Source organism: Phacochoerus africanus, chromosome 9 (genome assembly GCF_016906955.1).
Source record: "Phacochoerus africanus isolate WHEZ1 chromosome 9, ROS_Pafr_v1, whole genome shotgun sequence".
NCBI classification, from domain to species: Eukaryota; Metazoa; Chordata; class Mammalia; order Artiodactyla; family Suidae; genus Phacochoerus; species Phacochoerus africanus.
Window position 1 is genome coordinate 79475052 of NC_062552.1, and position 70502 is coordinate 79545553.

Consider the following 70502-nt stretch of genomic DNA (forward strand, 5'->3'; position numbering starts at 1 on the left):
TCCTGGCACTGCAGAGATGTCACCAATCCCATTGCACCACAGCAGGAATTCCTAAAAAAGACATTTTTAATAAAGTCTACTACAAATTGGCACTTGCCATCTGCCTCTACAAGGATTAAGTCGCTGATCTTCAACACACCCTGAAAGGAGTTCTGGGTGGAGATCAGGAGTGAGGCACTCTGTGAGCTGGGAAAAACTGGCAGAAGGGGCTTGCAGATAGATACTTTAATAAGCCCAAATTCTTGCATCTTCTCACATCTAGAAAACACTAAAATCATTAATGGCAGAAGGGGCTTGCAGATAGATACTTTAATAAGCCCAAATTCTTGCATCTTCTCACATCTAGAAAACACTAAAATCATTAATGGAGCCATCTGCTTTTCATGACTAGTAGCAAGCCTCTGCCAAAATGTGTGCTTGACTGCATGTATCCACCTTCACTAAAATCACATATAGTACTGACTTCCCCCCTACCTCTTTGGAGCAGTTCCTCAAAGCTATCTAAGATGCTGTCTCCCAGACTGCAATCCTCATTTTGCCCCAAATAAAACTTAACTCACAACTCTCACGTTATACATTTTTTCCAGTCAACATATACTTCAATTGCTCAGTTGATAGACCGGAAGACTATAGGATGCATATCCTGGTAGACATCCTTAGGTCTCTAAGGTTCAAAGGCAAATGCAGGTATTTTGCACACTTCTGAGAAGGGTGTGAACTCCAACCTTCTAAAGCCATAAAATGGACATGGTAAAAAATATACTTGGACTTAGAAGGTCAAAGGTAGAGGAGAGTCCCTGTTTTGGGGCTGCGATCTTGCAGGTGCATCGTTCCTGGGTTTCAGACCTCCCAGTCTTTTAGACTCTGAAATTCTTTCACAGAAGAGAAAGATCCCTGGGAACAAGGATACAGGTGACTTCAGTTGGTTAATTTGGACAGGTACAGTTTTCCACATGGCCCAGGAGAGGGTAAGGGTGCAAGCATTTCTCCCAGTTTCTCTTGCACACTTAGCTGAATTTATGTCATGCCCAGCAAGAAAAATACATGTGACCAGAGACCTCAGAAGACAGCACTATTTGATTCGATTTTTGTGTAGTTCATCTGAGACCTCTAGTGTTTCCAGTGCTGGGCATCCTTGGCTCCACATTATATTCATGTCTTAAGGGTCGTAAAGTGGCGTCTACTGTTCCCCAGTATTTGGAGAACTTTTTCCTTGTCCTTAACAGTAGTCTTCACTATTTTGGCAAGAGGTTTTTCCCTCTCATTTATATCTGAGCCCTCTCATTTTTTCCTACTGCTACCGCATTGAGCACACGTCTCTTTCCTAGACTCTGCTTCCAAGAGGTCTGCAGATCTTTGGCTCCTTCAGTTTGCCTTCCTGATTCCTATCAAAATTCTAAAACACAAAACTGATCTCTGCTGCAGTGGTTCTCCAAACATGGTCCTCAGGTCAGTAGCATCAGCATAACTCAGCAACGTGTTAGAAATGCAAATTCTCAGGCCCCTGGTCTTCTAAATCAGAAATTCCAAGATTTGGAGTTCCCGTCGTGGCGCAGTTGTTAACGAATCCGACTAGGAACCATGAGGACCATGAGGTTGCGGGTTCGGTCCCTGCCCTTGCTCAGTGGGTTGACGATCTGGCGTTGCCGTGAGCTGTGGTGTAGGTTGCAGACGCAGCTCGGATCCCGCGTTGCTGTGGCTCTGGCGTAGGCTGGTGGCTACAGCTCCGATTCAACCCCTAGCCTGGGAACCTCCATATGCCGCGGGAGCGGCCAAAGAAATAGCAACAACAACAACAAAAAAGACAAAAAGACAAAAAAAAAATTCCAAGATTTGAGTCCAGCAACCTCTTTTTAACAAGCCCTGGAGGTGATTGTGATGCATGGTGAGATCTGAGAAGCCACTGCTCTACCACTGGAGTGATCCCTCTCTCCAGTGATCTCTCTCCAAACCAGCAGGGAGCTCCTCTATTACCCTTGAAAGTACATTGAGGTTCTTTTACAAAGATTCCACAGAGGATCTGAGTTAGCAATCTTCCTCCAATCCCTGTTCCCTTCACTTCTTTTTTCCCTTCACTTTTAATGTTGAAATTTATGGGATTCCAGGAGGAGATCTCTGCATCTGTGCCCAAATTTCCTCTTTCTATAAGGACACAAGTCATACTGGATTAGGGTCCACACTAATGACTTCATTTTAACTTGATTACTTCTGTAAATACCTTATTTCCATATAAGGTCTCATATTGGGGCACTGGGGATTAGGACTGCTATATATATATATATCCTTTTGAAGGGACACAATTCCACCCATAACAAAGACCACAGAATTGTACCCCCTTTATCTGTCATGGGAATTTCCAACACCACCATGGGATTAATTTCCCCTTCTCTTGGAGAGCATAAATAATTAAGAGACAATGACAATTGTTTATTCTTTAGGAAGTAAGCCAGGTCTGGGTGCTTCTTCCCTGACTTAGACTATATATTTGCAAGAGAAAGGGAAGCACTGAATATGAACATAAACAATCTCCCTGTTTAAAGCTCTTGGTGGAAATTTGCCCCCCCCTCCACAAATAGTTTTAATTTTATCAATGAAGGATGTGATTGGATGTCACCAGGAGTCACAATTTCTACCCTTAGAAGGCAGAAAATTGGCTCAAACCTCCCCCAGAATCTCATTACCCAGACTTTTACTCGGTCACCTGTTTCCCTCCTTCCCATCTCCAGCAAGTCTAGGCAGTAGTTGTGAATTAATTCTCTGCCACTGCCACACTCTACCAAAAGAGACACATCAGCATTTTGGCATTCTGTAATTTCCACTTTGTTGTAATTAAAAGGAGCAAGAGTTCCTTTTTACATAGGGAGCCTGGAAATTCAGGTTTGTTGGACCCTAGACAGATGGGCAAACGTCTGGAGAACTCAGGTGTGGCTACTCTTCTCTCTGTCAAGAGAAGTGACAGTGTAAATTTAATTTTCTCACCCATTCTGGCCCTGCTCCTAGGCGCCCCTCCGGAGGCCAGAGAGAGCATGCAGAGGCCTCAGAAATGCTGGGTGCCAGGAGTACCCAGCCTGAGCTCAGAATCTGGCCTCAGTCCCTAGGGCAAGGCACCTCTGGCCATCTTCCCTACCGCAGTCAACAGTAATAATAGCCGCCATGCAGCTACAACTGCGCAGGAGAAACAGGACTCCCTGGGAGACAAGTTCCAAGGAAGGGGATAGGAGGTTCTCCGGAAGCAGGAACCGATCCAACCTAAAAGGCAGCCTTCTTTTCCGGTGGGCAGAGTTGGGGAGAAAGATTCTGCGGATTCTACTTAGGCCGACATTGGGCATTAATTGGCTTCGGCTATTTGCGCTTTGGGTCATGAACAGCAAAACAGAAGCAAGAGACTTAACTTTCTTTCCTTACTTTTTGGGCCGAGCCCTACGGCAGGGGGAATTTCTAGAGGCGGGGATCGAACCCGCTTCTCAGACGAGATCGGCGCTAAGGTTGGGAACGGCAGCTCCTTGACCCGCTGTACCACTGGGAAAAATTACGACCCTGTTTTCTCGTTTCAATTCGAAGACTCCTCTCCCCGCTTCAGAACCGAAAAGTGTCGCACTCAAAATTTAGCAAAAAACTGAAGTCTCGGCGCGCAGGGGTGACAGGAAAAGACAGCTTTGCTCTTTCTTACTTCACCGCCAATATCCCCACGCGATCTGGAATCTAAATTAAGGAGTTCATTCCTCCTTTCAACGAATAGTTTCTGGGCGTCAGGCGGAAGCTGACGCTACCCCTGCCTCGGGGAAGCTGTTACGTTCTAGACCCCAAGAGCTGAGCTTCCGGAACAGATGGTTTGTTCCTTTTAGTTACTGGTTTGAGAAGAGCTGTTGGAGTGGACAGATGTAGGTTCGAGTCCTAGCAGAGCTGAGAACAAAGGGAAGAAATTAATATCGTTTGGTGATACCTAGAATCATGATTTCAGATCGCACAGAGGACTGCGCTGAAAACACGGCACAAAGATATAACTAGCAAGTGTAGAGCGAGATATGGCTGTCGGCTTGGTAGCGTGGCCGAGCGGTCTAAGGCGCTGGATTTAGGCTCCAGTCTCTTCGGAGGCGTGGGTTCGAATCCCACCGCTGCCAACGTTTTGTTCCCTAATCACAGGAAACATGACGTTCTCACTACAGAAAAAAGTTCTATAAATCCATGAAGGGTTTGACCTATTATCTGTGTTTTCTGAACACCAAGCTCTGGACTAGGGGAATTCACTTGGGGCATTCAAGCTGAGAGAAGAAAGGTAGAGAACCATGAAGTAGCCTTGAAAGTGCATGTGTCCTACAAGCGGTGGGCTGGGGCACAGAGGGACCCTGGGACTGAAGTAAGATCTCGTCTCAACGTTTGTTCCTAAGTGTTAACCCGGAAAAATCTGGGCAGTTGCATACAATGCTGAAAGTGTTCCTGGGATACTTGCCCCAGCGGCTGACTGCCTCTCGGACCCCTACTGTTTCCTACAGCGTGCTATTTCTCCACCTGCTGGTGGTCTTCCAGCTACAACAGCACCTCTTCCCTAACCTCTTTATCTTTCGGTCTCTCCCTCTAGGTCCGCCACCAGGCCAGTAAAGGAGATGGGTTAAGCACGGAGCGAATCATCTAGAGAGGCAACTGCTCACCGGCTCAGGGAAGTGATTCAATTCCCAGGCCTGAGCCTACCCAGGAAGACTAACTACCCTGACCCTCACCTAGCCGGCAAAGTGTCCTAGGATGGGTTCAAAGTCAGAATTTGAGCTGTTTAGGGAAGATTCTCAATTACTGAGCTTCGAAGGCAGTGTCATCTTTGGTATCAGTGAGGTACGGTTTGGCACACACTGCACTCAGGTTCGAATCCAGTCGTCCCTTCCTCAAGCTTCTGAGAAGTCCTCAGTTCATTTTAGTAGGTGGTGATGGTCCTGTCTGGCCCATGCCCTAAAGAAGGTGAGAGATAAATTTGTCTATGTGGCTTGTTACTCTAAGTCAGCCTCTACAATAGTGACATTTTGGATCATTCTTTACTATGGGGGCCTGTCATATGCTTTGCAGAATTTTAGCAGCATCCTTGATCTTTACCCACTAGACACCGGAAGTACTGTCCAGTTGTGACAACTGAGAAAGTCTCCAGACATTGTCAAATATCCCCTAGGAGGCAAAATCCTCCCTAAAGACTGAAGGTGCAACTAAAGTATTATTTTTCTATGTTTGGTTTGTCTTCTCAATCTTTTAGCAGTCTCTTGGAGGGCAAAATTCTTGATTTTATGAAGTATGATTAATCATGTTTTTCTTTTATGGATCATACTTTTCATGTTGCATCCAGGAAGTCTTTCCCCAAACACAGTTGACAGTTATTTTACTCTAAATATTTTATAGTTTTGATTTATGATCCATATGGAGTTAATTTTTTATTCAGTATGAAGTAGGGATCAAAATTATTTTTCAAAAGAACATCACTATTGAAAATACTACCTTTCTGTACTGAATTGCCTTTGAAATTTTGTCAACAATTAGTTGATAATACATATGTGGTTCTACCTCTGTACTCCTGTCCAATAAGATCTTTTTTTTAATTTTAATACCAATACTACAGTCTAGATGATAGCAGCTTTATAAGTCCTGATATCAGAGTTCTCCAACTTTTTTCTTCTTTTCAAAATTGTTTGAGGGCATGAACTTTGGAATGAGCTTGTCATTTTCTGAAAAAAACAAAACAAAACACCCAACTCTGTTGTTATTTTTATTTGGATTGCATTGAACCTATAATCCAATCTAGGGATAACTGATATCTTAACATATTGAGACTTCTTAATATGTTCTCCTTGCATTTAGGTTTTATTTCACTTCTCTTAGCTTAGCTTTTTTTTTTTTTTTTGGTATGCAAGTGTTGGACATATTTTAATGCTATTACGTATTTAGTAAGTCTATAGTAAATTGGATTGCTTTTTAAAATTTCAACTTCTGATTGTTCATTGCTAGTATATATACTATAAATATAATACATAACATATATACTATGCATATAGTATAAACAATTACATATACAATTAATTTCAATATTAATCTTATATTCCACCACTTTGTTAGATTCACTTATTATAGCTTTCTGTAGATTCCATAGGATTTTTTCCATAGGCTTTCATGTTTTCTTGGAAAATAAGACAGCTTTACTTACTTTTTTAAACACAAACTTGATGTCTTCTATTTCAATTTTTTTTCATAATTGGGCAAAAAAACCCCTATAGTTTAATGTTCAATAAAAGTGATGAAAGCGGATGTCTTTGGGAGTTCCCTTGTGGCACAGTGGATTAAAGATCCAGCATTATCATTGCAGCAGCTAGGGTTACTGCTGTGCCTAGGTTTAGATCCCACATGTTGCAGGCATGCCCAAAAAAAGAGGAGAAAAGAAAGCAGATGTCCTTGTTTACTCCTCATCTTACAGGGGAAACATTCAGTCTTTTATTTAAGTTGAAGTCAGAAGTTTTCTATAGATGCCCTTTATTAAGCTGAAGAAGTTCCCTTCTCTTCCTAATTTGCTGAGAGTTTGTATCAAGAATGCATGCAAAGGTTGTCAAATGCTTTGCATCTTTTGGTAAGATCCAATGATTTTTTTGTTAATCTGTTATCATGAATTACATGAATTGATTTTGAATATTAAACCAACCTTGCTTTTTGGGGATATAGCCCACTTGATCATTATATATTATTATTTCATATATTGTGGATTCAACTTGCTAATGTATTAAGTTTTTTTGCTTCTATGTTCTTTAGAGATATTGGTCTGCAGTTTTCTTTTTTTCGTAGTGTCTTTGTCTGGTTTTGATGCCAAAATATGCAGGCTTCATAGAAAAGTTGGGAATTATTATCTCTTCATTAATTTAATGGGAGGAGTTGTTTATAAATGGCATTATTTCTCCCTAAAATGTTTGTTAAAACTCACCAGTCAAGTATTCTGGGTCTTGTAAATAGATTGCAGAATACAAAACTTGTAATAATTAAGGCCTGTGGGGACTTCACAACTAGCTCCTGCTTCATGGACTGATGTTTGAATTGGAGTCTGCTTTTTGTATTCTTCTAAGGGAGACTTTCATTTTGTTGATCCACAACCAAAAAAACCTGCAAAAGACAGAAGTAAGAGATGCTTGTACCTAGCCTCAAGTAATTGCAACTCACCCTTCCGAAGCTATCACAATGGAAGACAAGGCCCCAGACAGAACAGGAATACAATCTGTGTGAATGCCGCCTGCGTAGCTGAGTCTGGGCAAAGCCTTCAGTATACTATAACACCAGCACCCCCCACCACCCCTCTTACACATAATTTGTCCTACACAATACCAATTACAACCTCTATGTCTCCCCTAACTTAGAAAATCTCTAGTATTTGTGCAGATGGCTCTGAGACTAGTGCCAGATCATCTCTCATGTTTCCCCCTCTCTTCAACAGTCTTCCTGATTCCTGAGGAGAAGCTTTGGGAAGGACATAGTGGCTCTGGGAGCAGTATGTCTGTCTCTCATCTCTTCCATAAGCTGTGTCAAAGGTCAAGAAGAAGCTAATATTTTCAGATGATGGTTGAGCAAGTCAGCCTCTGACGATTAAATGAACCATTTAGGATCCTCACAATCATGAACTGGAAAACCTATTCTCAGGTCATTTCGGGGATGTGTTTGCTCCTATTTACTAAGGCTCTTAGTCCACAGCTCACCCCAGGCGAGTGGGTGGGAATAAGGGACTTAAAAGCCTTGTCACCCTGAGATGTCAAAGAATGGTACTGAAAGAGGAATTTAGAGGGACTAGGGAAGAACACTTCTTATATGTTGTGCCTCATTGTGATGTGTAACAACCTCACATTGTTCCGGCACACTATCTTTTCCGGAGTCTGGCAATGGTAGCCAAGTGGCATTTGGTGACTGCCACCCAGGCATTGAACCTAGCAGTGACCTTTCTTGACCACACATTTTTTTTGGAAGATAAGCAAAGATTGACGCTAATTAAAGCCACAAAAAGCTTAGAAGGAGCATGGCTTATCAAATGGCGTTTTAGAGCATTTGCAAATGCTTGAGCACCTACTTAAAGCTAGAAACTAATCAACAACCTAAGATATCTACGGACTCTGCTGCCTCCACCTCCCCCCGCCAATCAACTGAAACGTCAAAGAATGCACGTATGTGACTGCTGAATTTTTCTTCAGAGAAGGAGCAGCCTCTCCTGGTTTTTTACTCTACTCCTAAGACACCTGAAGCTCCTTTCTGGACTGAAACATAGTGACACCTGCCGAAAGCCCACAGCCTAGTGTGTAATCTTTCATCCACTCATTACTCATTTATTTATTCACTGAGCTCTTCCCCTTTAAGCTCTGGGTGCAAGATGAAAAATTTAAAGTCAGTGAGGAAAGGAGGCTTCCGCGATAAGCCTCCGCTGTTCCTTGAACCTTTTCCCCACTCGTTCTTAGGTCATATTTGAAGTTAAGACTTGGGGAACGCACTGAACCAAGACGTCAAAGGAAAGTAGTGAGTATTAGAAAGAGCAGTCAGAAACGGGTTAACATCTGGTAGCGTGGCCGAGCGGTCTAAGGCGCTGGATTAAGGCTCCAGTCTCTTCGGAGGCGTGGGTTCGAATCCCACCGCTGCCAAAGAGGTTGTTTTGCCATTTGCAGAACCCATCCAAGGTCTAAAACACACAAATGTGCTAGCCCAACACTCATTTGGCCTGAGATGAGAGACAGTGCGTTAGTGAGGTTCAGGTCAGACCATGCAAGCCAAGTGGGCACCAATTTTCTGGCCAGATAGTGCTTGGGAAAGTTTTGCCAATTGGTGACGTTTTGATAAGTCTTCAAGGATGAAGTTCACCAGGAGGATAGGGGTAGGTAAGAAACGGAAGTTTTAAGACCTGATAACGCAGGTGTAACCCCAGAAGAGGAAGCTGTCTGTCACAGGGATTGATAAAAGGATGGGAAAGGACAGGAGTGGTGTTTTGTTTGTTTACCCCACCCACCCACCCCCATAAATGAAAACTCAGAGGATTCCCCGGCCCTCTATGAGTGAACTTCAAAAAGCACCTCTGGTGAGGGCGCAAGGCGCAGGCCCTTGGGTCGGTAATATCGTCAGAATACAGTAGTGACTTTGGCGTCAGCTCCTCTTGCCCTTGGCTCCTGGCTGGTCTGTTTGTTCTGGGGCATTTCTGCCTCCCCACCTTCAAGCTCCATCTCTTGTCTCCAGATGGAGTGCCTTGCCTTCTCTATGCATCTTTATGAGACAAGGAGAAGGACAGAGAGGTTTTGGGTGCCACTGTTCAGAGATGTGACTCAGCAAGAGGGCGATCCCCACGAGAGGACAAAGGTGTTTCAATTCTTGAAGACGCTGAGTCAAGGATTTTTGACAACTTGGAAAATTAGCTCACTATCCCTACAGCTTGCTTTCAAAGAGTCCAAGAATGTTTTAACCCATAATCTGAACTCCTATTAGACATTTTCACCTATTGAACTGTAAAGACGGTGTACTTCCGGATCTTTGCCCATATTTCGGAGGGGGCCAAGGAGCGTTGATGGGTAGCATTTGATGTCCACTGCAACCCAGGTTGAATCTAAGTGCTGCCTCTTTTTCAGTTGTCTTTGGAGAAGTCAGGAAGGGTAGAACACCTTTAAGCAAAGCAGAAAAACTTTATCTCAGGAGGTGGTGAAGGAATAAAGGTAGCACATGTCCTTAATTATAAACACCTTAATTATAAACACTATCCTAAACTTGAAACTTTCCCTTTATTTTCCCATTGGCTTCCCTCAGCCTGCACTTCAGAAAATATCTATTGCTCTAAACATTGCTCTCATTGCACCCAGAAAGTATTAATTCCATCGGAAAGAGCGATAACTGCTGAAACTCGGTGAATCAGGACCAATACGCTGCAAATTCTGATTTAAGATACAGAAATAGAAATAAAGAGAGACAGTAAAACCATACAACAACAACAGAGCCAAAAAGCAAGAGGGAGGAGACACAGAGAGAAACAAAGAAAGAAACAATTTTTAAAAAAGAAATTCTGCTACCATTTGATCCAGCAATCCCACTCTTGGGCATCTATCCAGAGAAAACCACAACTCTCAAAGACACATGTACTCCGATGTTCATTGCTGCATCATTTACAATAGCCAAAACATGGAAACAACCTAAATGTCCATTGACGGAGGAGTGGATCAGGCAGATGTACATATACACAATGGAATATTACTCAGCCATTAAAAAGAACGAAATACTAGCATTTTTAGCAACATGGATGGACCTAGAAATTATCATGCTAAGTGAAGTCAGCCACACAGTGAGACACCAACATCAAATGCTTTCACTGACATGCAGAATCTGAAAAAAGGACAGACTGAACTTCTTTGCAGAACAGATGCTGACTCACAGACATTGAAAAACTTATGGTCTCCGGAGGAGACAGTTTGGGGAGTGGGGGGATGTGCTTGGGCTGTGGGATGGGAATCCTGTGATATTGGATTGTTATGATCATTATACAACTACAGATGTGATAAATTCATTTGAGTAATTAAAAAAAAAGAAGTTCTGGGGAAAAAAAATCACAGACTGAACTCAGAAAAGAAAGCCAGACACCCTAAAAGATGGAAAGTGCGAAAGAGACGTCGACGTTCAAGAAGGGGAAAAGTTTGAGAGAAAAACAGAAATCAGAAATACACCTAGTAGTAGGAAGGAGGTGGGGAAAACAAAGCAGGCTGAAGGATGGGAACTGAAGGGTACAGTCAGTGGAAGATGGATGCTGGAGAACGAGCTTTCGACAAAAACTTCCGGTTTGTGGGCGGAAGATGGGAACCAAGTCCCCAGACTGGCCGCAGAGGGCCAGGCCAATGAGTACCTACGCGAGTGCTCAATCCTCCTAGCACGACATGCTTTCTCCATCATTTCCCAGGAAGCCTCAGAAAAGCAGAACTAGGTCTAGGTGGGCACCACTGCCCGCTCTGGAGTGAGTGGCAGGGTGAGGGGTGTACGGAACCTGGGGACGGGGGGCTGGGGAGGGATGGGTGAGATGTGGGGAGGCACTTAGAGGCGGTGCTCCTCCTCAAGGGGTCTTCAGCGGACTTGCAGCCTGCCTTCTTCTACTGTTCCTCTGCAAGCCCGACCCCGTCCGACCCACATGTCCCTTTGGCCAACGCCCCCCTCTCCCTTCACCGTCTGTCGTCCTGCAGAAAGGGGCAGGAGAGGAGAAATGAGTTAACTGGTGGCTGTCCTGGCCCAGGCATTTTGAAAATCGCAGTCCTGGGATGCCTGCCAACCACGGAGCCCCGGAGTGTGCACGGCTCCCTGCCAAGGAGCTTCCAACCAATCCAAGGTATGTCGCACCCGGAGCGTCCCAGTGCCTTGGCTTCCATTGTTTCTGCAAAAAGGAACAATCCAGGAAGTCTTTATGCTTCCAAGTACCCTTCGATAGCTCAGCTGGTAGAGCGGAGGACTGTAGGTCAAACGTCCGTTGACATCCTTAGGTCGCTGGTTCGAGTCCAGATCGAAGGAGATGCTGTTGAGTTTTTTGCCCCACTCTTGTCTTTGCATCAGAAGAGCATCGAAGTCTTTGCAGAACCAGTTGTCCCTTCCTGAAATCCAGATCTATCCCCTTCAGCCCCAAACACATCTTTGCTTGCACCTTAGGAGGCTGACCAAACCTGCCAGCCCACTCAACGTTCCAAACTCTTCACCGCTTTGCTCAACGTGGACAGATCCCTCACAAACAAGTGGGCATTCAGCAGCTGCCCACTACAAGCCCTGGAGCCCGACAAGCACACGGGCCATCACAGGGGTCACGGACAACCAAGGCATCCTTCTGGAAAACCCTTCCACTCAATCTTCCTTTCCTACTCTGCTTCCTCCTAGTATGGTCCCTGGCTTCACTTTTCTGTCAAGCCCAACTATAATCTCTGTATCTCTATTCTGTTTGTTTCTCCTCCAACTCTCTTTCTTCCTTTTCCTATAAATATATAGACCCACCAAGAGAAAACCCTCTTCTTCTCCCTGCTTTTTCTACCAAGGGACAGGACTACCACCCTGAGATTTCCCATTCCATTGCCAACTGTGCCCCTGCCTGGAGAGAGGCTGGCACTGGCAGTAAACAACCAGGGCTCTGGGGCCAAGGTGGTGCTGAGGCTTGACACTCACAATGAAAACTTCAGAGGCCACTTTCAGGTCTTCTGTCAGTCAGAGGACAGGGCTGTGGCCCCAGGGAAATCTTCAGATTCCTTGAAGCTTCACACTTGTTTTTGTTGCTACAGGGAGTTTTAAGTACCTTCTGAGAAAGCAACGATTGTTCCTATTCTACAGTGGTGACAAAGACACTGGCACAGATTCCCCTGCTACCTCTGATGGAGACACATAGAAAGAGAGACAGGCAGAAAGATGACAAAGACAGAGAGAGAAGGAGAGTGACTGCAAAGGGGAGAGGGAGAGAGAGAGGAAGGGAGTTTGTGAGCAAAAGGAGACTTGATATTGAGAAGGAGCCCTGAGAGTAGGAAAGGCTGGGGGCAGGTAGATAAAGGTGACTTAAGGCAGGGAGCAGAAGGGGTCAAGGAGTGGGCGTTGGTGGCCAGATGTGTGGTTGTGGAGGGGCACAACAATTGTCCTCCTTACACTGACCACTAGCCTGTGCCTTCTGATCGGCTGGCTTAATAGAAGTCTAGCTCCTGAGGCTACATGGGCCTGCCCTTCTGCATCCACCACCCAGATCTCCCATCTGGCCAGGTTGCAGTGGGGCTGGTGGTTAGGGGAGGGTTGGCAAGGCTGTAGGTGCAGAGAGGAAAGCCAGTGAGTGAGCCTTGCTCTTTTCCCTTTTGACGGAAGGAAACTACAAAAGGCTGGACATACAGTTGGAAAGCATCAGCAAAACGGTGATGGGAGTGTGGCTTTCTGAAGCAGCCTTTACTCCTGTCCCACTGCTGACTGAGAGGAGTTGAGCCTGGGGCTGTGGAGTCTCCAGGGGTCCAGGAGGTGTTGCCATTGCTGTCCACAGAGACCTTCAGGAGGAACCTATTGTTCTGTGGACATGGAGAGTCCCAGCCTCCAATGTCACCATCTGTGGAGACCAGTAGACAGGGACTAAAGAGGGATTCTAAGGCTTTCATTGGATGAGCCTTCTCCTACTTCGATCTTCACCCCTCATGGGAATTGCAGGAGTCCAGGTTTGGGGGAATCTAGCTTTGGGGACATAATAGGGATGGGAAGGTGGGCTGGTGGGTGGGAGGAAGACTATGGTGACCTGGACATGCCAAGGCAAGCCCCAGCAGGGCCCACTCCTGCTCTCTGGGGTTTCATAGCAGGCAGTAGGGGACCTCTGGGGAAATGCATCCTCGCAGGTGCAGACCTGCGGGTCTCCTGATCAGAGGCTGGAAACGCAGGCATTGAAGTGCAGGTGGCCTGGGTGTGGTTTACTGCACATCTGTGCTACCTGGGTGGGTGAGTGAGCGATGTTGGGGTGGCAGGTACACACCAGATGGGATCTGAAACATTTGTCAAAGTCATGGAGTGAGGGCAAGGGGTCCAACTGGGACAGCAGTGTGCTCTGCCCCAGGATCTCGAGCTATTTCAGAGAGCAGCTGAGTCAGCCAAAGGAGTTCGGGTCTCTGGGCAGGAGAGGGGAGCCCAGTCCCAGCCTGGCCACAGCGAGCAGGGTGGGTACCTATCGGTCTCCCCTCCCAGCCCAGAAGGCTTTCTCCATCCATCTTTTCCCAGAAGCCTCACTGCACGGAAAAGCGAGCCTAGCTCATGGTGGGCAGCAGGGGCCCGTCGGGGTTGAGTGTCGGGGTGAGGGCTCCTCAGCACCAGGAGCAGGTGTGGAGTGAAGTGGTGCGAGGGGCAGCGCTGAACAGGTCCTGGAGAGCCTTTCAGCGGACCTGCCTGCCAGGTGCCTTCTTCTTTCCTGCTTCTCTCCTCAAGTCTACTCCCACTCAATCCACATCCGTGGGCCTAACACTCTCCTTCTCTCACCGACTTTCTGGCCACCGACGGCTGTTGTCTGGCCTCTCCCGATAGGAAGTGACAGCGGAGAGAAAATGAGTCAACAGGTGGCGGCCTGTGTCCAGGCATTCTGAAAATCGCCGCCCCGGGGTGCCTGCCAACTGCTCCTTGCCAAGGGGCTTTCGATCAATCCAAGGCAGGTGACACCCGGGTCCTCCCAGGGCCTTGGCCCCGGTTTTACCAAAAAGAGGAACAACCCAGCAACTCTCTCACCGTGCACCCTTCGATAGCTCAGCTGGTAGAGCGGAGGACTGTAGAACCTATGCGTGTGGACATCCTTAGGTCGCTGGTTCGATTCCGGCTCGAAGGAAGTGCGTTGAATGCTTTTTTTGCCACGGGCGCTCTCGTGGATTCTCACAAGGAAAAATACCTGTCCCTACTCCCCTGTTCATGAACTCAAGCCCTTTAGCTCATAATAACCCATCATCACTCCACCTTGCTTTTGCCTAGCGAGCAGCTCCAATCAGCCAATCCCCACAACCTTCCGATCCCTTACACTTTATTCTCCCACTTCTCCCCAGGGAGAGCAGCGCCTGCTCTGCCACCACCGCTTTGCTCAACGTGGACAGATCCCTCACAAACAAGTGGGCATTCAGCAGCTGCCCATTACAAGCCCTGGAGCCCGACAAGCACACGGGCCATCACAGGGGTCACGGACAACCAAGGCATCCTTCTGGAAAACCCTTCCACTCAATCTTCCTTTCCTACTCTGCCTTTTCCTAGGATGGTCATTGACTTCTCTCTTCCGTCTAGCCCAACTGTAACCTCTGTATCTCTAATCTGTCTCTCACTGCGCGGAAAAGTGAGCCTAGCTCATGGTAGGCAGCAGGGGCCCGTCGGGGTTGAATATCGGGATGAGGGCGCCTCAGCACCAGGGGCAGATGTGGGATGAGGTGGGGCGTAGTGGTGGGGGGGAGGGCGCTTAACGGCTCCTGGAAGGCCCTTCTGTGGACCCTGCCTGGCTGGCGGGGTTGTTCTTTTGCTCTGCTTTCCTCCTCAAGTCTGCGGCCATCCCACCCACGCATCCACATCTGTGTGGCTAACATTCCCCCTTACACCTCATCCTCCCCTCGGCCACCCAAGGCTGTCTCGCCCCCCCACCCCCACCCCCGCTGGTAGAAAGTGACAGGGGAGAGGAAATAAGTCAACAGGTGGCAGCCTGGATCCAGGCATTCTGAAAATCACCGCCCCGGAGGTGCCTGCCAATTACGGAGCCCCGGAGCAAGCACTGCTCCTTGCCAAGGGGCTTCCAATCAATCCAAGTCATGTGGCACCCGAATCCTCCCAGGGCCTTGACCCCGGTTTTTACCAAAAAGGCGAACAACTCAGCAACTTCTTCCCGTGCACCCTTCGATAGCTCAGCTGGTAGAGCGGAGGACTGTAGTGGTGATAAGCTGTTGTCATCCTTAGGTCGCTGGTTCGATTCCGGCTCGAAGGAGGTGCGTTGGGTTCTTTTGCCCCACGACGCCACGTATGTCAAGCAAATAGGCCTTTGCAGTAAGCTGTGTTCCAATTCTCATCCTTCAGAACTGAGAACCTCTTCTGGAGCCTCTCTGATACTACTATCTTTTTCCTGTTGCCAAGGAAGCAAGGCACACGTCTTCTTATTGAAGTCTTTGACCTATTCCCTTCAGCGCAAGTTTCCCACCCTGCATTGTCCTGCCTTAGCAGGCATCACCAACCCCACCTCCCAGCCTTTAATACTTTGTTGCCCCATAGTTCTTATTTTTGATCCTTCGGCCCAGCACAGCACTGTCTGATACCACAGCTTTTCTAATCATGGACAAATCCCTGTCAAACCCCAGAGGAGCTGCTTACGGCAAGCCCCACCCCCCCTTTTTTTTTTGGCAAGCTCTTTATATTGGCAAGCATACAGGTCACAGATAACACTGATATGTATGTTTGAAACTTTTAATTTTGTTTTATGTATATATCTGTTTTCCTCAATGTATTTTCTCCCCTCATTGGTATTTTTTATTTTGTCTGTGAATTACATATATTTTAAACCCAGCTATACAGTAAACTCTTTTGGTTGCCTTCTTAGCACAGTTTTAGTAGGGAATTGCCTTTTGAAAATGTAAGTATTTGCTAATCAGCACTGCTCTTTAAATGACATTTAAACTGAAATATGCTGCCGTTTTGTCCGCGTGGTTTATTGAGTGATTATTACTCCCAATGTCCTATTTAAATAGGTGGTCTGATTTCTGGATTTTTTTCTACTCAGGTTTATTTGTCTTGTCAGTATTTCCTGGTGCTAATGTAGGTTTTTGGCTATATTATGAGCAATGGTATCTCCTAGTCAGCTTATATCATTTGGTACAGACCGTGATCTATACAAAGACTCTATTGCTCTGTATTCACAAGGAGACCCCAGCCTTGAATGTCACCTTATGCAGAAATTAACATAGTGGGACCAATAATGGAATCGGGGCCTTTCTTATACACCCTGTAATTCTACTCCTTACACCATTATGTTTAGATTTGCTTCTATTTACTAAAAATGTGTTCTCAGAATTATGAATGAAGGCATGTACTCATCAATAAAGGGACTGGTATTTCTTGCATCCTCTTCTTAGCTCATCCACCCAGGTTGTGTTGACTCAATAGAGTTGCCGCTCTGTAGGATTTACATTCTGGTATATTTTGTTGACAAACCTTTTAATAAGCACCTAATCTGTCCCAGGTATTGTGCTTGTGCCAGGGGTTCGAGATTAAAATATAGGTCTTGCCTTAAAATCTTTTTGAATGTATGTTACACAGAGATGGAAGCGGACAGTTATAATACAGTGTGCTGAAAACTGCAATTGAGGTAAATAGAACATTCCATGTAAATCTAAAACTAAAATTAAATCTTAGGAAGTTTTAATTCGTGCTAAGGCGGTGGGCAAAGTAGAAAATATGGAAGGTTTAATGGTAGAGGCAATGCACTGTAGTCGGTTCAGTTTTAGCACAGGAATAGTAATCTGTGATCAGGTGAGCAGAGTGGATACAGATAGTTAGAAAAGAAACACAAAGCTGAAGAGTGTTGATTTTTTGGTAACTATACATTATATCACTGGAGCATACAAAGTTCAGGACTACCAGGAAATGACAACACAAATAATTGTGCATGGAATTTTAACTTATAGCACTGATGTTCCAGTTGCTGCTTATTCTGGAAGCAAGGGGAAGATTTCTCAACATCCCTTGTGAGTCTTCATGGAGAAGACACCATGGTTTTATCACTTGGTATATTTATTATTCTACCAGAATGACCAGCAGAAGAAAGGTCGATTATGTCCGTGTGATAGGGATGGTGTAGGCTACTTACACAGGTAGTTGTATAAGTCCCAGTAGGGGACCACAGATAGAGAGGGAAACCTAGGGAACTTTGGTAAACCACTGTAAATTAATAATCTCTCAAGAGCCTTCAGAACAAAGCAGGCTTGCTTAACTATAAAACCATAAATAAAAGCACAAAATATGCCTCAGGTCATTAACTGAAAGATAAAATGAGGCCTGCATTCAAGTTCAGCAAGATAATGGTCCTTAGGACCAAGGACGGGAAGTTAAGGGAAAGATGACGTTCCAAAATAGGAGACGGCTCATTATACGGGAATCTGAGATGCCACAGCCACAGCCATGCCAGATCCAAGCTGCTTCTTTGATCCACACTGCAGCTCACTGCATTTAATGCTGTATCCTTAAGCCACTGAGCAAGGCCAGGGATTGAAGCCACATCCTCATGGTTACTAGTTGGGTTCCTTACCCTTGAGCCAAAATAGGAGTTCCCATTCAAAATATTTTAGCACCTGTTACCACCCTTCTGCTGATTTGAACAAGCACCATGACAGTCTTAGTTTGACCTCAGAGGGTCAAATACAATCTTACCTGATAAGAAGGAGGAGCTAATGACGTAAGCCTGATGTCTACTCAAAGGAAGAGGGAAAAGGTGGACGTTCCTCCCCTCCTCCACTTTCCTTGAATTATAAAAATGTAACCCACCTAATCCTTGGGGCAGAGACACCTTGCCAGCCTGCTTGCATGTCTCACAAGTGTCCTATCTTAATAAATCTCTTTCTTGCCTATCACTTTTCTCTCACTGAATTCCTTCGGCGCTGAGTCCCAAGGAACCTGAACCTCAGTAAGTCCAGACACCAGGAGTGCAATTCTAATTAAAAAACAAACAAACAAAAAAAACCCAACAAACATGGGTTCAAGTCCCAATCTGGGTTCTGGCTAGGTTCTAGTCAGATGTGTTGGCAGTTTCACTTGTACTTCCACTGCATTCATTCCCACTCCTACTGTCATTACCTCTGCACATACATTTTTGCCTGCCCTGATTCAGCTGACAGCAAGGGCAAAAACACTGCTGATGCCAGGAGGGAAAATTTTTACCTTGTATGAAGCGTTTGCCCCCTTTTCAGATTTGGCAGGAATGGAGACCAGGGAAACTTCCATTCAAGATCTCTTGAAATTGTCTTCTCTCTTTCTTGAACCTCAATATGTCATCACACTCTCTCTTTTTTTAATTGAAGTGTAGTAAATTTACAATGTTGCATTAGTTTCAGGATACAACAAAGTGATTCAGATAGATATAGATAGATCTATCTATATCTGTATTTCAGACTCTTTTCCCTTATAGGTTATTACAAAATATTGAGTATAGTTCTTTGTGCATATAGTAGGTCCTTATTGGTTATCCATTTTATACATAGTGGTATGTAAACATATCATCTTTTTATCACCTGGGTAGCCTTTCTCAGCAAGTCCTTCCTCTATGATGCCTGGACCAATAGAATTCTCTGTGCAGGCCACCCATCCCTGGTGATAATTAAATAGTTATACATAGGTTATAAATGAAAATGTTTACCTTTCAATAGTGACATTAATTAGAAACCAAAGCTTTTGTTATGCTCTTCCATCTCTACACTCATGCTAATACAAGCAATGAAGAAGTTACACGACAATGGGAGGAAAAGTATGTATACATGTATGTGTAACTTGGTCCCCATTCTGTACAGCAGAAAAAAATAAAAAAAAATAATTAAAAAAAAAGAGAAGTATGTGGTCCAAGAAGGGTAAAATGGCGTTTGCTCACAAAATCCATAAGCAAGAAATAGAAATCCTGGCCTCAAATTGAACAGTTTTTCAATCAGTAGTGGGTAAAGGGAGTGTGGGTAAGCGTCAGAGTCTTCTCAAGATGGAGGACGAAAAGTGTGATCTGTTCGAGCACACCTTGTGACCGACACTCTCACCCTGCACACAGACTGAAATATCTTTGGGCATTATGTGGCAGATCCCTTTATTTAAGTATCAAACCTGATCAGGCCAAAATCATTGCATACTTTGTAGATAAATAAAAAGCTCTTTAAGAGGAGACGATGGGGTCCTAGGGGCTGGTAGCCACAAGAAATGACATAGTGACTTGCTTCTTCAGGGTCAGAAGGCACCCCCTTTTTTTTTTTACAAGACAGAGCCAGGGTTCAAACCCAAACCCATGCCACAGTAGTGACCTGAGCCACAGCAGGGACAACACTGAATCCTTAACCCACTGAGACACACAAGAACTCCAGTGAAGTGGTGCTACTTGAGACTGAAATAAAATTTGAATGCCCACTATCTTCTAGTCAACATTATACTGAAGATTTTGTTAGAATAAACGAAAATAAAGAAATGATTGTGTAAAAAGAAAATATAAAGAAAACTACAGAGCAAAAATGCTGTTGAATACAAATGGTGATTTCTAAGATTTAAGATGAAAAGACTGATAAATGAATTTCTTGGGTTTTATTTGGTTTTTTCTCTCCTTTTCATAGCTACACCTACAGCATAAGGCCAGGGGTCAAACTGGAGCTGCAGCTGCTGGCCTGTGTGTGCCTCAGCCACAGCAATGCCAGATCCAAGCCACATCTGCAACCTATGCCTCAGCTTGTGGCAACACTGGATCCTTAACCAAATAAGCAAGGCCTGGGATTGAACCCTCATTCTTATGGATACTATGTTGGGTGAACCACAATGGAAATTCCAAAAATAACATTTAAAAAATAGAAAAAAACTCACAGATTTCAAAACCAATCTTATGGTTACCATAGGTGAAACTGGTGGAGGAGGAGAGAATTGGAAGGGCAGGAATAACATACACACACCACTGTATAAAATAGATAATTAGCAGATTGAACCTGCATCCTCCCAGAGATAATGATGGGTCCTTAACCCACTAAGCCACAACAGGAACTTCTGAACTCACGGGCATTTGTCCCCCTGGTGGGTAGGATGGCTTTTTTTTTTTTTTTTTGTCTTTTTGCTATTTCTTGGGCAGCTCCTGCAGCATATGGAGATTCCCAAGCTAGGGGTTTAATCGGAGCCATAGCCACCAGCCTACACCAGAGCCACAGCAACGCGGGATCCGAGCCACGTCTGCAACCCACACCACAGCTCACGGCAACACCGGATCGTCAACCCACTGAGCAAGGGCAGGGACCGAACCTGCAACCTCCTGGTTCCTAGTCGGATTCGTTAACCACTGCGCCACGACGGGAACTCCAGGATGGCTTTTGATGATAATAGTGATGGTCTCAAGCAGCTTTACTTCTCCAGCTCTCCCTGGTGAAGCTGTGAGGGCTCACCAACCCCATGCCCTTCTCCCCCCAATGCCTCTCTTGCAATTAGACTGATAAGGTGGCCAGCACCAGCCAGAGATAGGTGGGCACAAGTGGTATAAGTGTCTTCATGTGCCTATTCATGCTCTTCTCCTCATCCTTGGTGATGGTCCAGGCTTCATGTTGAAGACCCTGGATCCCTGAGCCATTGCTGCAGCCCACAAGACCATAATATGAGTGAGAAGTAAACCTTTCCTGTGTAAAGCCGAAAGAAAATAAAAAAGAAGTCTACAGCTATATTACTAGAAATAACAGGTGATTTTAATAAATTTGGTTTTTTGTCTTTTTTGATTTTAACAAATTTGCAGTATCAAAGGTTAATATTAAAAAATTATGTGTATTTCTATATGCCATCATCCTCTAGAATAGTTAGAATATTAGATTTTTTTAAAGTTACCTTATAATAGCATCAAACAATGAAATACCTAGAAATACATTTTTTAAAATGTGCAAAATCCTAAGGCACAAAATACAAAATATTATTGGAGAATTAAAGAAAATTATATAAATGGAAAGATAGTCTATGTTTATGGACTAAAAAACTCAGTATTATAAAAATATCAAATCCCCTCAAAATAAAGTTTGATCTTAAAATCTAATCAAAATTCCACAATTGTGCAGGGCTTTCTTTCTTTCTTTTTTTTTTTTTTTAAGGCTGCACTTGCAGCATATGGAAGTTCCCTGGCTAGGGGTCAAATTAGAGCTGTAGCCGCTGGCCTACACCACAGTTATGCCAGAACCAAGCCCATCGGTGACCGATGCCGCAGCTTGCTACAACTCCAGATCCTTAACCCACTGAGTGAGGCCAGGGATCAAACCTGCATCCTCATGGATACTAGTTGAGTTCTTAACCCTCTGAGCCATAATGGGAACTTCCAGACAGGGTAACTTGATAAGACAATTCTAAAGCATATATAGGCATACTTGTCAAAATAGCTAATAGACTCTTGAAAAGGACAAATAGAAAGATATAGCTGTACCAGATGCCAACAATCTTTATAAAGACACAATTTGGTGAGAGTGGTAATGACATGGAACAGGAAAATATACCAGTGGAACAGTGTAGTCTAGAAATAGACCCATGCTTGGCCATTCATTTGTAACAAAGATTACACTGCAAGGGAGATAATCCTCTTTTCAATAAATAATGATGGATCACTTAGCTAATATGGTGGGGAAAAATAAATCTTGATTCAAAGCACATGTTACATACAAAACTGATAAATTATAGATTTAATTGTCATTTGCAAATCTGACAGTGAAATGTAAGAGTAATACTTCTTTAAAAAAATATGAGAATATCCCACCTTGAATTAGGCATATATTCCTTAAATAAGACACAAAAAACAAATGTAAAGAGATAAAATGGATATACTGGGCTGCATTAAAATTAAGAGCTCATTTTTAAAAATTCTGTTAAATGAATAAAGAGGCCTGCCACAGAGTAGGACAATGTACTTGTATATCTAACAAAGAATTTCACCCCAAGTATATAAAGAATGCCTAAAATCACGAGAAAAACAATTAACAACCATTCCGATGCTTTTTATTTCAACACTTTTTTTTTTCCCCTTTTTAGGGTCTTACCCACATGGTATGGAAGTTCCCAGGCTAGAGGTCAAATCAGAGCTACAGCTGCTGGCCTACACTACAGACACAGCTACGCCAGATCCAAGCTGCATCTTTGACCTACACCATAGCTCATGGCAACTCCAGATCCCCACCCCACTGAGCAAACCCGAATCCTCGTGGATACTAGTCAAATTGGTTCCTGCTGTGCCCCAACAGGAACTCTCTCTTTCATCAGTTTTTAAAGCACTGTCTTTCCTGCTGCTTCAACCACTTTTTTTTTTTCCTCTTTTTTACTGCACTCCAGACATGTGAATTTTCCCAGTCCAGGGACTGAACCCATGCCACAGTTGTAACCAGAATCGCAGCAGTGACAATATCATACTCTTAACCCACTGAGCCACAAGGGAATTCTTCTGCTTGTGTTTTTCTATTACCGAATCTGAAGTCATGAAGATTTACCCCTATGTTTTTTTTTTTAATGGATTTATAGTTTTAGCTCTTACATTCGGATCTATCATCCATTTTGAGTTCATTTTGGATATAGTGTGAAATGAGTTCAGTTGCATTTTTTTCTATGTGAATATTAAATTGTTCCAGCACCATTTGTTGAAAAGACTATTCCTTTCCCATTAAATGGTCTTGGCACTCTTGAATTCTTATTTCTATTTCATTGACCTATATGCCTATCTTTATGCCAATTCCACATTTGTGGAATATTTTAAAACTGAGAAATGTGAATCCTCCAACTTTATTTTTGTTGTTGTTGTTGTTGCTATTTCTTGGGCCGCTCCCGAGGCATATGGAGGTTCCCAGGCTAGGGGTTGAATCGGAGCTGTAGCCACCAGCCTACGCCAGAGCCACAGCAACGCAGGATCCGAGCCGCGTCTGCAACCTACACCACAGCTCACAGCAACGCAGGATCCGAGCCGCGTCTGCAACCTACACCACAGCTCACGGCAACGCCGGATCGTTAACCCACTGAGCAAGGGCAGGGACCGAACCCGCCACCTCATGGTTCCTAGTCGGATTCGTTAACCACTGCGCCACGACGGGAACTCCATCCAACTTTATTTTTATTTTTCAATATTGTTTTGGCTACATGGGGCCTCTTGCAATCCTGTACAAATTTTAGAATCAGCATAAACATTTCTGCAAAAATTTCAGTTGGGATTTTGATAAGGATTGCACTGGATCTGTATATTTCTTTGGTTAGCATTGCCGTCCTAACAGTAGTAAGTCTTCCTTCCAGTCCATGAACATGGCGTGTCTTTCCATTTATTTAGGGTTTTTAAAATTTCTTTGAACAACATTTTGTAGTTTTTAGTTTACAAGTCCTACATCTCCTTGGTTAAATTTATTTCTAAATGTTTTATTCTTTCTGATGCTATTGTAAATGATAGAATTGTTTTCTTAATTTTGGATTGTTCATTGTTAGTTTATTGTTAATTTTTAGTATATAGAAATACAAATGATTTTTCTGTGTTGATCATCGTAGTATTTTTTTTTTGAGAAAGAAAACTTGTAATTTTGATGAAGTTCAATGTATCAATTTTTCTTTTATAGACTGTGCTTTTGATTTAGTTTCTATGAAATCTGCCTAAATCAAAATCAGAGATTATGTCTTATTTTGTAATTTTAGAAGTTAAAAAAATTTTTTTAGAAGTTAAAAATTTTTTAGTTTTACATTTAAGTCTATGATTCATTTGATTTTTATATATGATCTAAGGTGCATATTAAAGTCCATTTTATCATATGAATATCCAAATGTTTCTGCAATATTTGCTGAAAAGACTATACTTTTTCCACTTAACTTTCTTTTCTCCTTATTGAAAATCAATATATATGTGGGCTTGTTTCTATACCCTCTATTCTGTTTTATAGATATTTGTCTACCTTGATGTCACTTTACATTTCTCTCATATATTTTACCTATTAGTTCTATTCTAGGAGATTGTCTCCAGCCAATCTTGAAGTACCCATTTCCAGTCCTGAAGTACCTGTTTCCCCGAAGGTCACTTATCATGTTATACCCTTCTTTTTCACACTGAGATTATACTCAAGGCCAAGTGATATGTTGGTATGAGTTAACATGTACTATGGAATAAACATCTCCTGTATGTGTTTTAGATTTGCATTATAGTTCCCTGTTCTTTTAAATTCAATTCTATCTTCTGCTTTATTCTCCTGGAATTTCCTTTTGTACAAAATTTGGTAACGACACTCTGTCCTCACCCTCTTAAAAAAGGAAAAGGGAAGAAAAAGAAGAGAAAATGTATCTACATTTTAAGGTATTTGTCATAATGAAAAAGATAGTGCTCTGGGAGTTCCCTTCGTGGTGCAGTGGTTGATGAATCCATCTAGGAACCATGAGGTTGCAGGTTCGGTCCCTGGCCTTGCTCAGTGGGTTGAGGATCTGGCGTTGCCATGAGCTGTGGTGTAGGTTGCGGACATGGCTCGGATCCCGCGTTGCTGTGGCTCTGGTGTAGGCCAGCGGCTACAGCTCCGATTAGACCCCTAGCCTGGGAACCTCCATGTGCCCAAGGAGTGGCTCAAGAAAAGGCAAAAAGACCAAAAAAAAAAAAGGAAAGATAGGCTCCTGCACTCAACGTATAATTTTAAACCCATCTCCCCATTCTGAACTGTGATTCTGTGTGTATAGATGTGTTTCCATATTGTCTCCACTACTTTTAAATCAGAAAGTGGTTTGTTGCTGAAAGGTTTGAATTCCTCTTAGAGTTTATTGTTCATTATAGTCTTAATGTTTCCTGGCTCTGAGGAGCCCACATGGTATTTGACATTCCCCAGTGGTTGGTGGGCTAATTTTGTGGAAATCGAGTTCCCATCTTTAGGAGAATATTTCTGACATTCATTAATTTTTAACTGCAGACATCTTGTATTTCTAAGAACTCTGAGTTTTCTTTAAATTCGTATCTGACTTCGCTGTGTATTTTGGAGGTTATTTCACTATGAAAAATCTCAAACATACTAAAAATGGAGAGAATGGTATAATGAACAACAGTGTAACCAACTCATAGTTCCATGAATTAACAATTCAAGGCCAAGCTAATGTTACCTATTCCTCTACTCTTTTAATTTCATTTAATTTTAAGGTAAATACTAGATATCATATCATTTTGCTACAATTTATTTTTCCTTACAAAGTGATAATTGAATTTTTAATACAATTTCTACCACAATAGGATTTTTACCCACAAGGAAAACTGAAGTCAAAATGATATCAAGTGGTAATTAAAGTAGAGCTGTAATTCAAATGTTGCAGCCCAACCATTGAATAGATTTGTCTCCTCAGTTTAAATATTTTCCTTCTGTTCTCCATGTAGTGGCTTAGAAAGTTTTCCAGGGTATCTTAAAACCAAGAAATAGGGTGCAAAACAGCATAAGAAAGTCCCAGGTAAATAACTACCCATCTTGACATTTGCTTATATATACACAAAACAACACTGGAAGGATGAGCAATAAAATAATGAAAGGGGTTAATCAGGGAAGGGATATAGGGTAAATGGGGAGGGGGATGGCTAGGACCTAAAATCTACACACTATTACCTTTTTATTTTTGAATCATGTGAGTATAATTTATATTTTAAAATAAATATTTCCTTCTAATATGCTCTATTTTATGCAAAAAATTAGGATATTCCTATGATCAAGTCAGCTAAAGTATCGTAAGCTGAATACAAACACCATTGTCAGTTGGACAAATAGCGATGCAGTTTTTAAAAATTGCCTAACTTTGATTTCTTTTCTTTCTGTTGTAGCCTTAAACCTTATAGTTCAATTAAATTTAAAACATTTTTATGGTTTAAGTGTGCTTTACTAGCAAGTGCTCAGACTCCATGGGTCTCTCTTCAATGAGACGACTCCTCCCTGAAGTTCAACAAGAGCCTCTATTTCCAGTGTAGTTCAATTCAGCTTAGCTCAGCTAGTTCTACCTGTTTCTGCTCCCACTCCTTCCTCAGAATCTGAAGGGATGACACTTCTCATGCCTCATTCATGCTTCTGGTTAGGTATTTTCTTTCCTCTTCTGGAAATGTCCAGAAGGATGGAATTCGGCCAAACTGAGTCTCAGGGGCACCTTTGTAGAATCAACCATTTGTATCCATGGGTTCAGCATCTGGGGATTCAACCAACTGTGGATTAAAAACCTTAAAACATTCAGGAAAGCTAGAGATGTCACAGGCAAACTTCTCCTGTCTTATCCCACCCTTGGGGATACTATCACTTCCCAACCCAGAAGCCAGGGGCGGGAGTCCCAATATCTTAAGCCTTCAGGGAGAAGACAGGATGTCTGTGTTACTCGGGATATAAACATTTCCCCTGAGTGCCATGCAAGAGAAAGGGGGGCAGTGGCTATGGCTTTCTGCAGCTGGTCAAACTCCATCCTTCCTCTCCTTCCCACCATGCTGCCCAGTACTTTGCAGCTGCCAGTTGGGATGGGTGATAGATGAAGGCAGAAGCGTTCCCACTGATGCCTTGTTGAATGAAGAGTCACCCTCCTTTTCAGACTTATCAGGCATGGAGTCTGGGAAATTTCTGTTGAACTGCAAATCTCCTGAGTCTTTGAGGAATTATTTTCTCTCTTTCTTAGGGTTTTAACTCCTCACCACTTGGGTCTCTTCTCCAGCAGACACTGCTGCTAGCTGGGGTCTTGATGTCTGGTTCAGTAAATTCTCATTTGAGGCATCTTCATTGGAAACTGAAGTTTTGCATGAAGAATCCTACCTGTTAATGGAGAGATTGGATAGGAACCTATGACTTTTTCAGTCTTTTCCTTCCCTGCACTCAGGCTACTGCCAGAAACCAGAGAGGATGGGGTCTAAAACAGGAAAACTGACAATTTTTGTGTTCATAAAACTCACCAACAAAATGAAGACCTGGCTTTAAAGAGAACATTTTCCAACCATTCAAGACAGAAGGAATTATAGGTAAGTGCATTGAGTCTTCTTACAGATAGAGGAATGGCTAAACCCCTCCAAACCCACTCTTTGCCTTCCAGTCCTGTGTTGTTCTTTTAGTGACGTACCTTGGAGCATTGTGAGATCATTGTTCTTCACTTGACATGAGCTTGTTTTAGCCCAAAACTAGTGATCAGACTGCAAAAGAGAATCTTTCTACAGGGAGGGTAGGGTGAGCTCTGAGGGGTTACTGCCCATGGCCAGAAGAAGGGGCAATGTGATGCAGCCTCCTTAAGATCAGAAAGTCCCTTTGTTTACAAGGCGGAAGAACAGCTTCTGGAGAATTAAACCCGGGAGGAAAACACAAGAGAAGAAGCTGATTATCTAACTGCTGCCTGTTTTCCCAAGTGCTTTGCCTGTCTTCAGGAACTGCAAGAGTGCCAGGCTATTGTCAGCCTCACAATACAAGGTATGAGGAGGACTCCAGGATGGAGTAGGGCATTTCAGGCATAAGAAAGGAAAGAGAAGTCTTGTGGGGTAATCTCTACCCTCAAGGAGACATCAAGCATATTCAGGGTAGGTAGGAATAATTCCTTCTATATTTTGGCTTAAGACTCATCTTCCTCTCACTTTAGATATAGTTAGGCTCAGCTCAATGGAAGGATTGTCAGAGAGAAACAGGGAGCCAGAAAGAGTCTTCTTTGAAGTGACCGGTATGATCTCATTCCACTCTATCTCTTATTTTCTGTGCTTCTGCCCACATGTGCTATGTTCACATGCTGCTCTTTTCCACTGAAACCCCACTCTCCTCTCCTATCAAATCCATGCTTATTTTTTAGCATGGATTTTAGGCATCACCTTTCCCCAGAATACGTCCTGTCTCTCTAAGTCTCAGTTTGGTTCCCTTTCTAGGTGCCTCCCTATGCTCACCTGTGACTTTCCACCTGTGATGCATGTTAACTTTTCTGTCATTCTCATTAGGCAGTGAGCTACATGAGAGTAGTGACAATGTCTCCTTTATCTCCAAATCAACAAATATAGGACCTGATACATAATCAACAGCTTAATGATTTTAGCTGATAGGCAATTCCTTTAGAAGCTGAAGGGAGATGAGACTTTGAATGGAATTCCTAGGGGGAAAGACCACATAATTGCTTTATCCTTTTTTTTTTTTTTTTTTTGTCTGTTTGCCTTTTCTAGGGCCGCTTCCTGCAGCATATGGAGGTTCCCAGGCTAGGGGTCTAATCAGAGCTATAGCTGCTGGCCTACACCAGAGCCACAGCAACGGGGGATCTGAGCCGAGTCTTCGACCTAGACCTACACTACAGCTCACGGCAACACTGGATCCTTAACCCACTAAGCAAGGCCAGGGATTGAACCCGCAACCTCACGGTTCCTAGTCGGATTCGTTAACCACTGTATCACGATGGGAACTCCTAATTGCTTTATCCTAAACAAAAAGTACAAAAGTTTTCCTACTCAGGTGGGATCTACAGGTGAGAAATTGTAAGTAAAGATTTTAAGCTTTGCTGTGAACAAAAACTGCTGGGTGCGCTAGAGAACAGTAGGGTTGACAGAGAACCAAGGACTTAAGGTCATTTATCATGCTTTGCATGGCTAAAGGGGATCAGTTTTCTCCTTATAACTGGTGATAGTCTTCAGAATTGGAATGATGAATCAAGTGGTAAGGACTTCATTTCTGATTTCATTAGTAATGACCAGGAATTCATATTTCTCTCTCTGACATGTCATTTGATAGAGCCCAAGTTTGTGAAAGGGCCTTGGCTTAGTATCAAAGATTGAAAAAGCTTGAGAAACACATCTTAATATTCCCCAGAATACTTAGCTTGAAGTTGACACTAAATAAATAGATGTGGATAACTGACTGATAAAATCAATGTGGTTTATCCTATTCTTCCTTTTAAATATAACATAACTTTTTCGATAAGCAAGCACTTTGTGACAAGCTGAGTTCAGTTAGATTCTGGGGTTGCAGGGGAAATTCTCCTTGAAAAGAGAGATTTCATATAATAGATGTACTAATGACCTAGATTCCAAAGACTTGTTCTACAAGCCTAGCCGATGAAGGAAAAACAAGACTGGATTTTTTTTTTTTTTTTTTGGTCTTTTTGCTATTTCTTTGGGCCGCTCTTGCGGCATATGAAGGTTCCCAGGCTAGGGGTCCAATCGGAGCTGTAGCCACTGGCCTACACCACAGCCACAGCAACGCGGGATCCGAGCTGCGTCTGCAACCTACACCACAGCTCATGGCAACGCCGGATCGTTAACCCACTGAGCAAGGGCAGGGATCGAACCCGCAACCTCATGGTTCCTAGTCGGATTCGTTAACCACTGTGCCACGACGGGAACTCCTACATTTTTTTTTTGTTGTCATCTTTTTTTTCTGTCTTTTTAGGTCCACACCCACGGCATGTGGAGGTTCCCAGGCTAGAGGTCCAATCAGAGCTGTAGCTGCCAGCCTACGCCTCAGCCACAGCAACACCAGATCTGAGCCGCATCTGCGGCCTATACCTCAGCTCACAGCAAGGCCAGATCCTTAACCCACTGAACGAGGCCAGAGATGGAACCCTCAATGTCATGGTTCCTAGTCGGATTCATTTCCACTGCGCCATGACAGGAACTCTAAGACTGGATTAACTGATAGTCTTCCAAGGGAAGTGGCCAGAGCTTTCTCTACTATATCATTTGTTAGCTAAGTGCTGGCCACTCATTGCATTATTGTATTTCATTTGATCTTTAGTATTTTACAATTGAGGAGCACAGAGAGGTTAAGTAAATTTTCCAAGGCTACTCAGCTAGTAAAAGCTGGAATTTGAAGCTGGACAGTCTGTCTCAAGTCTGATCATGGCTGAATGGGAATCACATTCTTCTCAACATCATTTTTCTACACTTGATCTTAGCCAAAAGGCCGAGAAGCGATCAACATCATTTTTCTGATATTTTAAATCCAACTCAACAATATTATTCTTGTAGTTATGCGGTATCACCATTTAGGATCTGAAAATACTAGATGTAAAGATGGAAGTCCTTGGCTTGGGGTTAACAAATGCAAACTATTGCATCTGGAATGGATAAGCAATAAGATCCTGCTGTACAACACAGGAAACTATATCTAATCACTTGTGATGGAACATGATGGAGGATAGTGTGAGAAAAAGAAAGTATATATATATATGTGTGTGTGTGTGTGACTTTACTGTACAGTAGAAAATTGATGGAACACTATAAACCAATTATAATGGAAAAAATAAAAATCTCTTTCTAAAAAAAAAAAAAAAAAGATGGAAACTCCTGGTATTTCACAGCTAACTTTTAGCTACCCTTGATAGAAGAATCTTCCCCAGCTCTAAAAATCAATTAGCTCTCAGGTCTTTCAAATCTTAACAGGATCTGAAGATCCTGGTGATCTGGAGAAAATGACTGGAGAAAGTGGAGATATATGCGCCTTATCATGATAAACTAAATTTCAGGATTGTCTGCAGGACCTGTGCTTACCAGGACCACATTGGTGTTGTTGCCCAGGTGGGAAAGATAATGGCTCCTGGTGGAAACCAGAGCAATGGTGTGACAGAGTTCATCCTGGCGGGCTTCCCAGATCTCAACAGCACCAAAGCAGAACTGTTTTCTGTCTTCCTTCTTGTCTATCTGCTGACCCTAACAGGCAATGTGTTGATTGTCGGGGTGGTAGGTGCTGATATTCGCCTGCAGACCCCCATGTACTTCTTTCTGGGTAACTTGTCCTGCCTAGAGATCTTGCTCACTTCTGTCATTATTCCCAAGATGCTGAGCAATTTCCTCTTGAGGCAACACACTATTTCCTTTACTGGATGCATTACTCAGTTCTATCTCTACTTCTTTCTTGGGGCCTCTGAGTTCCTGCTGTTGGCTGTCATGTCTGTGGATCGCTATCTGGCCGTCTGTCATCCTCTGCACTACCCCTTGCTCATGAATGGTGCTGTGTGCTGTCGGGTGGCCTTGGCCTGCTGGATGGGGGGACTCTTCCCTGTACTTGGCCCCACAGTGGCTGTGGCCCTGCTTCCTTTCTGTGAACAGGATGCTGTGGTACAGCACTTTTTCTGTGACAGTGGCCCACTGCTCCGCCTGGCATGCACCAACACCAGGAAGCTGGAGGAAACTGACTTTGTGCTGGCTTCTCTTGTCATCATATCCTCACTGTTGATCACTGCTGTGTCCTACGGCCACATAGTCCTGGCTGTCCTGCGTATCCCCTCTGCTTCAGGCCGTCAGAAGGCCTTCTCTACCTGTACCTCTCACTTGATGGTGGTGACCCTCTTCTATGGAAGTGCCATTTTTCTCTATGTGAGGCCATCACAGAGTGGTTCTGTGGATAGTAACTGGGCAGTGACTGTGGTAACAACGTTTGTGACACCACTGCTGAACCCATTCATCTATGCTTTACGCAATGAGCGAGTCAAGGTAGCTTTGAAGGACATGTTTAGGCAGGCAATAGTAGGCTTTTGGGGGGATCTTTTAGTTGCTAAGTGTTTCAGTAAGAAAACAGTGAAATGAAAGTGTCACTTAAGGAATGTCTTAGGTCCAAGTCTTCTCCATTGTCACTCTTATTCCTGCCATCATCATGGATATCACCATATGACTGAATTCTGGAGCTACTAGAGATCTCCAAAGTCATCAAGTCCATCCTTCCTCTCTTCCAGGCAAAAACTGCTTGATTGTATCTCATACATAAATCCACATTATTATTGATTTATCATAATACTATCATTTCATCATAAGAACTTCCAACCTGTATGATCTTAAAACTAAGGGTCTGTGGTCACCAAGAAGTCTAAGGATGAGCTTTAGAAAAATGTACAAGCCACATTATTATGCACAGTTATATGCATATTTTATAACTACATCAAATTTTATATATTTGAGCCTGTATGCACTTGTCTGGGATACATAGCTTTAATTCAATTCCTAAAGCGATCCATATATGGTCTTTGCCAAAAGTTATAAACTGATTAAAATTCTCATTTGAGCCTTCAAGTGGTTTAGGAAAATCAGGAACTTTAAGAAAAATTTCCTTATAATTATGAAAATAAATAAAAGCAAAATAGATTAGCTGGATACTTTTGCATATACTCTGTGAAGAAATGCATTTACTGTCAGGTGGAAAAGAGGAAAAGCAAATTTAATAAGGGACTTACTCACTTCATGGCAATTTCAGGTGTCTTTAGAAAAGCAGATCAAAAGAAAATTTTGTGAATAATAGCAATTAATATGGTTTCCAATTTACACTGCATTATAAATTGAATTAAAGACATCGCCACTCTTTTTGCCATTGGATTATGTTTCTTTCATTTGTCCATCTTTTTTACATTTTCATATCTATCATCTTTATTCATCTCTGGTTTTTAGTAAATTTGGGATTGGTGGAGTTCTTGTTGTGGCTTAGTGGTAACAAACCTGACTAGTAACCATGAGGATATGGGGTTGATCCCTGGCCATGCTCAGTGGGTTAAGGATCTGATGTTGCCATGAGTGGTGGTGTAGGTTGAGATGTGGCTCAGATTCTGCATTGCTGTGGCCCTGGCACAGGTCACCAGCTGTAGCTTGGATTCGACCCCTAGCCTGGGAACTTCCATATGCCACAGATGTGGCCCTAAAATGTAATAAATAAATAAATAATTGGGATTGGAATGAGGACGTTTGATATCAAAAAATTAAGAATGCAAACTATTGCTGTACCATACTTTGTGTTACATTTTATCTATCTCACTTAATATGTGAAAGGAATTGGCATTCCTATTTGTAGTGCTCTTGAAATCTTGGACAATATTTATTTATTTATTTATTTAATCATTCAACAAAGGTCTGTTTAGCCTCTTTGCTGGATACTGGGATACACTAGTATATGCTAAGATGAACAAGAAATGGTTTCTAACCTCAAGAAACCTTTGATTTTAGAGGGGAAGACTGAGAGACCTATAATAAGTGGAAATGATAAAGGTGTTTATAAAACAACATTGGGGGTCACTTGAAAATTGATTTACCCTTTCTAGTGGTTTTTTGTTAGAGAAGTTTTCAGAGTCTTTCATTCATTAAACAGGAATTAATTCCACCTTGGAGTGTGTTTGTATACATAGAGACAATGAAAAAGAAAACAAATTTCAAAGTATGAACAACACATCGACTTCAAAACAGTGCTGCAAAACTTGCAAACTAATTATTAGCATGCAAAGAGATGACCATGAAGCTTCTGTGGTCACTGAAAATAGTAATGCTGTTATCTGGTTCTAATTAGATACACACACACACACACACACAAACACACACACATCTTTCTATCCTGAAAGATTTCAGAGTGAGAGCTAAAGGAATGGAAGGAATGATCAGTGATTTGAGAGGAAAAAAGAATTCTAGATCTAGAAGTGCTTCCCAGAGGGCAGATGAAGTATTGCCTTAAAAGCTACCCAATTTCATGGTGCAGAAAAACCTGAAGTCAATCCCAGACACTAGCCAAAAAGAGGAATTCATGTACAATTTATAGCATTTCTGGAAGGAATCACCCCCATATTTTAGCAATAAAGCACCTTAAGCCATCTATTTCTTTTATCCCTTTTGGCGGGGTACGCACCCAAGGCATATGTAAGATCCCAGGCTAAGGCTAGAATCAGAGCTACTGCTGCTGGCCTACACCACAGGCACAGCAATGCCAGATCCAAGATGAATCTGCAACCTACAGACTCAGCTAATGGCAATGCCGGATCCTTAACCTACTGAGCAAGGCGAATCCGGCATCCTCATGCATACTAGTCTAATTTGTTTCTGCTGCACCACAACAGGAATTCCCTGCCCTGTGTTTTTCATTCCTAACAGTCCTTTCTTTAGTTTGGATCTTTCTCCTGAATCTTAGGACTTTATTTCCAGCTTCCTACTGTGTATCTTCATCAGTAGTCATTTAGCAAACACATCAAAGCCCAGGCTAGCTATATCACCTTTCTCATGGGACAAGCCACCTGGAAGTCAGGGTGTCCTGGCAGATTCTACTCTCTCCCCTCACTCCAATCACCAATCACAAAACTCTGTTCTTGCCTGGCCAAGTAACTTTCCCAAGAGGAACCTTGCAAAGGACAAATATGATCAGGTCAGATGAAAATTCTGTCAGAGTCTTCTTGAACAAGCAGTTTAGGAAGGTAAGCGAGTTTGAAGGCCTATCATTCCAGGAGTTCATAAGTTTGGGTGACTTCTACAAACCTTAATCAACCACACTCCAAGGTTACAGGTAGACACCTCGCACTACAGCCGGCTGATTTTCTAGTTACGCAACCAAAGATCACTAGAGAGTCTGGAAGGTTCTTGCCGTAAATGGCAAGACTACTGTCACTATGCTATACTGCATGTGAAAAATAATTCAATTACACTCCCCTGGACGGAATGGATGTCTGTGCACTTAGAACTCGACGGTTCCCGAAGGCCCTATTTAGCGTGAGAAATCTACCACAACATTTTCGACACTGGGGTAGACGGACTAGGGCCTCAGGAAGAGGTTCTGCTCAGCGCTGAGACCCCAACACACCTCCACGTACCCACTCTTTCTGTGCGAAATGCCCTAGTGAGAAGTACACTAGTTTTTTTCCACTCCAATTGCAGAAGGGGGAACTGTTAGAGCAAGCCAAGCCACTGCTGATAGAGGGGGGGTCTGTTATAGCAGGACGACGCTTCGTTTGGCTCTCAGGGGGCAAGAGGGGGTTGGGGAGGGGGAGGCGGACGGGGGGAAGAAAAAGAAAGCTGTAACCGGGGCTCGTCCGGGATTTGAACCCGGGACCTCTCGCACCCAAAGCGAGAATCATACCACTAGACCAACGAGCCACTCCCGTAAGCATTTTTTTTCTCTTTAGGAATATTCATTGATTCTGTTAATCGCATCATAAAATATGAGTACCGTTTTTGATTCCTCTTCTAAGCCCAGTAATTTTCTCCAAGTTCCAAGAGCATCAACATGCGAATTCGGAGGGACCTGAGCCACGCGTCCCAGAGGTGGGAATGTTCAGTAAGGGACTCAGAGTGAGCTGGTAGTCTGACGGTGGACACTTTCACGAGAGTCTGAGTACTTACAGGCCACACTCGCAGGTGGCCTGATGTTAGAGGACAGGTAAGGACAAATAAAGAAACCATTGATTGACACAACATTGTAAATCAACTATATTTTAATTAAAAAATCCTAACCCTAACCCTAACCCTAACCCCTAACCCCTAACCCTAACCCTAACCCTAACCCTGAGGACTCTCAGGCCCCGACTGACCCTGACCGAACCCGACTCCTTTGAAAGGTTGGGGGAGGGGGGAAAGAGATCTCCCAGACGCCTTCACTTTCTCATTGACTCTCTCCACCAACCACTCCAAATTTTGAGAGTCCGGGGGTATGTCCTGGGCTTCGAGAAAGCTATCTCCCTTTAGAAAACAAAAAGCAACTTTAATTTCAGTCCACGAAACCTGGAGCAGTTACTTTTATACGAATCCAATCAGATTGGAAACAAATGGCTTCATGCTTGGTCTCACATCCTTCTCTTAATTAAGGCACCAGCACCCTACCCTACTCTAAACCAGGGTTCCGCTCGTGGCCCGGGTTTTGCCCGAGTTCACTGACTTGTTAGTCTGAGAAACATGCACTGTTGGTGCTACCAGTGCTCTTCCAGGTACTTACATTCTTGTTTGCGCCTAATCAAGTACATGTTCATTTCTCTTATATTAAGAAGCATTTCCTTCAAACAAATTTCTTTTGATTTTTAAGCGTTTATTAAATCGTTTAGATAACAGTATTTGCCTGCAGTTCTTAAAATTTAGGGAATTCGGCGTTCACAAGGACCTATCGCCTTGGCTCCATAGCTCAGGGGTTAGAGCACTGGTCTTGTAAACCAGGGGTCGCGAGTTCAAATCTCGCTGGGGCCTGTCGGAAGTGCTCTTTCAGAGTCACTTCCAAAGAGGGTGGTGGTCTCCTGTTTTTGAAAGGAAGCACTGCGTGATGTCTCAGGGAAGATCAGATCTGGAGATCTGGGATGAAAGATCACAGGATTGGAGCCACGATGGACCTGGGGGAAAAAAAGGTAGATATTTGTATCAGCAAGTAGTTTGGAAACTAGGTTACTCAGGTCTTTGCGACTGCTAAATCCAAAGATCTGAGCGTGTGAAAGACACTAAATCGGTCTACTTATAGCCATGACCCGCCCCCCGGTTGCCACTGGAGCGTGAAGTTCTCTTTTCCCCACTTGCAACCTGTCTGGCGCCCCAGTTTTTCCGGCGCTCCTGAGCACAACTGGTTTGCAGATTACCCTGAGGCAGCCTAGTCCAGAAGCTACGTAGATACACCCCGATTCGGATGGTTCCTGCTCTGTTTCTATCCTCACTTGCTCGGACTCAGACTCCATGTCCTTTTGTCCCGGGTTGTTACCGGAATTTGGCTGTTACTATGTGCTCAAATATTGACACTAAGGGAGTGTTACCGTGCCCTTCGATAGCTCAGCTGGTAGAGCGGAGGACTGTAGTGGTGATGTAACTGCTGTCATCCTTAGGTCGCTGGTTCGATTCCGGCTCGAAGGAGACGCCCACAATTTTGCTGCAGTCCAAAAGATTTAATTCTGTTTTCAGGTAGCAAGAGAATAGCTATTTGCAGACCATAAAAATTAATTTTACATTTCCTCTTTGTGATCATGCAGTATACACATGATTTGGCTTACTGGGCTGGTATGAATTAGGGGCTCTCCTTTTAAATTTGGACTTTATCTCCTAATCTTTAGGACTAGCTAGCACTTGACTGAATATTGGGTAACATCCCTCAACCTCACCCCAACCCTACACATTTTCCTTACAGTGAATAATTTATACTAGAAAATTCAGGGTTTAAAGAGAAATACTGGAGAAGTATCTGCCCTTCAAAAAGACGTAAACAAACAATACAGAGAAAAAGCAATGAAAAAGGCAAAACATGCATATGGAAATGCTTCTTCAATAATAACAGAGAAATACTAATTAAAATAAGAGGTTTCACACCATATTAGAAAGCGTGGATTAGTATTTAGCAATGATCAGGATACAGTGACAGGACTTTCTTGTAGAATGTCACTACTTTCTAGAGGACTGTTGGGCATTATAAATCAGGAACTTTCAAAAGACATTGTAGGAGTTACCTGATGGCCTAGCTGTTAAGGTTTTGGTATTGCTGCTGCTGTGGCCCAGGAATTTCCACATGCCATAGGGGCGACAAAAAAAAAAAAGAAAAAAGAAAGAAAAAAGAAAAACATTGTATTTGATCAAGTATTCTTTTCCTACTTCTAGAAATACACCATTCATTTTTGAAAAAGAAGAAATACGGCAAAAAGTATTTGTCTGTGGGTAAATTGTGTTCTTTATACTTTAATGGTTTTTTTCCCCAAAATATGCCATATATATAAATTTCATTCTTTAAAGAACAGTGATTTAACTTTAAGAAATGAAATTTAAAAATATCCTGTGCTGCAATGGAAGACATTTTGGCAGTTTCTTACAAAACTAAATATATTCTTACCATGCAATCCAGGAGTCATATTCCTAGGTACTCACTCAAATGAGTTGAAAACTTGTGTCCACACAAAAACCTGCCCATGAATATTTATAGTAGCTTTATGTGTGTATAATTGCCCAAACTGGAAAGCAGTAAAGATGTCCTTCCACAGGTAAATTTATAAATAAATTATGGTACATTCATACAATGGAATCTTATTCAGCACCAAGAAGAAATGAGATATCAAGCCATGAAATGATATGGAGGGACTTTAAATGCATGTTACTAGGTGAAAGAAGCCAATCTGAAAAGGCTACATATTGTAGTATTCCAGACATATGACATTCTGGAAATGGCAAAATTTTATGGAGACAGTAAAAGATCAATGACCACCAGAGGTTAGAGGGGAGGGAGGAATGCATTGGTGAGGCACTGAAGATTTTTAGGGCCGTGAGACTATTCTGTATGATTTGTTAACGGTGGATATATAGCACTATAATTTGTCAAAACCCATAAAATGTGCAATACAAGAGTAACCCCTAATGTAAATAAAGGACTTTAGGGGCTTTTTAATTTTTTTTTCCTTTTTTTCCCCCCCTCACAAGTCACTGGGAGCAAAGCAAACCTGATCTCTCAATTTCTGGGAAAAATATGGCCTTTTTTGTGAAGACCTCAGGGGCCCTAAGATATTTCTTGTTGAGAGGTGGGGGAAAAGGAAAGGAACTGGTTTAGAGGAGTCGTCAAAGTGAAATGGGAGTAGGCTTGGGAGGACACAGAAGAGACTTCTGAACGAGGAGTTGAAAACACATAAAAAGGAAGATAGACTAAAAAAGTGTCATTAAAAATAAACAAGCAAAACCAATCCAGATTTGGTTCCTACAGAGTCCTAGTTCTCTACTTGTTTCCTTTCATCCATTCCTGAAGGCATTGCAGGGAAATTCTTTACCTCCTTGAGAAATATGTACAGCCAAATCCATGGGTACTAAGTGGGGTAACAGGAGCTGAGTGGCTGAGAAGTGCAGTGGGTGCCACTATTCTGATAGGGTACCACTAAAAAAACCCTGAGTGTACCACCTTCTCTTTCCCACACTGAGTTGGGTTCTGCACAGGTATTGCATTTGTGTGGTTCAGAGATCTAGACAGTCTCCCAGATAAGTGAATTTACTTGGAAGAGGCAGAGGAGTGGCTAAGCCAACTTTGACAGCACACCCCACTAGGCCCGACACACGGAGTCAGCCAAGAGTCAGTTTTGAAGTATTTTGGAATCACAAACCCACCGGCAAAGTCAAATTCAACATAACCGTTTTCCTGCCCCACCTCACCCCCATGAGGCAATACTGGCTGAATGAGAGCTTGAAGCCTGGTTAGAAGTGGTTTTCTTCATTCATTCATTCATTCATTCATTCATTACATTCAATTATGAAAGTAATGTCATTAAAACCTAAATTGGGTCTGCGTCAAAATCAGGTCTGCGCAGGTTTTTTTCGTGGTTACAGAGCTGCAGCTCCTACACTAGTGTTGGCAGCGGGCTGATGGGGGCTGTGGGACACTTTATAGGCAGCCTTCCCTACTGGATGGTGCCTAAGCCACGTCATGGGAACGATTCTGTGAGGACCGAAAAAATTTCCCATTGCAGGTACGATAAAGTTTGGACACAAGGTGACCCGCGTGCTGACTGTTTGGGCAGTGGATGTCATGAAGAAATCGAAGTTACCTGGTTTGGAACTGACAATGTGGTGACAAACTGAACAAAGATCTGTGGAAAGGTTTTGACAGCGACAGTAATTTAACCATGGTTTTATCACTTCAGAATCAGGGTAAGATTAAAACGCATCACTGGCAGTGGTGGGATTCGAACCCACGCCCCCGAAGAGACTGGAGCCTAAATCCAGCGCCTTAGACCGCTCGGCCACACTACCACACGCTTCTACCGTCATTTCATCCTTAAGTTATTCACTTCGGTAAGCAGGCTCGAAAGTCTATTTTTTAATGGTTAGTGGGGTTCCCCCTTCAGTGTTTCCATTCATCTCTAGGGTTCTAAAAAAATTCCGGGAAAGGAGAAATCATCACAGAAATTCCGGGAAAGGAGAAATCAGCTAGAAAGTGGCCGTGAATACGCTTGGAAGACTTCCACCTTTTCTTTAACCTAGGCAATTCGACCAAGAAAGAAACAACCACCACCCATCTCACAGTGATCAGAGAAGACTAAGATACTGCTCGCTGTTGGGTGGTTGGTCCGTGTCTGTGGTTGGTCCAAGAGCGAATGTGGTCGAAGATCAGATCTAGAAGGAAGTCCGCTTCCGTTCACAGACCTGACAAGTCCGTCACCAGATTTAAAGGTCACAGTTCCCCTGCAGTTTCAGTCAGAACGGAGAGACTGGGACTAACTGACCGCCTTCTTGAAAGTAGCATTCAGGGGTAGACCGCACACAAGTGCAACGCTATAGTCCCACCACCAACCCCAGCCCCGCCCCACTCGGTCATTTCCCTTATATAGGGACCAACTTGGCTCCGAGAGAAAGGTTTACATCCAAGAGCGTTCCCAGACCTGTAAGGGTTGGGTTCCGGGTTTCCCTGGGGGTCCTGGATCCGCAAGGCTCCATATCTTTTCTTTCGAATGGAGTAGAGGGAAAACGAGGGAAAAGTTTCAGAAGTGATCCCGGGGATCTCCAGCACCCAAATGGGATCTCTCTTACCTGCCAATGACCTCTACTTGGCGCTGGGCTATACGTTATCTATATTTTTCTTTGATGCTTCTGATGGGTCATTTCTGGGTCTTTGGATCCAGAAATTTTCCTAGGGGTCTAATTAAAGTTACCTAATTTCTTCCCACCTCCGTCACTACAAAAACCACACGCTGCTCTTAGGAAGAGGCTTACAGGATCCGAGGGTGGAGGCGGGCTCTCCTCCCGCTCCCTATCAGCTCCCCACCCTAGCCAAGCCCGGCTGCCCTCTGGGTTCTGTTTTCCAACACCCCTACCTCGTGTCACCCAGTCCACACCCTATGCGCCTCCCGCTCCTTTTCGACCTCTCTTTTCCTCCTCTGGTCCCAGCTGACTGGAGATCTGAGCTCCCGGGGCGGGGGAGGGGGGGAGCTGGGTGTCCACCGGTGGACTCCAGCTATGTGCTCTTTCTCTGCAGAAGCTAAGGGAAGTTCCCAAGTGAAGCATAACCTGGGAGGTGGTCCAGTAGCTAAGGTCAATGAATCTAGCGAGATGAGCGAAGGCGTGGCTTCTATGCTCCAACATCACTGGAGATCGAGGGGTTCAAGAACCCTTCGCCAGCTCCTTTGGCTGAAGGGTATGACTTCTAAGAAACTTCATTTTGTGTTTTCACGCTTTTTGAGATTCCTCAGGAAAAATCAAGTGTGAGCTTATTGCCTTCAGCAGTGCACAGAGTCTTTGCCACCTGCCATGGCAGTGGAAATACGGAGGCTAATCTCAAGCTGGAGAAACCTGGAAATCATGTGCAACCAACTTTGTGTGTAAGGTGAGGAAGCGTCGATTTCCAAGACAGAAAAGGCCTGGGGCACTTTATTACTTGAAAGGAGGTAAGAAGTAGATAGGAGGAGAGAGAACAAATATTTAAAATATCTCCTGAATATTTTGTCTAGTTCTGAACAAGACAGGAGGCTCAGGGTCTGATAGATCTTGGGAAGTCTCATACTGAGGCTTTTGATGAGCTCTTCAAATGAGATTATACACTCACATTCATATCTGTGTCTGTTAATGTTAATTTGGTAAACATACACATTTAAATAAACCACAATTTCTGTAAAGGTTTGGGTTTCTTTTTAAAAATATGGATTAAAAAAAAAAGTACGGAGATTCTCATAAGATGGAAGTGGCCTGAGCCCTTGATTTTTTTTAGTGCTATGTCAGCCAGTAAAAAGAATCTGTTAACAAGAAAGAAGATGCTCATTTCAGCAGAGCTGCCTTTGATCCTGGGGTGCTACATGCACAGGCTCCACAACTGGCAGACTTCAAAGCACTTTCTTATCAGGTGAAAGTACCATATTCTCACATCCCAGGCTGAAGTTCCTTTACTAATCAGTGTGCACAGCTTCCCCTATTCAATCACCAGATAATGCTCAAGCACTCACTGCCTGCCTTGAACCCACTGGATCCTTCAATGTGAGGAGGAGCCTTGCTTGGTCTGTTCCCCGCAGGAGTAGATCATCTGTTGGATTGCACAGAGACCCAAAAGCCAAAAGTCTCAGCTTTCCCAGAGGAGTGTCAATTTTCCCAAATACTTAGTTATTCAGTATCTAAAGCCCTTTGGAAAGATGCCTGATACAGAAAAATGTGATGTATTTGTCTGGTACATGCCTAATTCCTTCAGTCATCAGTGTGGAATACTAGTATTTTAGGCTCTAGCATTCTGCAATATTACTAGAGAATTTAACCTTGGATTTCCTGTTTTCCATACCTTATCAATAGTTCAGATGATGAACATGTATATACAAGCAGGAAATTTATTTTAAGGTCTTGATGCTCAAAGTGTGGCCTAAGAACCAGCAGTGTCAGCATTTCTTTGTAATTTATTAGAAATGCAGAATCTCCAGTCTATGAATTAGAATCTTCACAAACAATGAGAAAAATTGTTTGAATCTAATTTCTTTTAATTGGAGGGAACCAATTGGGGAAATTTGAAAATATAGACTGTTAGATTACTTGGAGTTATTATAAATATTCTTAGGTATGATATGGTACTGAAGTTATGCTTTTATTCTTCATTCTTATTTTTAGGAGATGCCTACTGAAGTATTTAGGTATGAAGAGTCATAGATATGAGATATGAGACAAACAAGTTTATTATCTTTATTTCTTGAATAAAAGAAAAATCTCCTTTTGTAATAATACAATATAAACCTAGGAGAAGAATATATTAATAGACACACACATGACAACTCAAGTAATGAATGTGGCAAGTGTTAATAATTAGTGATTCTAAATAAGGGGTATAAGTTATTATTGTACTGTTTTTTCAACTTTTCTCTGGTAGCAGATTGAATATACAAATGGACAATGGCCAGACCATATTTAACAACGGAACTCTGGCCCACACCCTGCAGCAATCAGCTCAGGAAACCAATTCACTATCTACTAGCTTGGGAAAACAGCCCACCATATTTAAGTCAGACTTGTAGGAACTCTAGAAACAGTCTAGGAAACCAAAAAATAACCCCTGTAATGATCAGCTCCAAATGGCCTGGGCTTGATTAGTAACCAGCAGCTTTCCTACTCTTTTTCCCTGCTTCCAACTTAGGACCAATCAGAGAAAGTCAAGTAAGCACACCTAATCAATTACATAGGATTCTTGGCTTCTAGTCAGCCCACCTACAGATTTCTTAGGCCAACAGCCTCCAATCAGGGCACACTGGAAGCTACCTGCCTTTTCCACTTTAAAGCTTTTCCACTCTGTCTGTCTTTGGGTCTCTGCCAAAACTGGTCATGACAGCTGACTCCCTTGTTACAGCAAGCTCTGAATAAATAGCCTTTGCTTGTTCTCATTTAGTTGATCTTCATTTATTTCCATCCTAGGAATTTATTTTGCAAAACAAAAAGTTGAGGGAAAATGGAAGAAATACAAACAGACAAACAAGTAATGAAAAATATTCCTAAGATCTCTACTAGAGTCAAGTTGTTTCAAAGAGCTTCTGATGTCCAGAGCCCACTGGAACATGCCCATATTTGGCATTGTTCTCTGGGTCTAATAAGCTAGTGGGAAGGCTTGGCACTTCCTAGAATCAGACAGGCAGACCAAGTGGTGAGCCATGGGCAGTGAGTGGCTGAGAAAATGAGAGAAATTGATCTAGGGTCCTGGACAACATTCAGGGGTAGGAAACAAGTTGAATATAGATGCGGTCTCTTGGTCAAAGTTTTATTTGTCATAATAGAGGAGTGAGGACCTTGCCTCTGAAGACAAGCTCTGTCTAGGAGAGGCAAAAAACATCAGGCTGGTGGTTGTTGCCCTGGCTCCTCTTCTTGGAATTATCCTTTGAACATTTTAATATCTCATTGATGCTTTGCAAGCAGTCTATGTCTAGAAGAGGAATCAGTCCATATAGGGGATAGAAGTGAGCTTGCTGAATTGTGGCTGGGTGAGGATAAAGAAACTGATTCAAGAAAAAGGTAAGAGGAGCCAAGACAACAACCAGAGAATAAACAGTAAAGAGAGGAGGAGAAACGGCAAGGAGGAGGGGATGAGAAAGCTGTTGGGGAGACCATTTTGACTGTTTAGCAATTTTGCCTAAGGCCTGTCTTCTTCAAAAATAATAACAATAATAATAATGATGGATAATAATGTACCCTAGTTTCCAAAACTAGGACACTGTGATTCTGCAAGGCTAAGTAACTGCCCTAGTTGTTTTCTAACCACTATACCACGTAATCAGTGTCAACCCTCACCAACATAACACATTACCCGTGATTCAAAGTTTGTTTTGGTTTGATTTTCCTGCCATATCCTTAGGAATTATGATGCCTGTCTTTATGTTCAAAGAGATTTCTATACTGATCACCTTGGAGATTTCCTCCACTAAAACGCCTTCTGTAAGTAAATGTGGTATGGTGACCTGATTCTTGATTCTCATAGGCAGAGGAGTCTGTTAATGTCTTGTAGTTCTCTCGGGTGGGGTGGGGGTGTATTAGAGGATATTGTCTGGTGTGGAAAGACTGAAAGTTGAACACCAAGGCAGTGCTGGGAGGAATAGCTCTCTTCAAGCCGCAGGAGACCCTATTTCCTTCTTGGCTGTGGGCAATTGTACACGTTGATCTCACCTTAGGACAACATTGTGATGCCTCTCATGACTTAATCCTGAACCTAGAATATTAGCCATAAAGGTTTTACTTTGCCTATTTAAATAGGGAATTTCTCTTCCTTACAAATTTGTAAGGTCTATGTCACAAAGTTTTACATTTACATAAAAATTAAAAAACACAACAGATCATGAGCTTTCAAATTTCTTACAGACTTCGTGATCTTGGATAAAAGACAACATTAAGAAATAGTAGGTCCAAGAGCAGGCCTGTGGTCAGAGAATCTAAACCTTACTAAACAGTGGTTCACTTCTTGAGGTTGCATGCATCAGTGACTCCCTCCCAGTGTTCTAGTCTATTGCAGTAAGAAAGAGATACTAGATTTCTTGTAGTTAAAATGCCTTTTTAGTTCCTGTGTACCAGCTTACATAAACAAGGTTTCCAAAAAGTGAAAATACAATCCTTTTTTAAAAAATTGTATTTTTTCATACCAAAGATATATGTAAATCCATACATCTTTGACAAAGGATAAAGTCTGCCTCAGCAGCACCTCTTCGCTGCTTGTTCCTTTCCCTGGACCTTTGAGAGAGAGGCATGAATTCCAGTATACAAGCAAGGGTTTGGGGCTCTGGATTCTGAAAGGACAACATATACATGTCACTATGTATAAAATAGATAAGTAACAAGGATCTACTGTATAGCACAGAGAAACCTACTCAATACTCCATAATAACCTGTATGGGAAAAGAATCTGAAAAGGAATATGCATATGTATATGTATAACTGATTCACTTTGCTGTACACCTAATACTAGCACAATATTATAAGTCGACTATATTGCAATAAAATTAAAAAATAAGGTGTTTGTCATAAGTAATAATCCCCCTCCCGCTCCCTCCAAAAAACCACAACCCCCACACCCCCAAAAACCCAAACCAACTGTGGTAAATCTCTTCTCCCCTCTGTGGATTTAACCAACATATTAAGGGAAGGAAGTACACCATAACCTCCCTGTCCATCAGATATCCTCTATATGCGCGTCTTAATTCTCAGGTGGTTTTCCTGCGTGCCTACATACCTGGAATTCTTCTGTCTGCCTCCTTTCTGGGCGCCAGAGGCACAGAGGCAATATCTCAACAGAGTATCAAGATAAGGGAGAAGACAGTTTAATAGTGGCTCTGCTCAAAGTGGAGTTTTTTTGAGGCGTTGACAAGACACGAAAAGATTCCAGTTTCTGGAAGGATGCCTTGAATTTTTGCTAGGGTGAAAACTTCATTTGCCATTTCAGAATACTATGCTTACTAATACATCCAAGGGAGAAGGAAAAGAACTGCTTTTCGAGCCAGGGCTCCATAGCTCAGGGGTTAGAGCACTGGTCTTGTAAACCAGGGGTCGCGAGTTCAAATCTCGCTGGGGCCTGCTCCTTTTTACCCCTGATTCCCTCAGGAGAGTCTGTGCCCGATTGGGGTGCCCATGCAACTGTGCCTGAAGATCTCCCCTATGCTAAGAAGCACTAGAGAAGAAGGGCTAGGTTACCAACGCAGCTGTTCGGGCAGATTTCTCCCTCTTTGGCAGCGCCCGAGAAGACGTTTGGGCAATGCGGAAGTACTTTCCCTGCTGTTCTCACCCTCTGGATCCACCACAGTGGCTGATAAAATCTTCTCCGCCTCTCGAAGCTTATGAAATCTGGGTAAACAAATACACATTCCTGCCAATAGAAGTCACTCAAACTCACAGTTCTTTGGGACCCGCCTAGTGACGAGAGTGAGCCTTGAGGCAGACGTAAAACCGGCTTGTTCTGTGGCTCGTTGGTCTAGGGGTATGATTCTCGCTTAGGGTGCGAGAGGTCCCGGGTTCAAATCCCGGACGAGCCCAGCGTTTTAATTCTCACGACTTACTTAAAATGTTACGGCATTTTGTTCTTTCTACCTTGTTTTGAAAAGTTTCAGCAAAAGCCCCTTAAGGCATGTGAGGAAACAAAGTTAGAGACAGCTCCAAGTTATGAATTCTGTCTGATCAAGAGTTTCCCCACTCTCCCTGGCGTGCAGGCTGGTGGTGCCAGTGGCAGACCTGGGAGAGGGCAAATCTCGTCCTCTCGGCGCATATGCCGTGAAACGGAAGTGGTAAAACTTTCCCCCTCCCTGCCTACCTCCAGCCACACTGTTCATCATAAATAGCTATTCACTCCATAAACAAAGTTGATAATGTCCCACGAAACACTTTTTTAAATTATTATTTTGTCTTTAAAATTTGCCTTTGGAGTTTTACATTCCCTCGACACACTGTTGCTCCGCTAGAGTTAACAGAATTCATCCCTACTTTACAGAAAGGTTTTAATAAGGAGAGAAGTGTGAGAGAAATGAAAGAAGGAAGAAAGGGAGGGAAAGAAAGAAAAGGAAAAAGAAAAAAGAACACTATGATGACACATAAAAACTTTTTTAAAGGATAACATAGCACACACATAAGATGGTGATTACGTAAGCATGTTTCAGCTCCCAATTTCTTGGATAGGATGGGGGTGGGGGAACTCCTTGTATTTAAGCACTATTTGAAGTTTCCAAGCAGTTTCCCACTCATTTCAGGAGGCTGTTTTCTTCACAGCATTGATCACTAGTTGACATATTTATATACATTTAATTGTTTCTTTTTTTCTTTTCTCCCCCATTAGAATATAAACATTATAGGCCAAAGATTTTGTTATGCTGGCTGCTATACCCTCAGCACTTAGTATTGTTATCTGCAATGTGTAGTAGGTGATTAATAATGAGTGAATGAATATTACCTTATATTTGATCTCACTCTGGCCTCTAGAAGTCGCAATTAAATAGCAGTTACTTTTGGCTTTTGTAGACCCAGATTGGAATCTTCCCAAAGAATAGGATACATGGCTATGGACTTACACTACAAATAGAAAGCCTAAATCATGCTTCATCTCTCCATTTTGGCTCAAGTACCCAATTCAGACTTCTCCTCAATGAAAAAAAAACCCCACTAAACTGTTTATCTGTGGGCCTTAGAATGACAGATGTCTATAATATATCTTGTTATTATCAAGACTTTCACATCTCTATTTTTTTTTAATGTAGCTGTCTATAGACAATTTGCTCTTTTTAAAATTTTATTTATTTGTTTGGCCTTGCCCACAGCATGTGTAAGTGAGCCAGGGGTGGAACCCAAGCGACAGAAGTGACCTGAGCCACAACAGTGACAATGCTGGATTCTTAACCTCTAGGCCATCAGGGAACTCCCTTTTAAAAATGTTATTTATTTTTTAAAATTAAAAAAATTGGTCTTTTAATATCAAACGCTAGTGGAATTTCAGGCCAGAATTTCAATTCAGATTGGAGAAAAGAAAGAGGCAGCTCAATGGTCTGAAATGTGGCAAAATATGTACCTAAGTAATGAAAACACATTTCTTTGATTACCAAACTCTATTCTAAGCACCTTACAGGTATGAACTATATTTCATAATATTTCCACAAGATATCTCCATTTTATAGATGAGGGAACAGGCAGACAGAAGATAAGCAACTTGCCTAAGACCACACAGCTAGTAGTGTGAGAACAGGACCCTGGTATTCTAACAGCAACAGCGGATCCCAGAATTTCCTCACTATCCTCCCCCTAACACTGTACTGCATTCCTTTATACTGCATTTGTTTCCTGCTTGATGATGTCTTAAAAGTTTCAAAATCATTTTGTGAAAAATTATGGTTTACTTTTCCAGTTCGGTCTGTGAACTTCCCTTGTGGGCAGACAATATGTTCTATTCATTTTTTTTCCTTTACTCTTCCACGGTGGAACAGTGCCAATAACAATAAAACCGCTCAAAATATGCTCTTTGGCTGAGTGAAGAAAGGCAAAGCAAAACTTACAGGTTTATGATATTAAAGTCCTAGCATTCTGCCTTTGGGAAACCATGGATTCAAAGGTATTATAATCTTATGACTGTTGTTATCTATCACTAAGAAGAACTTTGAATTAATGAAAGGCTCAGAAACATGAGGGTCCTAAAACAGCGCACTCCCACATTCTCTATCAGTAAAAACAAGTGGCTGGACTCAAGAGGAAAGTTCAACTGTCTTGCAGTGCAGTCGTGGCTGGCTTGAGGGAAAAAACACGGCTGGCAGCGGTGGGATTCGAACCCACGCCCCCGAAGAGACTGGAGCCTTAATCCAGCGCCTTAGACCGCTCGGCCACGCTACCTTCGCTGAAAAGCATTTCTAACTTACCCTCTACTCTGTGCTTGTTTGTTCCTATATTTGCAGTTTTAGGTAGTTCTTTGTATCTTTCCCCCTTGATTTATTTTACTTTCTTTATTCTTTGAAGCCACAGTACTTGAGATTGGTGGAAAGAGCTCTAGTACGCAAGTGCAGGGCATCTCGAGAGACCGACCAAGCAACCTTTATTAGTTCTAACATGTACGGAGCGCCTGCCTGGGGCCGGCACAGTTTGGTCTCCCGGGAGAATGGGCGCCCTCTCGGGCCTGGGGGGCTCTCCATGGAAGGCGCCACTAGGCGAGAGCTTTCGCTGCTTGAAGTTTTCTGAGTCTGGGATGCTGCGGCGAGAAGGTGCCTGGGTCTTCCCAGAGGAGTCACGGAAGCTCTCCAGGCAGTGAATTTCATAGTACTTAAGGCAGGTCTAGAAACGTCCCAGACTGGATGAACCCATAAACCGGTCAGTAATGCGCCGAAGCTGGGAGAAGCCTCCCGACCTGGGCCCAGCTCTCTGGCCGGCATCGGGCAGAGTGGTCGTTACCTGTCAAGAGGCTGCCCTGTCGTGAACGCGTGTCCTCTCCCCTCCTCAATGCCATGGGATCCCCGTTCAGCTGTGTCCCTGCTATGATTTCATGCCATCATTCCCGCAGCTTCTTTGATTCACTGGGGAGCCAAAACATGAAGCGCGATTATTCTCGTTGATCCTCAATTTTTTTCCCTAAAAAACATCTGCAGCACAGCTTTCGGGAAGAGAGTGCAGTGATTTTTTTCCTCCAGTAGATGTCACCCATGCCCATAGTTGTTAGAAGAGTTTATGACCAACTGTAGACGTGGCTAAAAGTTTCTTTGCTAAACTTTGGGAATTGACGGTAATGGTGTAGGTGGCTCGTTGGTCTAGGGGTATGATTCTCGCTTAGGGTGCGAGAGGTCCCGGGTTCAAATCCCGGACGAGCCCAACTTTTGCTGCCTAGTCAGCTTCCTCACGTTTAGCAAGCAACCGTTGTAGCTAATGTTACTATTTTACACTCCGCTAATAGAAATTTACGTCTTAATCTTTAGGCAAATGCTCCTTGTGTTATTAAATCACGACGATAAATACCAGATTTTATTACGTATATTTCATATAGTATTTCTTCTACGAAATCGTTATTTCTAAAATCAACCATCATTTCTCTTTTGCAGGTTTATTTGTTGTTGTTGTTTTTAATCCAGGGATTTTCCCTTCAGGAGTTGTGGAGGAGTATTTTATATGAACAGTTTCGCATAATCCTCGATTTTCCTCCACCGTAAACTTGGGGACCACTCTGGTTCCTGGGACCTCCGCAGGTCAGCAAATGTGTTGAGGAGAATTGTCACAGAAAGGCTGGACTCGCTCTGTCGTTCAAACCTAACATCCAGGACCCTTGCGTGTGTGCGTCGGGGTGCGGGAATCGGTGGTGGTATAACACTTGGGATGAACTTCTCAACAGGGACGCTCAAACTTGCCTATTAGACTCACTGACATGCAGGCATATTATTATTATATACTATAAACTATTCAATCATTCATTGACAGTCCAACCCCAAGCCAATTACATTAGATCTTTGAGGATAGGGCCGGCACAGGGTTATTCTTTAAAAGGATCTCCAGGCATAAGCAGTGTTGACCTTGGAGATGCAGATGCTACCCAATTGCTCTACAGGCCACAGCTGGAGACCATGCCAGTATCCCAGCAACATTAGACATCCTGCATCCCACTCCACCCCCCTCCCTCAGAAGCACCCTCTTCCAGCTGGTATTTCCTCTTTCTGAGTTTAGTTTTGAGGCCAACCATGTGCTAGACTTAGTTTATCTCTGTGATCCTCCTTACTTTCCCAAGCCACAGAAACACTGTGCTAAGAGCAGGAAACTTCAAAAGAAATGAGACAGCCCATTGGTTTGGCCTGCTTTATTTGAGGTGGATATGTACCTGGTGGAGGTAGGGGGCTTTCATTCCCTACAGAGGGGTTAGACTCTCATGCCCTTCACTCCTACATCCTTCCTACCTTTGGGGTATGCAGTGTTCACATCCTATTTCTGTCATATGTGCCCTGACTCACCTGATAAACAAGACCAAGAAACCACAAGTATTTCTCACTTCACTCTTAGTAATGCTGCTGAGTATTTAGCTCCTAGTACTTCTTCAGACATTTGGAAGAACTGTGAAACAATCTTGGAATCATCCTTTGTGCTCTCTCTTATAACCTACATTCTATCCTTTAGCAAATGATGTTGACTGTACCTTTAGACTATTTTCAGAGTCCAAACACTTCTCATCACCTCCTCTGCCACCACTGTACCCCAAGGTACCACCACCTCTCCCCTGTGTACTGCAGTAGCTCCCTTGCAGACCTCCCTGGTTGGCCTTTGTGTCTATTCTCAGCAGAGCATGTAGAATGATCCTATTAAAACCTAGGACAGAGCTGATCACTGCTCTGCTTAAGACTCTCTGATAGGAGTTCCATGGTGGCGTAGCAGTTAAAGATTCTGTGTCGTCACTGCTGTAGAGTTAATAGTTTGTTCCGGAATGATAAAATTGCAGCTTCCTCAGTCCCCGGGAGGAGTTTTACAAATTTATTAAAATGAAAATACATTTTCAGAGAAAGAGAGAGAACACACAGGTTAAAAAGAGCCCACCTCAATTTACAAGTGTTTTTATATTCTCACGCTGCGGACCTGAGTGGAGACCCAATTTCTCCTGCCCCCACCCCCTGTGCTGTGCAAAGGGCTGAGTGTTGTTTGATCCCTGTGCCGGTCACATTTGATCTTCTGATAGGTTTGGGGCAGGATACCTTATTTGCCTGGGGAACGGTAGGGGAACAGGTTCTATAGAGGCGGGAGAGGAATGGGCGACACTCCTTCCCTAGTAGGCAGTGAGCAGTCCAGGTCGCTCAGAGTGGGGGAGGGGGCATTGCAATGACACTTTTGGATTTAATCTCCTTGAAGGGGACCCAAGGCCTGTAACAGAGTGATCCATCCACAGGTTTGATCCCTGGTCCCTGGAACTTCTGCATGCCCATTGATGGGGCAGAAAACAAAAACAAAAGAGAACTCTCTGATGCATCTCCATTTCATTTCACATAAAATCAAAACTCCTTGCCATGGTTTAAGAAAATCTGTGTATGACTTTGCCATTTCTTGGACTGTCCTCACTTCTTTGACCTTATCGCCTATCATTCCTCCCTTTGCTGGCTACATTCCAACTACATTAACCTCTAGCACTCCTCAGAAACTACCACCTCAATGCTTTTATAGTGTTCTCTCTGCTTTAAATTTATCTCCCTCATATCTGCATGGTTCCATTCCTCACTGCTTTTAAGATCTCTGCTCAGATGTTATCAGTGAGAACTTCTCTGACCACTCTTTAAAGAGCATCCATCTCTGTTTGCTCCCTACTCCCCTTTCTCAACTTTAATTTTCTTCTTTGCATCTACCACCACTTGGCTTTTGTTGCTGCTTCTGCTGTTGTTTTATTAATTGTCCTTCCCCCACTACTAGAATGGAAACTCCATAAGAACAAAACTTTTTTTAACTGCTAAAGTCTCAGAGGCTGGAACAGTTATTAGAACCTAGTAGCTAATCAAATATTTGTTAAATGAATTCTATGAATTGTTTTAAATAAAGATACACAGGAATCCCTATTTAAGGAATCCCTGATCCTGTGATCCCTGGCGGGGGGGGGGGGGGGGGGGGGGGGGGGGGGAAGATGGGGGGCATGGAGGTATTTGGGGCTTGAATAGAGGGCTCTTGTAGTTGGGAATCCTCTGTGTGTGTCATCCCCTGGAAAAGTCTGAGGGGAGCCATGCCTGAAATATATTCTGTGGCAGCTCTCCTTCTGGACCACAGTAGGGATCTATAAATGCTTTATAGATGCACTGAAAGTTTCTTCCAACTGGACATAAAGGAAGGCACAAAGTAGGCTCTTGGCGGCTGTAAATTGTACACCAGTGCCTTTGACTCCTGTTGCAAACTTGCTCCAGGCAGAGCTGCTGAAGCACAGGGCTGCTTCAGGCTCTAACCGCTTTGGGCAAATTCTGAACCAGATGGTGTTTTGAGGTCACACCGTAAGATTGCATTTAGCGGATTCATTCTGTACAAGTCTGTAAAATAAGTGACTTAATGCAGTGGGGAACAAAAGCCCACAACAGGGAAACTGCAGAGGAAAAGGAAAACAGATTAAGGAAGGAGATGTACAACCCAAGAGAATTTATCAAATTCTCTTACAGGTTTTGTGATGAGGGATCACTGTGACTATGAGTCCTAAAGAAACATTGTTCATATGTGAGGAGAATGCCGGGAGGAGTATATGAAGCAGAAAGTGAGAATATATTGTTGGTCACAAAGTATGTACAGAATAGGCAAAGTGTCCTGGCCCTCAAGAGTTATGAGCCCAAGTTCAAGTCTGCCCTCTTGTGGAAAAACAAAATATTACCATGAGTCTAAAAGGAGAGATTGCAGATTAAAAATTAATTTCTAGGGACCTCGCTACTTTTAGCTGATCCTTCTGTGTGCATTATATAGATGTGGAAATTATAGGGGAAAGAGCTGTGTTATTGTCATGGAGATAGTCTCCATGGAATTAAGCTGAACTGCTTTTTAAAGTAGATGGCACCCCATGGACACAGAAGGAAAGAAAGAAACAGTTCTCACCCCCTATCGAATCCCTAGAGTTGGTCTTTAACAGCCGAAGATGAGGGTTCTGGGTGACAAGCATAGATTTAAGGCCTTGAAGTAGAGGTAAATCAACATTTTTCTTTCCTTTCATTGATCTTTCTGATTTTGTCCATATGGTGCTACAAGTTCCCACCAAAAGTATCAAAAAGATGATCAGTTTTGGAAAGGAAAGCTCTTTGGTGCTATCCTTTCAGAGCAAAATGTAGTTCCTTCAGGTCATTCACTCATGCGTTCTTCCATTCAATCAACATTTATCGAGTTATTTATTGAGAAACATTTATTGAACTTTTGCTGTATCCTAGGCACTGTGCTTGGAGCAGAGATTTCTGCAGGGAACCAGGAAGATGTGTTTTTGCCCTCAGGAAACAATCCATTTTTTGTTTTGTTTTTGTTTTAGGCTTTTTTTTTTTTTTTAAATCAAGAAATGCAGTTACCCTGTTATGCTAGTGATAAAGAAGGACCGCAAAAGAAAAGTACAGAATGTGATACAGGCACAGGAGAGGCTGCTCACTCACCTGGGGGTTTCTAGGAAGGCTTATCTAAGGAAAGAAAGAACACACAGAATTTAAGCAGGCAGAATGGGGAGGGGTGAATTGAATCGGGAACATAATGAGGGAACTAGATGTTAAAAACCTTGAGTTGGGATGAAGCCTGATGAGTTCAGGGAACTGAAAAGGGGAGTATAAAGAGGGAGAGAGAGGGAGGGTGGTTTGGGGGAGAGGCTCCTGTGCAAGGCCCAGTAGGCTGAGGGAAGAACTGTGGTCATTATTTCAAGATTTATGAAAACCCCCTAATACATTTTAGGTGGGGGTGGGGATGGAGAGCACAGACACTGAACTAGCTTTGTGTTTTAAAGATTATTCTGGTAGAGTAGAGTTGACAAAAAGCCATGGGAAGCCCCATTTCAGCTTTTTATAAGCAAGCACAGAGCCCTCCATCAGAGAAGGTTACAGCTGGATGTGTTTTATCACTCTAAATTTGCTAGTTGTTTTTATTTTGTGCATTCCACCAACGCTGCCAGCTCCCAGACACTTCAAAGGAGGTCAGTGAGGCCCAGGAATTAAGCTCAGGGTCACAGAATTTCTTAGTGGCAGAGCCAGTGTGAAAATAGGACTTTCTCAACTCCCAGGCCGCTGCCCATTCCGCTCTAACTGGAGGCTTCTGAAGAGGGAGAGTGTTTTTTTGGTTGTTGGTGGGGTTTTTGTGTTTGTTTGGGTTTTGTTTTGATTGTTTGTTTATTACATCTGGGTTCCTTAAAGCCTTTGATGATTATGCGGGGTCAGGGGGCAATTATTATTCATCTGCTTGCAAGGAATCATCTGTGTTAGGTTTGCCAAGGGAGGAATGCACAAGGCCAAGTTAATAAAGCAAAAGAGATTTATTAAGGCATCAGAGGGGCACGGGCTGAGCTCAAGATGGCACCAGCTCTGACTGTGAGGAGGTGCCAGGCTTATAAAGGATCTGCCGCAGGAATCTGTGACTGGAGTTCATGGCGGGAACTTGTGGCAGGAACGACGAAGGAGGTGGGGAAGGTCAAGGGAGGGAGAGGGGGTCAAGTCCCATGACAGAGGGCAATTAATCCTTGTAGGTGGTTAATCAATGCAGGCAGTTGTTTTCCATAGGCCATTGTTTCTTGCTGCCCAACCTGAGCCTCCACGTTCTGGGAGAGGGTGTCCACAGCAGGTCTCCAAGGTGAACAGCCACATTTGGGGTTTGGGAGGATTGTCTCCATCCTCCTGGGAACCTATCAATCTGATTTTCAGGGAAGCTGGAACTGGCTCCCAAGAGGTGAGCGGAGCTGGGAGTGGAATGTGAGGTGTGAAAGTACTTGGAGGTGATGTAGGAGAGGGAAGTTTAGTGTAGGGGAGACTGGGTTAGTGTTCCTCCTTCAATGAGGATCAAAAGAAACCGTTGAGGGCTCAGCCTGGGGACGCACAGGAGAAGCCAGGTATGCTGTGATCAAAGCATTCTCGGAGGGGAGAGACTGAAGAGCCTACCAAACAGCTGATAGATGCACTTAGGGCAACCTCCCCTCAACCTGACCTCCTCTGGGTCCGGTGGCAGTCATTTCAGGAATACAAGTAAAATTTAAAAAAAAAAGAAGAAGAAAGAAAGAAAAAGAAAAGAAGAAAAAAAATGGTTCCTGTCATGGCGCGGTGGTTAACAAATCTGACTAGGAACCAGGAGGTTGCGGGTTCGATCCCTGGCCTTGCCCAGTGGGTTAAGGATCCGGCATTGCCCTGACCTGTGGTAGATGTCACAGACATGGCTCAGATCCTGTGTTGCTGTCACCCGTGGCGTAGGCTGGTGGCTACAGCTCCAATTCGACCCCTAGCCTGGGAACCTCCATATGCCACAAGAGCAGCTCAAGAAAAGGCAAAAAGACCGAAAAAAAAAAAAAGGTTTGGTTTGTCCCCAAGGGAAGTCAGGAACTGCCTGCCTGCTGTGTGCATAGCCTGGGGCTGTACCTGCGAGGCTGAGGTTGATAGCCCCAGATTCAGAACATGTCCTGCCCAAATCAGTAGCAGCTTGTTCTTGGACACATGCAAGCTTCAGTCTATCCATCTCACCTGAATGGAGACAAGCGAAGTGGAGGGAAGCCAGCTGGAATAGTGCCCAGAGGCTCCTGAAGGTACTGCCTGAATCCTGCTGTTAATTGCTTATCTAGAAAACAGCTCTGTGATTATCAAAGGTAACCGGTCAGCCCCTCCAGAATTAGGGAGGCTTCATACCTTTTCTTTCTTTCTTTTTTTTTTTTTTGCAATGATAAGTGTTTTTGATTTAGGGAGGTGTCTCTTTGACCAGAATGCCAATGTCTGAGGTCGTTTCACAGACTACTCCACCATACTTCTGAATCATCATACTTCTCCATCCCCACTTCTGGGTCTGATGTCAAGGATCCAGCTCCCCATCTCCCCATGGTTCATCCTGACTCCAGGGTCGAGGAAAACAGCAGGGGTACCATAGAATTGTCATCTTCAAAAATAACCATTGGGGTCCTTTAAATTTAGCTCAGAGCCTTCAGTTTGTGACAGCAGAAAGGGACCTTATAGATCATGGCATTCTTCCTTTATTCTTTTCTACCATCTCCATTTTAGAGATGAAGGAACCGGGACTCTGAGAGGTGGCATGGCTTTCCCAAGAACACAGGTGAGTTAGTGGCAGAAGAAGAGAAAGATCTGAAATCTTTTACCCTTTTATCCACTCCATGAACCCTTTTTGATCTCCTGTGAGTACCAGGTGGTGTGCTAGAGCAAGCACGTACATTGTCCTGGCTCTCCAGAAGCACATTGCACGAGGCAGAGAAGGCCAGATCCAGCCTTTGCCATACCACATAGTAATTGCTAAGGCTCTATTGTGTGCAGGAAGCATGGAGCAGGCCTTTTTATGGGGGCCCAAGGCGAAGATGGAGGTGGTCAATTCAAGGAGAGATTCCTGGAGGGACTGACTAAGGCCCACCCCCTTCGCATGGCACTCAGGAAGATATCTTGAAATGTGGGCTTATACTGAACACCTGAGAGTTTGTGGGAACCAGCATAGATTTCTTCATGGGCAAGTTTTACTTCCCAGGCTAGAAATAAGCCTGCGTTATCTATCATCTGACTATGGTCCACATCAAGATTGTTGGTGGCAAATGGTTTGGGAGGGTTCCTTAGTGAAAAAACATAGGGAGGAAAGAAAGTAGATCCCAACCCAGAAGTACTTACAACCTTTTGTCTTAAGAGTGGCTCTAGGAGTTTCCACGTGGCTCAGTGGGTTAAGGATCTGGCATTTTCACTGAAGTGGCTCGGGTCAGGTTCAATCCCTGGCCCAAGAACTTCTGCATGCATGGGTGCAAGCCCCCCGCCCCCCACCAAAAAAAGTGGTGCTGCAAGGTGTAATTTGGCTGATAGAGAAGTAGGAAAAGAAGGCTAGAGAATGGTGGGGGGCAAGGGGAGAGTGTGCTCTGCTTTAAACAACCTTCGCAGCTCCTTCATTGCCAGTCATCCCCACCTTGGCCCTGCTTCCAAGCCAGAGAGAGATTCTCACTTCTCCCTTCCCTGCTTCCTGACCCTGGCATCTCCCCCCCTGGTGGAACCCAGATCACTCCAGCTCATCTCTAGGGTCCTTGAACTGGTTTAAACACAAGTAATTAAGGGCTATGAAATACAGGTGATTAAGGGTAAGAAACGCAGACCAATCCTTCCTCCAATGGTATGTCTGGGAGCACTTTAAGGTCCAGGGGGGACACTCTGAGGTCGGGGGGGAGCACTCTGAGGAGCTGCCTGAGTCACGTGATGTGAGGCAAGTACATACCCTTTGTCTTGTGGAAGCTCTGAACCAGGGAAGTAATCCAGATGCAGTGGTTTCATATTGGGATATTGAATAACCCACATAATAAAGAAAAACTCACCTTAGTTGTGGGTTGGGTGCAACTCTAGAAATTATTATGCCATTTAGCAATTTGGGGCTCATCTACTATGGTGATCCTTAATCATCAGGTGCATTATAATCACCAGAGATAACTGCAACTGCAGATTCCAGGGCCTCACCTCCAGAGACTGATTAATTAGGTCTGGTGTAAGGCCCAGGTTTCCATATTTTTAATTACTAGCCCTGTGATAAACCATAATGGAAGAAAATATTAAAAATAATATATAGGGGTTCCCGTTGTGGTGCAGTGGAAACAAATCCTACTAAGAACCATAAGGGTGCAGGTTCGATCCCTGGCCTCGCTCAGTGGATTAAGGATCAGGCATTGCCCTGAGCTTTGGTGTAGGTTGCAGATGCGGCTTGGATCTGGTGTTGCTGTGGCTCTGGCATAGGCTGGAGGCTACAGCTCCAATTAGACCCCTAGCCTGGGAACCTCCATATGCCACAGGTATGGCCCTAAAAAGACAAAAAGCAAAAAAAAAAAAAAATCCTGGATTTGAACCCCATATTGGAGGAGCTTTTATAAAGGAAGATAATAAGAATGTTTGTCCCCTGGTTAGTGCTGTTGGCTAATTCCTAGCCCCACAGGGAGAAGGAATAAAGAACAGTATCCGCCCAGATTCCCCTGGGTCTCTTGGGAGGAAAAGGAAACTGTAATAATGGCTAAGTTGAATTTCTCTGGAGCTTAGTAGGGCAGAAGACCCAGAATTAGTTTTGATTTTATATAAAGGTAATAAGGTGGAGTTCCCTTGTGGTACAGCGAGTTAAAGAAGTGGGATTGTCAGCTGCCGTGGCTTGGTCACTCCTGTGGTCGGGTTCCATCCCTGACCTGGAAAATTCCATTTGTCATGGGTGTGTCCAAAAAATAAAATAAAAGCAAAAAGGTGATGCAAATTTTCTTTCCTAAGTTTGTAGGATAAGATCTATACCTGCTAGGTAGCAATTTATTTATTACTTACAACACTTCACTAATTTTTTTGTGCGTGTCTTTTTTTTTTTTTTTTTTTTTAGGGCTAGGGGCATATGGAGGTTCCCAGGTGAGGGGTCCAATCAGAGGTATAGGTGCCAGCCTACACCACAGCCACAGCCACAGCCACGTGAGATCCAAGCCGTGTCTGCGACCACAGCTCACGTCAATGCCAGATCCTTAACCCACTGAGTTAGGCCAGGGATTGAACCTGCATCCTCATGGATAGTGGTCAGATTCGTTAACTGCTGAGCCCGGGAGAACTCCCTCTATGCATGTTTCTGTTTGTAAAGCTCATGCATTATTTGGAGTTCCCATCGTGGCTCAGTGGTTAACGAATTCAGCTAGGAACCACGAGGTTGCAGGTTCAATCCCTGGCCTCGCTCAGTTGGTTAAGGATCCAGCGTTGCCGTGAGCTGTGGTGTAGGTTGCAGACATGGCTCGGGTCCCACGTTGCTGTGGCTCTGGTGTAGGCTGGTGGCTACTGGCTCCAATTAGACCCCTAACCTGGGAACCTCCATATGCCGTGGGAGTGGCCCAAGAAATGGCAAAAAGACAAAAAAATAAATAAAAATAAATAAAGCTCATGCATTATTTGAAATTGTTTTATACTACTTTATTCTGTGTACCTAACACATCGTTACTTCTCCATCCCTCAATGAGGGACACTTAAGTTAACTGCAGCTCTTTCTGCCACCAATTATGCCATAATGAACATCCCTGCATGCACTCAATCAGGAAAAATACTGTTGGAGTCTATGCTCAGAATGGGGGTCACAAGTTCTCAGATTACATTCATTCATAATTTAACCAAATACTTCCAGATTACTTTCCAATATCACCACACCGATTTTCATGTTCACTAACACTTGTTTCTAGATATTAGATTTTCTAGTTGTTGATAATTTGATGGTTATAAGCCAGTATCTCTTTACTATGTTAATTTTGATTTGATTACTAATGAAGTTAAACATAGGTCATCATCCATGTTGGCTTCCTCTTCTAAAATTGCCTTTTCACAGCTTTTGATCATCTTTTCTTCCCTGGAATTTCCTGTCTTTTCATTGTTGATATGAAGACATTCTTTATATCTACATACTAATCCTCTTTTTGTTTGTTTGTTTTGTCTTTTTGCCATTTCTTGGGCCAATCCGCGGCATATGGAGGTTCCCAGGCTAGGGGTCGAATCGGAGCTGTAGCCACTGGCCTACACCACAGCCACAGCAACGTGGGTTCCAAGCCGCGTCTGCAACCCACACCACAGCTCACGGCAACGCCGAGCCTTAACCCACTGAGCAAGGTCAGGGATCGAACCTGCAACCTCATGGTTCCTAGTCAGATTTGTTAACCACTGAGCCACGACGGTAACTCCTACATACTAATCCTTAATTGATGTTAGGCATTACAAATGTTTTCTCCAAGGCTGCCAGCACTATTAAACATTCAAGACCAGTCTCAACTCTATCTCAGGAGGGTAATACTCTGAAATGTAGAAACAGGTCTTAGTTGCCTCAGTTGAAAATAGATTTTGTAACTGAGACTTGGCTCCTTCCTGTAATCTTAGTGTAACATCTATAATTTCGCTGCTTGGAAGTCCTGGCAAGAAATATTGAACATGTTTCAATATGTAGATATAGTTCCTCTTCCTGTTTTTTTGTTTTGTTTTGTTTTGTTTTGTTTCTTTTAGGGCTGCACTGGGTGGCATATGGAGGGTCCCAGGCTAGGGGGCAAATTGGAGCTGTAGTCCCTGGCCTACACCACAGCCACAGCAATGCCAGGTCCAAGCCACATCTGTGATCTGCACCACAGCTCACAGCAACACTGGATCCTGAACCCACTGAGTGAGGCCAGGGATTGAAGCTGCATCCCCATGGATACTAGTGAGGTTCCTTTCCACTGAGCCACGACAGGAACTTTGATATAGTTCCTGGCAATGGAAATGCTTCTGCAAGATGGTGTGCAAATCGAAATTTGTTAATTGAAAAATTCATCAACAATTAATTATGCACTTATATCTTTGTGGCATTTTTTGCAACACATATCCAAAACAGAACAGTTTGAATTGTGAAAGGACACCCAGAATGAAAGTTTTTGGAAAGTAAATAATAACTTCTGAGTTGTTCTTTTTCATGGTCAGGAATTAAGCTTTTATATGTGTTGTATAGAGATGCATGCTTTGAAGACTTTACCAGGATCCTCTGTCCTTCCTAGAACATTTTAACCCCCAAATAGCTTTCTTCTTGCCAATTAGAAAAACGCAGATATGTACGAAAGAAACTATGTAGCTGTCTTTCCAAAAGAGAGATCATTTCCATGCAAGAAGTTGTAAAATTAAGTCCATTTTCCCATTCCTGTATCAAAGAGCAGGAGATGATGGAAACAAAAATAATTCTATTGTCTCAATACCTTGAGCCATTATCTTTTACCCAGTCCCCATCTACTAACAATCCAGGTAGGTCTCTCAGGTATACTATAAATCAGTGCTTCCCACATTTTGCTGCATATTAGAATCACTGGGAAAGCTTTTACTGATTTCAAAGCCCAGGTCTTATCCAGCACCAGTTAAAGCAGAATGTCTCACGCTGGCATTAAAAAACACCAGGGAGATCCCAATGTTCAACAAAGTTGGGAAACCACTGCCATACGGTGCAGGAGTCCAGGGCTTTATCAAGACTAACGTAATTTCAGGGAATTGTTTCTGCTCTCTCCTGGATACCACATGGGAAGAAAACTTGCTGAAACTGGAGTTCAAGGTTTAACCATTGAGAAGGTGAGATCTTTTTTTTTTTTTGTCTTTTTTTGCCCTTTCTAGGGCCGTTCCCACAGCATATAGAGGATCCCAGGCTAGGGGTCTAATTGGCACTGTAGCCGCCAACCTACACCAGAGCCACAGCAACATGGGACCCGAGCCACGCCTGCAACCTACACCACAGCTCATGGCAATGCCAGACCCTTAACCTGCTGAACGAGGCCAGGGATCGAACCTGCAACCTCGTGGTTCCTAGCTGAATTCGTTAACCACTGAGCCACGATGGGAACTCCAAAAAGGTGAGATCTTTATTGCTCTTGCCATCCCACATCCCTACCTGAAACTTACTGCAACTCATTTCTTCATGAATGAACTGGAGATAATAGCTACCTCACAGGTTTGTGGTAAGGACCGATGAAAATTTGGGAAAATAGCACCATGCCTGGCACACTTTGGGACTTTGATGAATGCTTGGAAAAGTCCACACTTGTTTAGTGAGGACATATTCAGGACCTGCCTTACCCAACTGTCCCTCTGAAAGTAACTTTTCTTCTCTCGGGGTGGCAGCCAAGTACACTCCTCCAAGGCCCTGCCCTTTCGGCTTTTTCCCACTTAGGCCCTCCCCACACCCAACTGGTTGGAAATAGTGAGACACAAAGGACTTTCTCAGACCCATGATCACAAGAATATGTTACCTGTGGGAGCTCCAGCAAAAAGGAAAGGTAAGAGGATCGAGCACAGAGCCAAGCGGGGTCGACAAGGGGAGAGATTGGGAAGGAATTGCGAAGAATGGGTCAGTAGACGGTACACAAAGCATATTGAATTGAGTAGAATTAAGGTTAAGACAATTATGGGTAAGAAAGTCATTCAGCAATAGGAATACATCAGTCAGGCATGGATGCTTTTAATACCTTCTGTAGGTTCAGCTCTGTGTCCAGCATTCCAAAGGATTCAGGAGAAACAGGAGGTGAGATACCTATGGTCAAGGAGCTTGTGGAGGCCGACAAACACAATACAACAGGAATAATTAGAGAACAGCTTAATGCTAAACTCAGCTGAAGTGGTCAGAAAGGATTTTCTTGGGGAGCCTGTACCTCTAGCTGGATCTTGCAGGGTTAGCATGATTTTTATTAGCAGAGAGAGGAAATTAAAATATCTGAAGGATAGGGGAGCAAAGTCAGGGGATGGGGCTGAGGGGAGTCTGATTACCCTCTGATACTTTCTGTCTCCTCTTCCTCTGTAGGAGTTAGAGCAAAAGATGTGAAGGACCTCATACCCCTGATGATACTCATGGTGATAATTTTCCTGCTGCTTCTGTTCTGGGAACATGAGTTGAATGGGGATGCAGCGGCAGTAACCTTAGAGCACTTGCACGTGGACTACCCTCAGAGTGACGTTCCTATAAGGTACTGCAACCACATGATCATACAACGAGTCATCAAGGAACCCAACAACTCCTGCAAAAAGGAGCATATCTTCATCCATGAGAGGCCTCGATATATCAATAGTGTTTGCAATTCTCTCAAGAGGGTGGCTTGTCAAAACCATTCCGCCCTTCTATGCTTCCAGAGTGAGACCAAGTTCAAAATGACAGTCTGTAAGCTCACCGAAGGGACCAGATATCCTGCCTGCGGGTACCACATTTCCCCCACAGAGGGGTTTATTGTTGTCACTTGTGATGACATCGGGCCAGTTAATATCCAGAGGTATGTTGAATAAGTTGAGACCAGCACCTGAGTTTGCCATCCTCTCTTCTCCTCTCTCAGAGGTACAGATGCTGGTTCTCCCTGAGGTGCACCTGAATTGTGGACAGGGGTCATGCCTTGAGTGAAATGGTAATGTGTCTATCTTTCCAGGATTGCTGAGCTGGAATCTTTTTATTCTGCTTCAATTAAAAAAAAAAACTGATGAATTAAACCATAGACTCTGACTCTGTTTTAATTCCTTGTCTTTTTTCTTTCTCTCTCCCTTTATTTTGTTTTTCCCTAGGGCTGCATCTGCAGCATATGGAAGTCCCCAGGCTCTACTTCAAATTGGAGCTGCAGCTGCCGGCCTACACCACAGCCACAGCAACACCAGATCCGAGCCACATCTGTGACCTAAGGTGCATCTTCCAACAATGCTGGATCCTTAACCCACTGAGTGAGACCAGGGATTGAACACACATCCTCAGGGAGACTATGTCAATTAACCCGCTGAGCCACAGTGGAAACTCCCCTTGTCCTTTTCCTTTGGGTCATTTGATGAGAGCCAAGAGTGGATCCTCTGCAGGACTGGGATTAAGTAAGGTGAGTGAGGGACTCAATTAACATGCAAAATTTAAGGAGCATCAAAAACCCCTGAGTAACCTAGATAAATAACATTTTTAATCAAAATTAATGCAAAAATTCCTGATGAATAAAATATCTTAATTTTAACTTAAGACCTGATCTGACAGAGTTGGATTGAGGATAAGGCAGGGTACATGAGTTGTACCATGCAGGGTCAGATCCTGTTATTTAAAATTTTGGTATATGTTCATCAGGGATTATTTTGCATTATTTTTTTCTCCTTTTTAGGGCTACATCTGCAGCATATGGAGGTTCCCAGGCTAGGGGCTGAATTGGAGCTACAGCTGCCGGCCTGCACCACAGCCACAGCAACTCAGGATACAAGCCGCATTTGCAACCTACGCTGCAGCTTACAGCAACACCAGATCCTTAACTCACTGATCAAGGCCAGGGACCGAACCCAAATCCTCATGGATAGTAGCAAGGTTCTTAACCTGCTGAACCTCAGTGGAAATTCTCATACATTTATTTTTAAATGTTGCAGTAAAATTTATTTATCTTGATAACTGGGCTTTTAAATTTTTGTCCCTGCAGCAAATACCTCATTCATCTCATACTAATCCATTCCTGATCCTAGGCGTGGAGGGAGTTGGGGGTCATCTCTTAAAGGTCTTCTTTAAAGACAGTCTGTATAACTCAAGCTGTATCTTCTCTTATTCAGCTGCTGCCTCCATGCCTTGAAAAAAAGGGGAAAGGAGCTCAGAAGAAGCCTGGCTTATCAGAAACCACTTCCTTTAAGACTAGAAAGAAGTGGGTAAGGATTGTCCAGGGAGAGATCAAGGCCCTCGGGGTTCAGTCCATTTTCCCCTTCACGTCCCCAGAGGGAACAGAGAGGATTCCTCAGACTACTCCCTCCTTCCCCCTTTTAGTTCTCACCACCAGACTGTTTGTATGATTCTTCCTCATTTAGCTATGAGCAGAGGGTCTTCAGAGTGAGAGGGCAAAAGGAAACAACGAAGAGAAAGAGAGTCTCTCAACTCTGGAGATTTAAGTTCTATCAATTTCCTCATTTGCAAAGTTAGGGGCTTGAACTAGATAATCTTTTTTTTTTTTTTCTGCCCCAGTGGCATGCGAAAATTCCCTGGCTAGGCGTCAAACACTGCAGTGACCTGAGCCACAGTGGTGACAACGCCAGGTCCTTAACCTCTAGGCCACCAGAGAACTCCTTGAACTAGATAATCTTTCCAGGCCTATTACTACAGACACTGGCCTTGTTAGAGTTGTGGGGGAAAAGGGGTTAGTACTGGGTAGTGATAAGGAAAAGGGGGTAATTGGCAAGTAAGGGCCAGTACGGGGATAACTAATTCTGAGCTATGACATTTTAATTCTGTAAGTGAGAGCCAGAAACTCATATGGTGAGTTAAAGCAGACACAGGCAATGCACCAGCTTTAGAGGGCCCTTTCTGTTCTCATCTTTTCAGTTGAGAGACTTCAACTATTGCATTATTTATTTGTACTGAATTCAAGATCAGAGCCAGTGATGGGACTCTTTTTTTTTTTTCTTTTTGGCTGCATGGGAAGTTCCCAGGCTACAGGTTCAGTTGGAGCTGCAGCTCCTGGCCCATACCACAGTTCAGGCATCAGATCTGAGCCTCATCTGCAACCTATTCCACAGCTCACGGCAATGTCAGATCCTTAACCAACTGAGTGAGGCCAGAGACAGAACCCGTATCCTCGCAGACACTATGTCATGTTCTTAACTGGCCTAGTTACAACGGAAACTCCACAATATTACCTTAAAAAAAAAAAAAAAAACACCTAGGAGTGCCCATTATAGCGCAGCAAAAACAAATCTGACTAGCATCCATGAGGACTCAGGTTTGATCCCTGGCCTCAGTGGGTTAAGGGTCTGGCATTGCAAGAATATATGGGAGTTCCTGTTGTGGCTCAGTGGTAATGAACCCAACTAGTATCCAGAGGATGTGGCTTTGATTCCTGGCTCCATTCAGGGCATTAAGGATCCAGCATTGCCATGAGCTGTGGTGTAGGTTGCAGACTCAGCTCAAATCTGGTGTTGCTGTGGCTGTGGCATTGGGTGGCAGCTGCAGTTCTGATTAGACCCCTAGCCTGAGAACTTTCAAATGCTGAGGGTTCGGCCCTAAAAATAAAATTAAAAAGAACCTATGCAATCAAATGCTCTAGGGTTTGAGTTTCAAAAAAGTAAAAAAAAAGAAAAGAAAAGAAAAAGGAAAAAAAATCACTTTGGGTTAAAGTATAAATAGACAGGGAAGATTTCACAGGAGAAGAAGCAGTGGTGCCACTCAGAGCCCTAGGATTCTGACAGCCTGATGGACACTTCATTCAGTTTTCCAAGCCTCACTGATTCCGCACTATCTCCTCCTTCCGTCTCATACAAGTCTCCCTCCCCTCTTCTTGCCCCACCTTCCCTTGTTAGACCCAGTCAGAGGGACTCAGGAAACAAATACAATTGCATTTCTTGCCTTGCAACAAACTGAAAACTTTCTCCACAGGATCAAAGAACTGGTAAAGACAGAAATTCCATGACTGAGAATCAGTGGGAAAAGAAATGCGAGATGGGAAAAATAACCCTGTGGCTTTTGTTGTTGTTGTTCATGTGGCCACCATGTGTCAGTACTGTGGGAAGCTGCAGGAGATACAGCAATAGTGAGGAATGCGTTGGGGCTTGGGGGTGCTGTTGCAATCCACCATGGAGATTACAGACCCCAGCAAAGAGATTATAGGCAAGAGGAAAAGGAAGAGAAATAACTACTTGGTTCTGGACACTTTAAATATATTGTCTTATATATGTCTCACATTTCCCTTTTTTTTTTTCCCCCGCAAGGGGAAACTGAAGTTACTAAACAAGATGAAATAAATTGTTTATGAGTGAATAAGCAGGGATTTCAAGTTGCATCTTCAGACTCCACAGCTGATTGTTTTGGCATGCCCGAGGAATGCAGAAGTTCCTGGGCCAGGAATCGAACCTGTGCCACATCAGTGACAACACCAGATCCTTAACTCACTGCACTACCAGGGAACTCCTGGTTGTTTTTCCCTACATCACATTTCCATTAACAGATATAGGAGTCTTAACTTACATATAGGGATCAACCCTAGGAATGTCTTAAGGAAAAGAGAATTATCCTATCGATATCGTCCTTGTTTTTATCTTTAATTTTTACTGCAGAAGAATTTACCCTAGGACTGAGATTGAGACCTTCTCCCTGCTGCTACTTGGCCTGAGGTTAGTTTTTCAGGAGCTTCAGAAAGCATAATAGAAATAATTGAAGAAGAATTTTTAGATGTAAAATGACATGCCAAAGAGCATTGTGGTATTAATGAATTTGACACATATAGAAATATCATCCTCTGCATATTCAAAGATATTGTCTTCCTCTGTCTTCCTCATTATTGACATTCTTTATAGCTTCCCCCAAAGAAGCAGTCCAGGTAATAACAAAACGTACTGCAGTGACATGACGGTCTGGAGAAAAGTTTCAGAAGCTAATGGGTCTTGCATGTTGAGCAAAAATTTCATCCATTGCTCCATGGAAGTGGTCAGCCAGGTCCCCAAGACCCCCAGGTGCAAGTATGAACAGAATCCTGGCATAAGCTGCTCTGAGTGCCAAGAACCGGGGACCACTGCATGGCTCACTATGGGCAAACAATTCCCCAGTTGCTAATACCACAGTGTTAACTCGTAAAGAAAATTTGACAATGCTAACAAGTCAATCTTTGATAAGTTAGTTAGTGGCTCTAAGTGGTAAATCCCACAGGAATTTGAGACTAGAGTCTATCTAAAAAGGACATAATTATTCTCATTATTGGTTATTGCTTTTATTGTCCACAATAATCAAGGAAACTCTTGATTATTTATACTAACTGAAGAAATGAAAAGTCCAAATTGTGGAGAATTCAATTAAAATGTGTAACTGATCATGGAGTGTAGACACTTCTCTCCTACTCTTTTGTACAATACAATACACACACATGCACACACAAACTTTCTCTGAACCAAACAGAATTCCATCCAAGCTCAGCTCTAAAGCCAAGAAGTATAGTTTACCCAACTTGACAGAATTAAGGAGAGAAGATCCCCAAAAATACAGACAATTGAAAGGTTTTTTTGTTTTGGTTTTTTTTTTGTTTTTTTGTTTTTGTCTTTTTGCTATTTCTTTGGGCCGCTACCTCGGCATATGGAGGTTCCCAGGCTAGGGGTCGAATCAGAGCTGTAGCCACTGGCCTTCGCCAGAGCCACAGCAACGCGGGATCCGAGCCGTGTCTGCAACCTAAACCACAGCTCACGGCAACGTCGGATCGTTAACCCACTGAGCAAGGGCAGGGACCGAACCCGCGACCTCGTGGTTCCTAGTCGGATTCATTAACCACAGCGCCACGACGGGAACTCCCCGGACAATTGAAAGTTAATTGTACTGCCACTGAGACTGTTCGAAGAAATAGTGAATGACATAGGGGATGTTATTATTATTTTTTGATTATTTTATTTTATTTAACTTAATGAATTTTATTACATTTATAATTGAACAACAATCATCACGAACCAATTTTATAGCATTTCCATCCTAAACTCTCAGCCCATCCCCCACCCCCCCAACTTGTCTCCTTTGAAAGTCATAAGTTTTTCAGTCTGTGAGTCAGTATCTGTTCTGCAAAGAAGTTCATTGTGTCCTTTTTTTTATATTCCACATGTAAGCAATAGCATGTGATGTTGGCATCTCACTGGCTGAGTAACTTAACATGAAAATTTCTAGGTCCGTCCATGTTCCTGAAAATGCCATTATTTCTTTCCTTTTAATGGCTGAGTAATATTCCATTGTATATATGTACTATATCTTCTGTATCTACTCCTCTGTCAATGGACATTTAGGTTGTTTCCATGTCTTGTCTATTGTATATAGTGCTGCAATGAACACTGGAGTACATGTATCTTTTCGAGTCATGGTTTTCTCTGGGTAGATGCCCAGGAGTGGGATTCATAGATAAAATGGTAATTCTATATTTAGTTTTCTGAGGAATCTCCATATTGTTTTCCACAGTGGTTGCACCAATTTACATTCCTACCAACAGTGTAATAGGGTTGCCTTTTCTCCACACCCTCAGCATTTATTGTTTGTAGACTTTTCAATGATGGCCATTCTGGCCAGTATAGGGTGGTACCTCATAGTAGTTTTGATGTGCATTTCTCTAATAATTAGACAATTAGTGTTGAGCATCTTTTCATGTGTTTTTTGGCCATCTTTATGTCTTCTTTGGAGAATTGTCTGTTTAGATCTTCTGCCTATTTTTTGATGGGGTTGTTTGGTTTTGTTTTGTTTTTTTTTGTTTGTTTGTTTTTTTGTTTTTTTTTTTTGGTATTGAGCTGCAGGCGATGTTTACAAATTTTGGATATTAATCCCTTGTCAGTCACTTCATTTGCAAATATTTTCTCCCATTCTGTGGGTTGTCTTTTCGTTTTGTTTAGGGTTTCCTTTGCTGGGCAGGAATTTTTAAGTTTAATTAGGTCCATTTGTTTATTTTTCTTTTTATTGTCATTGCTCTAGGCAGTGGATCTGAGAAGATATTGCTGCAGTTTATGTCAGAGAATGTTTGTTTATGTTTTCCTCTAAGAGTTTTCTAGTATCCGGTCTTATATTTAGGTCTTTAATACATTTGGAGTTTATTTTGTGTGTGGTATTAGGAAGTGTTCTAATTTCATTCTTTTACGTGTTTTCCCAGCACCACTTATTGATGGGGCTGTCTTTTCTCCATTGTGTATTCCTGCCTCCTTTGTCATAGATTAGTTGACTATAGGTGCAAGAGAGGGAATGTTATTGTCATTGCTTCTCTTTAAAGCATGTACACTCACATATGCACCCATCTGCGCAGCCAGGGTGTGCCTGTCCTCCAGAAAATGCCAGAAGATAAATATCTTTTGGTTTAGCTGCTGCCCTCAGTCAACAGCTCAAGTCCTATGCAATCTCCATTCCTCCATTCTCTTTCCTATTTCATAGGTTGCAATTTTTTTTGAGGAGGGGGCATGCCTGGAGCACGTGGAAGTTCCCAGGCCTAGGATCAAACCTGAGCCACCACAGTGACAACACCAGACCCCCATCCCACTGCACCACAGGAGAACTCCCCACAAGTTGCAACTTTTATTCAAGAATAGTCCTGATTTTCTGGGGTTGTGGGAGAGGAATGGCAAGCCAAGGAGAGAGAGAGGAGGTAGAAAGATGGGAGATAGCAAGTCTAATCAAAGTGCTGGGCAGGATTAGTTTTCAATCTTGTTGTTTTCTGATGTTCTCATGAATTTTTTTCCACTACCAACTGCTTATTTGTAAGTCTTTATGATTCAACACTCTACATAAAATATCAGCAGTTATCTTTTTCGTTAATGCGTGCCTGTGTGTTCCTGTTTCCTCAACATACACGCTCCCTCCATCCTGAGACCACTTTTTTTTTTTTTTTGTCTTTTCGTCTTTTCTAGGGCCGCTCCTGTGGCATATGGAGGTTCCCAGGCCCGGGGTTCAATCGGAGCTGCAGCTGCCGGCTTGCACCAGAGCCACAGCAATGCGAGATCCAAGCTGCACCTCCGACCCACACCACAGCTCACGTCAATCTTTAACCCACGGATCTTTAACCCACTGAGCAAGGCCAGGGATTGAACCTACAACCTCATGGTTCTTAGTCGGATTCGTTAACCACTGAGTCACGATGGGAACTCCCGAGACCACTCTTTTTTAATGTCCCAATTTT

The 70502-nt window shown here is 43.3% G+C and overlaps 2 protein-coding genes and 13 non-coding genes across 15 annotated transcripts; 12 read left to right on the forward strand and 3 right to left on the reverse strand.

Annotated features, from left to right (window-relative positions):
* Positions 1–4039: 4039 nt before the first annotated feature.
* Positions 4040–4121, forward strand: TRNAL-UAG (transfer RNA leucine (anticodon UAG)). The gene has a single exon. It is a non-coding gene; the product is annotated as a tRNA-Leu (tRNA).
* Positions 4122–8551: 4430 nt separating this feature from the next.
* On the forward strand, positions 8552–8633 carry TRNAL-AAG (transfer RNA leucine (anticodon AAG)). The gene has a single exon. It is a non-coding gene; the product is annotated as a tRNA-Leu (tRNA).
* A 2794-nt stretch (positions 8634–11427) lies between these two features.
* On the forward strand, positions 11428–11517 carry TRNAY-GUA (transfer RNA tyrosine (anticodon GUA)). Its single transcript is given in 2 exon segments — positions 11428–11464; positions 11482–11517. It is a non-coding gene; the product is annotated as a tRNA-Tyr (tRNA).
* A 2710-nt stretch (positions 11518–14227) lies between these two features.
* Positions 14228–14317, forward strand: TRNAY-GUA (transfer RNA tyrosine (anticodon GUA)). Its single transcript is given in 2 exon segments — positions 14228–14264; positions 14282–14317. It is a non-coding gene; the product is annotated as a tRNA-Tyr (tRNA).
* Positions 14318–15354: 1037 nt separating this feature from the next.
* On the forward strand, positions 15355–15445 carry TRNAY-GUA (transfer RNA tyrosine (anticodon GUA)). The gene is given in 2 exon segments: positions 15355–15391; positions 15410–15445. It is a non-coding gene; the product is annotated as a tRNA-Tyr (tRNA).
* A 15243-nt stretch (positions 15446–30688) lies between these two features.
* On the forward strand, positions 30689–31684 carry LOC125135155 (olfactory receptor 6S1). Its single transcript, XM_047794921.1, has one exon. The coding sequence runs from the start codon at positions 30689–30691 to the stop codon at positions 31682–31684; it is 996 nt and encodes a 331-aa protein (XP_047650877.1).
* Positions 31685–34918: 3234 nt separating this feature from the next.
* TRNAP-UGG (transfer RNA proline (anticodon UGG)) lies at positions 34919–34990 on the reverse strand. The gene has a single exon. It is a non-coding gene; the product is annotated as a tRNA-Pro (tRNA).
* A 1007-nt stretch (positions 34991–35997) lies between these two features.
* On the forward strand, positions 35998–36070 carry TRNAT-UGU (transfer RNA threonine (anticodon UGU)). The gene has a single exon. It is a non-coding gene; the product is annotated as a tRNA-Thr (tRNA).
* A 556-nt stretch (positions 36071–36626) lies between these two features.
* Positions 36627–36718, forward strand: TRNAY-GUA (transfer RNA tyrosine (anticodon GUA)). Its single transcript is given in 2 exon segments — positions 36627–36663; positions 36683–36718. It is a non-coding gene; the product is annotated as a tRNA-Tyr (tRNA).
* Positions 36719–39495: 2777 nt separating this feature from the next.
* TRNAL-UAG (transfer RNA leucine (anticodon UAG)) lies at positions 39496–39577 on the reverse strand. The gene has a single exon. It is a non-coding gene; the product is annotated as a tRNA-Leu (tRNA).
* A 6188-nt stretch (positions 39578–45765) lies between these two features.
* Positions 45766–45838, forward strand: TRNAT-UGU (transfer RNA threonine (anticodon UGU)). Its single transcript has one exon. It is a non-coding gene; the product is annotated as a tRNA-Thr (tRNA).
* A 383-nt stretch (positions 45839–46221) lies between these two features.
* On the forward strand, positions 46222–46293 carry TRNAP-AGG (transfer RNA proline (anticodon AGG)). Its single transcript has one exon. It is a non-coding gene; the product is annotated as a tRNA-Pro (tRNA).
* Positions 46294–48543: 2250 nt separating this feature from the next.
* Positions 48544–48625, reverse strand: TRNAL-AAG (transfer RNA leucine (anticodon AAG)). Its single transcript has one exon. It is a non-coding gene; the product is annotated as a tRNA-Leu (tRNA).
* An 894-nt stretch (positions 48626–49519) lies between these two features.
* On the forward strand, positions 49520–49591 carry TRNAP-AGG (transfer RNA proline (anticodon AGG)). Its single transcript has one exon. It is a non-coding gene; the product is annotated as a tRNA-Pro (tRNA).
* Positions 49592–62739: 13148 nt separating this feature from the next.
* LOC125135880 (probable inactive ribonuclease-like protein 12) lies at positions 62740–63177 on the forward strand. Its single transcript, XM_047796372.1, has one exon. It carries the CDS (start codon positions 62740–62742, stop codon positions 63175–63177), a length of 438 nt encoding a protein of 145 aa, XP_047652328.1.
* Positions 63178–70502: the final 7325 nt, after the last annotated feature.

What these genes read in the sequence shown, in the direction of transcription:
- LOC125135880 (XM_047796372.1), top strand. Translation starts at nt 62,740, where the DNA reads ATGATACTCATGGTGATAATTTTCCTGCTGCTTCTGTTCTGGGAACAT.
- LOC125135155 (XM_047794921.1), top strand. Translation starts at nt 30,689, where the DNA reads ATGGCTCCTGGTGGAAACCAGAGCAATGGTGTGACAGAGTTCATCCTG.